Source organism: Mixophyes fleayi, chromosome 2 (assembly GCF_038048845.1).
Source record: "Mixophyes fleayi isolate aMixFle1 chromosome 2, aMixFle1.hap1, whole genome shotgun sequence".
NCBI classification, from domain to species: Eukaryota; Metazoa; Chordata; class Amphibia; order Anura; family Limnodynastidae; genus Mixophyes; species Mixophyes fleayi.
The window spans coordinates 64,923,350-64,995,438 of NC_134403.1; the positions used below are offsets into that span (position 1 = coordinate 64,923,350).

At 38.8% G+C, this 72,089-nt stretch overlaps 3 protein-coding genes across 3 annotated transcripts in view; all 3 read right to left on the minus strand.

Annotated features, from left to right (window-relative positions):
* Positions 1–18,992: 18,992 nt before the first annotated feature.
* LOC142139812 (keratin, type II cytoskeletal cochleal-like) lies at positions 18,993–27,761 on the minus strand. The gene is made up of 9 exons (XM_075197681.1): positions 27,153–27,761; positions 26,850–27,058; positions 26,639–26,699; positions 25,278–25,373; positions 24,454–24,618; positions 23,927–24,052; positions 23,249–23,469; positions 19,379–19,410; positions 18,993–19,300 (listed from the first exon to the last, which is right to left on the minus strand). Exons 1-9 carry the CDS (start codon positions 27,759–27,761, stop codon positions 18,993–18,995), a joined length of 1,827 nt encoding a protein of 608 aa, XP_075053782.1.
* A 24,463-nt stretch (positions 27,762–52,224) lies between these two features.
* LOC142140126 (keratin, type II cytoskeletal cochleal-like) lies at positions 52,225–55,719 on the minus strand. Its single transcript, XM_075197983.1, has 7 exons — positions 55,303–55,719; positions 53,942–54,150; positions 53,473–53,533; positions 53,286–53,381; positions 52,992–53,156; positions 52,762–52,887; positions 52,225–52,449 (listed from the first exon to the last, which is right to left on the minus strand). The coding sequence occupies exons 1-7, from the start codon at positions 55,717–55,719 to the stop codon at positions 52,225–52,227; spliced, it is 1,299 nt and encodes a 432-aa protein (XP_075054084.1).
* An 11,920-nt stretch (positions 55,720–67,639) lies between these two features.
* Positions 67,640–72,089, minus strand: part of LOC142140127 (keratin, type II cytoskeletal cochleal-like) — a 4,903-nt gene continuing 453 nt past the window's right edge. The window contains exons 2-9 of the mRNA XM_075197984.1: positions 70,102–70,310; positions 69,669–69,729; positions 69,482–69,577; positions 69,190–69,354; positions 68,957–69,082; positions 68,080–68,300; positions 67,903–67,931; positions 67,640–67,803 (exon numbers count right to left, since the gene is read on the minus strand). Coding sequence (XP_075054085.1) covers positions 67,640–67,803; positions 67,903–67,931; positions 68,080–68,300; positions 68,957–69,082; positions 69,190–69,354; positions 69,482–69,577; positions 69,669–69,729; positions 70,102–70,310 — 1,071 coding nt within the window. The remainder of the gene's footprint in view (positions 67,804–67,902; positions 67,932–68,079; positions 68,301–68,956; positions 69,083–69,189; positions 69,355–69,481; positions 69,578–69,668; positions 69,730–70,101; positions 70,311–72,089) is intronic.

Below are 72,089 nucleotides of genomic sequence, written 5' to 3' on the forward strand. Positions count from 1 at the left end.
CCCTTTACTTAAAGCAGGAGCAACATCCTCCCTGTGGTATCTCTTTCCCTACTTTTTCTCTTTTCTCTATTGCGGTTCTAACCCACCGCTCCATGTTCTTCCTCTTTCCTAACTCTCCCCCACTCCCCAGTTTTTCATTCTATTTTTTTCTTTCTCTTTCCCCTATGTTAAAAATTTGGTCATTTAAAGAAGTCTGCTCTGCCTGACAATAATACTGACAATAATTCCTCGGTTGATTGTGTTCTCACTTCAGTTGTCTATTATGCAAAAGTTGTGCTGAGATTTTTTTCATCTACAGTATGTTGTCATGACCATTTATCAATAAATATTTGAAAACAAACCTAAAAAAGTAGTAGCATAGTGTAATATTTTGCAATAATAATAATAATAATAAAGAAAAAAAATATTGGAGGTTATTGCCAACACTTATATTATCTATAAAAACTCCAGAGGTTATTGCCAACTTGCTAGCTAGACTGAACACTTATTATCTTTTTATAATTAATTATTATTTCCATGCCTGGCAGCTGAACCTCTCTGCCTTCCTGGATTGACTGCCCGGACTGGTCAGACTGGTGGTCAGTGGTCTAATACACTGTGCTCCCTGCAGTGCTCACACAGTGCTTATTATAATTGGATAAACAATGGTTTGTCCTGTTACAATAGGATTTTTTTGGACTAAAAGAGCTGGTTGGAAAGTAAAAACAGTCGGGTGGAGCACCCGGGAAATAGATGCTGTGAGAGAACACTGTTGATATTTGCTAATTACCCGTGTCCCTAAAGCCCAAGCTTATCAGAGCAGAGCTAGCAGACTCTGGGGGTTGGTGATAAAATTTTCCAGAATATCCTCCACTTTTTCCTTATTTATTGTTATTAAAACATATAATATTCCATATTGCATGAGATGCCATTAATATATTGCTTAATATGATAAATCTATGTTTCTGTTTCAGGTAGAGTTTCAGTTGAGCAAAAGTTTGCACAAAACATCATCATCATCAGCTATTTATATAGCATCAGCTATTTATATAGCGCCACTAATTCCGCAGCGCTGTAGAGAGAACTCACTCATATCAGTCCCTGCCCCATTGGAGCTTACAGTCTAAATTCCCCAGCATGCACACACACACACAGAGAGACATTAGGTTCAATTTAATAACAGCCAATTAATCTACTAGTATGTTTTTGGAGTGTTGGATGAAACCGGAGCACCTGGAGGAAACCCACACAAACACGGGGAGAACATACAAACTCCACACAGGTAAGGCCATGGTTGGGAATCAATCTCATGACCCCAGTGCTGTGAGGTTGAAGTGCTAATCACAAATTGAATTACCTGTCGTTTCACTGAGGTGTGAAGTTCCAGATATGCAATTTTCCACACTTTTGCTTAGCCATCCCATCCTGCAGGGCTCATGTACAGTCGGTCTTAATTTTGGCACGGAAATGCAAAATGCTGTTTTCCCTACTGCACATGTGCAATAGTAAGGATTACGTCTCAGTCTCCGAGTATGTAGAGAAGTGATATTGTGGAGTGGGCATGCAGGTATAGCCAGACTACAGTAAGAGATTGTTAATGCTACCTACCAGCTAAGTAGAGTAGTAAGTAAACTCAGATACACCTCTAGGAAGCTGCTTCCCCCTCGTACAAGATCCATGCTGATAAAGGTGATAATCAGCACATATCTTGTAATTGCTATTAAAAAAATATATATATATTTTTTTTTTAAAAAAAGGGTAATTGGGACTCCCCCCACAAAAAACAAACAAACCTCAGAGCTTGGGCAATCGCCCTGTTTTAGCAAAACTGGTCAGCATCATCAATTATGTTTTTATTATTTTCCGAAGACCAGGATTTTTACATGAAGATGCCAGAAGTATTAGCCCGGACATAGGTGGGAAAATAAAAATTGTGAAAATGGTTTAGGTCAGCACCTATGTCAATTAAAGTATTTTAAAAAACGATGTCTGTGTTATATTCATATTTCTCTCTTGTACACTACAGGTCCAAGCCTCAACTTGTGGTTCACCAAGTGCCATTATGCCCTGGCAGCCATTGGTATGTTGGTATGTTGGCACTTATTATAACAAACACCAGCATACCCAAACACTCAATGGCAGCCTGGGCATGCTGGAACCTGTAGTACACCACAGACAAAGCACTTTCTTGTGGGCCTAATTTCCCTAGGAAATTCAGCCCCGTACTGACCAGCCTGGGGCTGATGTGGGTTTCCCTCCTACAGTGCCACCAGCTCTGGCTGGCAATTTGGTGGGACCCCATGTTTTTTGTCCCACAGATTGTGTTAATACCAGCCTAGGCTGGCAGCACTATGGCTGGTTTGGCGTTTATTTATTTATTTGTGTAGCTTCTGTCTTATAGGGCATGATATGCTTAAATTGTATTATACACTTTTAATGTAGCTATATGCTTTTATTAAATGTATGCATTTTGCATACTATACAGAGTTCCACACCTCTTAGATACATGTGACTCTGACTACAGAGAAAACTGTGGGACGCAATTTGCACTTATGTTTTATGCGTAAATCACGTTCAACTCTAAGGAAGGCCCTATATTATTACATTTGGTGGAATTTATGGTCTGTGAATAGAGCTGAATTAAGGACGGTCAATTTATTCTGCTGTTTAGTGTGGATAAGTTAGGACTAGGAACATATCCAAGACCAAATACCGCTGTGGAAACGTGTGAAATTTCACAGACAAATGTGGAATCAGACTAATATTTCACAGAACATATTTGACAATGCTGCCTATGACTGCCGTGACTTTGGGGTGTTTGCTGTATGAGTTTGCTGCATAAGGTAGGATATCAACAATAATTATTCCGAATATTGGTGCAAGCACTGTGTGCAAGTGACAAACACCCTAAATGTTTCAATGACAAGAACACAAAAGGAGACAAACATATATAGCTATATACATAGAGAATGTATACACAAATTCATTAAAATTGAATATATTTTAACATACAGATCCACATTTTTCATCTCTACCTATCACACAGGTTATAGACCTACTGAATTGCCCCCACACCGAGCTCTCACACCTCAACACACCTCAGGTTTGCCACTACCTATTGAATACGGGCAATAGTACCCCAATATATTGACCCACACAAGGCTTCTGGCTACCCACAGGCCAGCAAGGCCCACACCAGCAAGCAAAGGGTTAACTCTTCACACCTCAAGACTGTTACACTAATGTAAATGCAAGCGCACATTAGGCTTGTTAGTCAAATGTATTTACAAATCGCACACCGGCATTCAAAGGGTTAACTTGGTCGAGCTATATTCTTCTTAACAGGCTAATGGATTCGTTCGAGTATCAAAGACGCCTCTTATTCATTTTCTAGATTTAATATACAAAGCTACAGGGCATTCAAATATAAAAAATGATTAATAAACAATTGACATAACATACATAAGCAAAGCAGTTTAAAAAAAAAGGGGTTACATTCAGAGTATAACTTACATGAGTTGTATAATCTGTGCCATGGGAATTTGGCTAGGAAGATATACAGCTTATCAATGTGGATTGATTTTCCCAAAACACTGACAATTTACCCCTTCCCAACAAAGGTTTTTTAAGCAAAATGAAATAGGACGGTCTTCACAGAGGCAGTGTTAATGCTGATAGGGGGGCAGGAATGTCCTCTATGTGTGACTATAGTTTGCTCACAAATATTCCCAAGGTTTTGACCTTTGGGTAATTCTTCACATATATATCTCAGATACATAACTCCCCCTTCAAATGGGATATACTGTAAGTTCTCTATGTTCATGACACTCATCTTGTACGGTATCTTGTATGCTTGTACAGTATATCCCATTTATATTAAACCATTAGGATCCTACATATTTTTTTGCGATAATATTTCCCTTTGTGCGACCATGTAAGGCCACATATTTTAGATTAGAACAACTGGCCAAAATGCACAATGTTTGAAACTGGATTTTTTTCTGTATGTAGTTATAATACTGTATGTGGGCAAAGAGAATTGATAGATAGCTGTTCATTTTTTTTAAAACCTTTTTTTATTTATTGAAACATATCAAGTTAACAATGACAGTTCACATTTCAAGGACTAAATTTACTAAAGTAAACCACACTGTTTTTGTCGTGTTTATGTGGGGTTTGAAAAACGAGAGATTTAGTAATGGCAAACCGCACAGAAAATAACATATTTCTAAATACTTTTTGTTCAAATGGCAGGTATAAAATGCATGTGATTTGAAAAACCAGACATCAAACTGCCAGAAAAATGGCAGGTTTTCTTAGACATGATACTGACAGACAAGAACTGTTTGACCTATCTTTCCAGTCAGAAAGGAAAAAAAAAATCAATAGATTAAATTGTGTTAAAGGCCAGTGCTACTCAGTATTGGGATGGTCTTCTAAAGGGGAAGGAGGGGGACCAATTGGGTTCCCATACCAAGAGCTGACTGTCCCAATGTATATTTCCATGGCCTACCATGGCTTTCTTGTTCTGAGTAGAGCAACATTTAGAGGGAAAATGGTTAATGATTGGTAACATGAGAATAGTTTTCCTATTTTTGAATTGTTTGTCTAGAAAGAGAATGCTTCATGCCACAAGACTAGAAAAGATAGAAACATGCCAGTGAACTGGCTCCCCAGCCTCCGAAGTTACCAGATCTTTATGTAGTTGATCATGTATGGGATTAGATGGAACAAGATATACTCAGGAGAGATCCATTACCAACTAATTTCCAACAACTATCAGACACTTTGGAGTCGACATGGGTCAACATGTTCTGTACTTTTACCATGTTACTTAGCCCATGTGCCAATGAATTCTGGCAGTCTTGAGGGCACGTGGGGATCAAGTAACCAGGGGAGGGCTAGCAAATTTTAGCACAGAGGGCACGACTCGACTCAGCATCCTATTAGGAACATTTTAAAGGGAAAAAAATGCAAGTAACCCAGCCCAAAGTAGCTCACTATGGGAATGGCCAAGGGGGCAGATGCCCCCCTGCCCCCCAGGCCAGCCTGCCCCTGCAAGTAACTATTAGCTAAATGTACCAAAGGAAGAGACCACTCAGTGTTAGGCTAGGTACACACTGGAGGTTTTTCAGCCGATTATCGGGCCAATCACTAAATAAACGATCGCTCGACCACTTATCGCGTTAGTGTATATATAATAACACGACTAATGGCAATCATTCCAAAATACAGATTGTCATTTTATTTAGTTGGTCTTACTGTTTAATAATCCAATCACCTTCTGATTGTGTAGCGTGTATGCACTCACGACTACGATCTCCATAGAGTTTGCAGAGTCATGGGGGTATATTTACTAAACTGAAAAACTGGAGATGTTGCCTATAGCAACCAATCAGATTTTAGCTATCATTTTGTAGAATGTGCTAAATAAATGATAACTATATGCAACATCTCCACTTTTTGAAACCCGCAGTTTAGTAAATATACCCCATGGTCTTTTCAGCCAATGCCGGCAATGAACATGTCCCGGTGACTTCGTTCTGAGACTGAAAAATTTTGTTTCAGATGGCCTGATTAATTAAAGAAAGTACTCATTTCTTTTACTTAAGTTTTCTCCTGGACAAAACCATGTTACAAGGCAAGGGGTGCATGTTAATTTATTATTTTGCACATAAGGAAAATATTGGGTTTTTTTCTATATCAAATAACTTTAAATTTCATTGTACAAATAAGCTATCAAGTCTTTGCGTGATACCTGCAAAACAGCCAGTATTTTAGTTATGTACAAAATAATCAACTATTTTGCACTCCTTTCATTGTAACATGGTTTGTCCAGAACACTTAAGTAAGAAAAATTACTCAATTTATTGCTTAACTTTCATTATTGAATCAGACCCAGCGTCTCAGAAGCTAATGAAATTCGTAAGGACATGTGGATAGCTATAACAAGGCAGTTTTAACCAGTGTGATGAATGAATGGGTGACTATTGTGCTGTCATTCTCTAAAAGCCTAGAGGATCAGATGAAGAGCAGAGATATGAAGGTAAATTGTGTCAGTGTGTACACATGAATTGCCCAAGTAATTGGACCTTCAGTTGTTTGTAAAATCGTTGTAGATAACACATCGGTTGGAAAAATTTTCAGTATGTATATAGCCTTAGAGTTATGTTTCTGTTATCTGTTTCTGTTGTTCTTTTCTGCGTGTGTGTGTGTTTTCTGCGTGTGTGTGTTTGCTTTCAATTAGTTTGAGTTGCAGTGCAGGTGTTAGGACTCTGTTGTTAGGTTTCCTGTCAGGTTTGCTGTATTTCCCTGTGCATGAAAGCTCTCCAGTTAAAATTAGCATTGCATTGCACGTGTGTTGCCTGCGCTTCCTTGATTTGTTATAGCCTCTATTTAATACCTATGCAGACACTTCATCTTTGCCAGTGATTGTGTGTTGTTTCTAGCGGTAATATCCTGGTTCCTGTGCTGTATTATCCTGTGTCTGCTTTCTGGTACTGATCTCTGGCAATGACTGACTATGATTCTGGTTGTGATCTCTGGCAATATTTGGCTCCAATTTTGGTTCTGATTTCTGGCTTTCTCTGACTGTTTGTGTTCTTGTTACTTGACTGGCTGCTAAATACTCAGTGCCCCATTCCTGGCTGAAGTGGTGGTGTCCTGAGAAATCTGTGACAGCGGTACCATTACCGTTTATACAGCCCATTTTGTTTGCTGTCATTTGATGGTAGGTCTCTCTGGTTTTCAGCTACTCCACATTCATTCCTGCCTGCATCCAGACCATCTGTTGTGCAGCTCCAATCAATCCAATTGAAATGTCAAGAATTTGCATTGACTTTTGTACTGCTTCAAGTTCTGTTGTGGCTGGCTGTTCTGAGGGACTCTGGGTCTGTCTCAGAATACTTTGGACCTTGTTATACACTGCTCATAAGTACACTGTGACATTCCACTTTACTACGTCTGCTGATTTTGGTCTAATCTCCTGCTCTGATATTGGGACTTTCTGTAACCTGCATTTTTGCCAGTTGATTGCATCGCTGTCTGCATATGATTCTGAGCCTGATAATATGCATATTATTCTGTACCTGATAATCTGCATTTGATATACCACTTTTAAAACTCTGCTTATACTGTTTCTTGCTGATCTATTGTGTTATAAAATAAATACTGTAATTTGTATGCACACACTTCATTCTAACCTAACATTCAGAATATATTTTCTGGACTATGAGTAGCTAAATTGATTCACAGACATAATTTGGCTCCCAATGTCCCTGTTGACTAAATGGCACTTACTTGATTTACCACTAGCTTTGGAGGAAATTGACAAACCTATCCAGTAAGAAAATGTCAGGGTTTACACGATATAACTGAAATCTCTTCAACCTGTTCAATGAGTCCTTCTCCATACAGATACTCCTACACTACAGTAATAAATAAATACAAACATAAATTCCTAGTGGCACACAATATATAAAGCTCAAACAGTAGTAAGTGACTGATCCCGTTGTTGTACACAAAATCTGTGACTTACTGTGACAATCCAAATGGACTGGTAGGACCCTTAGACTTGCCTAGGTTGGCACTACCTCCTGGGAGGCGTGGAGTCTAACGTCACAGGAGGTTTTCAACAGTGACCCCCCGCAAGGGGATATGGGCTTCTCTGCTCCCGTTCCGAAGGTTGCGGCCCTTCCAGTCGGTCTATAGGAGAGATGGGAATTGCACAGGTAGGTACAAGGTAGTAGAGGAAATACTAACAAGAGAATTTCACAACCAGGAGGCGAATCAGTAGGATCACCGCAGATAGCAACAGAAGTCCAGAGAAAGTTCAGAACAGTTTAACAGGTATAGCGCAATATTCGGAATTGTGGCCAGGTGCATACTTAGGTCCATATATGCTGGGAAGCACAGGAACTTAATCAGATGGAGTACCACGGTAGGCAGCAGAGGTCCAGACAATGTTCAGAACAGTATAACAGATAAAGAAGATTATACAGGACTGCGGCGGAGAGTATCCTTGGGTCCAGGTATGCTAGGGAGCACTGGAGCTGGATCAGGCGGAATACCACATTATGCAGCGGAGGTCCAATAATGTTCAGAACAGTATAACGGATATAGAGAATTAGACAGAACTGCGGCTGAGGGTATCCTTGGGTCCAGATATGCGAGGGAGCACTGGAGCTGGATCATGCAGAATACCATGGTATGGCGCGGTGGTCCAATAATGTACAGAACAGTATAGCGGTAGAAGTCAAATAGAACAGGGAAGCCAGAACACATCCATACAAAAGGAGGAACTTCAATAACTGACACCTGATTGAAGAAAAGTGGTGTTTTAAAGAACACAGCCAATAGAGGGAACCAGCCTATAGGAAAGAATGGGAACAGAGAAAAGGACAAACTGAGCATGCGCAGCAAGACCTCAAGATGGTGCAGAACCGACGGAGCAGTGGTGTCTCGCGGTAGAGACCACTAGCACGGGACCCCTAAGGTAGGTGAATCAGGACCCAACTGAGCGATCGGCAGGCCCGGTTGTGACACTTTCCAAACTATTCACTAAGATTAAAATAAAATATACAGCGCTGAAGCCAGAAACAACTATACTACTGCAAACATAAGGATACTCGGGGGTAAATGTATCAAGCTGCGTTTCCAAAGATTTTCTCAGGTGAGTTTGAACTCGCCGCTCAATGAAAGTGTGAATTGATGGTAAGTCGTAAGTAAAGTAGTGCAGCTCTTTGTCGCTCTGACAAAACAGGTCTCCATGTGTATGAATCTGCGATTTTGGTTTAAAAATCCCCAGAATCAACAGGAAGCTTTGCACAGAAATCAAGGGGACAATAAGCATGGGTTGCCTCCGATTTCACTACAGCCAGCACTAGGCTGTGCCAGCCAGGGCTGGTGGCACTATAGCAGGGGAACCCATAGCCTTTGGTTCCCGTGCTATAATGGCAACCAGTCCAGGCTGGTCAGCATGGGGATAGAATCCCCAGGGAAATGGGGTCCAGCAAAAAAATACGCACTAGGGGTCTTTCCACAATGCTGGGCGGTGGGTGTGGTTAATGTTGGAAAGACACAGTTTTGAGTTGGTGCACTACAGTTCCCAGCAAGTCCAGGCTACCATTAAAAGTCTGGGCATGCTGGTGCTTGTACTACTACAAGCACCAGCATACCCATGGCAGCCAGGGCATGCTAGCTCTTTGGGAACCATAAGTGCTGACATGTTCTGGCACCCTTGGCCTGCTGGGACCTGTAGTGCCCTAAAATAAAATGTAAATAAACCAGACACCCCTTTTCAACCACCAAATTATATTTAAGTATAAATAAAAGCCCATTCATAGTCAGAAACCTCTGTGTTCTTCATCTTTATGATTCATATTTTGCATCCAAATGGCGTGAAAAAATAAAACTAAAATAAAAATCCAAGTGTGAGAAAAAAATGTCTTCTTTTCTTCCCGCGTGATAAACAAAAATAATCCACCGACACATACCTGGCAAAATAAAATAAAAAAATTAAGGCACGCTGTAAACTAATTCTTGTATGCAAGAGCACCTATATCGATTGAAGAAATGACAGCCAGCAAATCTATTTATAAGCTGGGGTTTTTCCACACTCTTGGAGCTGTAAGCCCCAGCTATAAATAAGGTGTAATTTATTAATTTGCGACGGATGTTCTACCAGCTGATGATGGGGGCACTAGTAGGCATGCCATTAATTGGCCACAGACAGACACTAAAGTGCTTGAAAGCTTGCATACAGCTCCAGTCAGACTGTTTAGTATAGTGTTCATTTGAATTAATGTATTATCAATCCTTTCAAAGGATGGACACATCTTCTTTTGAGTGTCCTGGATATTGTGCAAATAGTGAAACCCTTTTACAAGCTGATTGGATACCCCTCATGGAGTCCTGGTGGAATGCCACCAAATTAGCCTGCACCTCAATTGATATATGGCTTCAGCCAAATTAGGGCCAGATGCTGGTTGTGCATGCCTTGGTGGGTTATTTTGTTGACTGGTTGGTGCTGCAGGCTCCACACACCCAGTCACTTCAGAGACATTAGAGACAGTTTGCAATGTTATGTATTCGTCGCTTTAGAGGTCTTGTGCCTGTATATGTGCAGTGTCCAGAATTGAATCCCTTGCTCCATGGCTTGTGATGTTTTTTGGTAAAGGTAAAATAAATAAAACAAATAATAAACGTTGCCAGGACAAAAGCATTTACAAGAGTTTTGGTTTACAGGGAAATTTATAATGACAGGTTTTTTTTTATTATTATTACACATTTATAACACAGGTGGATTTACCTTCTAAGGGGTCATCGTCCTCCTGGTTACCGACTGCTTGTGCTGTCTGCATTTTGAGAGGACCCTATGTCCCTGTGTGTTTAAAATTTGGAAATGTTTGTTATTAATATATGTTGATGGACAAAAAAATAACAAAAATCAGGCTTTTGTTTGCAATGTGCAGAACAATCAAGCATTTATATGGTGCAAGATTATTCTTTGACCATAAAGGAATTTACATGAACATTTTAAACATGATACATTACTCATCAGCCTTAGTTTGGGACATTTATCCCTTCTAAGATCTCTATAAGGATGAGCTGCGGAAATTCCTTGTTATATGAGGTGAATGTTACAACCAGGGCAGACCCACCACTAGTCCCTGCAGCTGCTCGCCTCTCCTCTGACATCTTCTCCTTCTCTCTCCTTTTGATGTTACAAATTCTTTTCAATGGACCCTTTGTTAGGACCCACAGCATCACAGACTGCAGTCCACAGCTACGTTTTTCAGGACAAAGCAGTCTTGGCAGCTAGACAACACTCTCCTGCACTTACCACTGCATTCTCTATACTCCTTAATCTCCTATCAACTCAAATAAGGAAGTAGCCTATTTTATAAAGTGTTGGTGAGGGCAAAATTGTGTGAGTTCAAAACTGCATTCAAAACTGCCAACCAATCAGAGTATTGGTTTGAAAATCGCGCTTTTAAAACTAAACACTGGTGATTTGAGACTTTGTCCTGTTATGGGAAAACTGCTGCAACTAGATTGAGATCGACAGTGATTTCTGATTTGAGACTAAAAATCGCTGGTGATCTCTAATGACTTGCAGCAAATGTGTTATAATTAAAAACACATCATTTATTGGTACCATAATATGAATTTTTTAATTTATAGAATAATCAATTGCAAAGGAAACCACTCACAATGGGTAAGTAAATGTTGAACAATTGGAAAATAATGGTAGAACTATTGAGCTACAACATGTTGGTATGTAAAAAGAACAACTAATTTCCTCAGATGGAAGTAAAGAAATTCCCACATATGATGGGAGATCTAAAAGTGCTTGAGTAGATACATGTTGTTCCAATTATTTATTTGCCACCAGACAACACCACTTTTTCAAGAGTTTTTCAAGTCTGCCTTGAAAAACATTAAGTGAAGTGCGCGTCGGCATGACTGTAGTTGTGTGAGAGAGACTGTAAAATATGAGGAAGAACTGAAATAGCAATGGACCTAATTTGACGGTTCCCAAACTGTGCGCCGCGGCGCTGTCACTGGGGTGCCGCGGGCCAGCCATAGAAAAAAAGAAAGAACACAGAAACTTACCAATCCGCCAGGCGCCGGGACCCAGCAGCCTCCTCTCTCCCGCAGCTGTCACTGAATATCGATGTCAGTGACAGCTGCGGGAGAGAGGTGGATGCTGGGTCCCAGCGCCCAGCGGATTGGTAAGTTTCTGCGTTCTTTCTTTTTTTTCTATGGCTGGCGTGCGGCAGAGGAGTGAGAGGGATCGTGACAGCGGGGCAGAGGAGAGTGACAGCGGGGCAGAAGAGGGGGACAGCGGGGCAGAGGAGTGTGACATCGGGGCAAAGGAGGGTGACAGCGGGCAGAGGAGTGTGACAGTGGGGCAGAGGAGGGTGACAGCGGGCAGAGGAGTGTGACAGCGGGCAGAGGAGTGTGAAAGCGGGGCAGAGGAGAGTGACAGCGGACAGAGGAATGTGACAGCGGGGCAGAGGAGGGGCACAGCGGGGCAGAGGAGGGGCACAGCGAGGCAGAGGAGGGGCACAGTGGGGCAGAGGAGGGGTACACAGCGTGAGAGGGGCAGTGGAGGGGGACACAGCGTAGGAGGGGACATCATGAGAGAGGGCAGAGGAGGAGGACAGCGTGAGAGAGGGCAGAGGAGGGGGACACAGCATAGGAGGGGACAGCGTGAGAGGGCAGAGGAGGAGGACAGCATGAGAGAGGGCAGAGGAGGAGGACAGCGTGAGAGAGGGTAGAGGAGGAGGACAGTGTGTGAGAGGGCAGAGGAGGGGGACAGCGTGACAGAGGGCAGAGGAGGGTGACAGAGGGCAGATGAGGGGACAGCGTGACAGAGGGCAGAGGAGGGGGACAGCGTGACAGAGGGCAGAGGAGGGGGACAGCGTGAGAGAGGGCAGAGGAGGGGGGACATCGTGAGAGAGGGCAGAGGAGGAGGGCATCGTGAGAGAGGGCAGAGGAGGGGGGACATTGTGAGAGAGGGCAGAGGAGGGGGACATCGTGAGAGAGGGCAGAGGAGGGGGGACAGCGTGACAGAGGGCATTGGGGGCAGTGTGAGAGAGGGCAGTGTGTCTGGATGCAGAGGGGTCAGTGTTTCTGGATACAGAGGGGACAGAGTGCCTGAGGGCAGAGTGTCTGGATGCAGAGGGGGCATTTTTGCATACAACTAAATAAGTATTTCTGTCCTGACCTAAATACTTATTACAATTTTTTGACCCAACTACTTCTAAAGCAGGACTGCTCAATAATTATTTTGGAGGGGTGTCTTGAAAAAATTTGGAGACTCTAAGGGTGCCTCGAACTGCAAAAGTTTGGGAACCACTGACCTAATTGATTCTGAGAGAGGAGAGGTATGTACCTATTGTAGGGATACGGCAGTTGAGAGTTATCATAATTTCCCCAGCCCGAGTAAGTTTAATAGGCTATATAGCAACCCCAGCTGTTATGAATGAATGAATGAAAAGCTCAGCGCTTTGTGTAAACAGCTCTGCACTCAGAAAGGGGTATGAAATAAGTATCTTAAGGAACAACAAGGAACCTATGGCTGGATACTTTTTAATACAAGTTTGACCAAAATGCCATTGACTGGTTGTAATTAAGAGGAAATGATTTCCGTTACATTTGGGGAATATTTTAGCCACAAGCGAATCTAAGAAACAATACCCATGAGGAATAATTTAACAAGACAATTACTGACATTCTATGACCTTCCTAGAGGTGCCAATAAGCCTGCGTAATATAACACTATATGTAATTTTTAAAACTCACAACCACAGAAATACTTTTAATTACTACTTTCAATTTAATCTCAAATATTAGCTCTATTTAAATTTATTTTATACTAGCATGGTATCACACATCTCACATGTTATTCTGTCCGGGACGGCCAACATAGTGGTTTCTCTTGACTACTGTAACCTGAGGTCAGTTCACAATTTAAGGCAATTTCTCCTATCTTCCATTGTCAGATCTTTAGGTCTCTTTCCCTGTGAGGACGGAGTTCTCTCTAAATCCTGTCATCTTCTTTTAGTGCTGTTTGTACCTGTGTTACCTGTTCCACGATCAAGACCTGTGGTTATACTGCAGAACATTAGGTATCATCATCGATCCTGCTTCCAGCCTATACTGGCCATCAGGACCTCGGTGCTTCAGTTCTCTGCAGTTTATCACTTCTCCAGTTATACTGGGGTTACCTGTTCAACGATCAAGACCTGTGGTTATACTGCAGAACATCACGCATTATCATTAATCTTGCTTCCAGGCTACACTGCCCATCAGGACCTCAGCGCATCCAGTTACCACTTCTCTGTTTGTACATTTGTCACCTGTTCCACGATCAAGACTTGTGGTTATACTGCAGAACACCGTACATCATCACAGATTCTGCTTCCAGGCTATACTGCCACCGGGCTCCCAGTTCATTGCCTCACTGTCTAGTCCATGTCATCTACTCTTCAACCTAGATTTGTGGCCTGTTCAGCAGAACACCGCGCATATTCATCGATCCTGTATCTATGCTCTACTACCTATTAGGATCACAGCGCTCCATTGCTCTGCCGCTCATCCTACCTCGCTCCTCAGATCCATCAATCTATGTACTTACCCTCTGATGCTCCAGTTCAGCTTCTCATCTCTATTGTATCCTGGTTGTCTATAGCCTGCTCTGTAACCCCTAGAGGACCGCAACCTACAGTTAGAGAGCAGCCTAGCCCATATTCCCTTACGGGGATCCCTGGTGAATACCTTTCCTTCCATTAGACTCTGCACCTCTCGGATGGTAGACATCACCTGAGCAGGGTTCAAGGTCTATTCTAACATCAGGCCCACTGACACATACTGGTTGGATTCTGACAAAATTAACACTAATGTACGGGTTTGTGTGGTAGAGAATTTATATTGTAAGCTCCAATGATGTGAACATCTGCCAAGCTCTGTGCAATATGCTATATACAGTTATCATTACTATGGCTACAATATACAGTAATCTAACCAGATTGTGATATTCATTTTCAACTAAGTATTTTAGAGCTCTACTTATCTACTGTGTAAATGTGTTCTTGTTTTCTATTATAAGTATATACTTGAAAAGGTAAGTTGGTTGATTTCATAATTATGCTATTATTAATGTCTAGGTATTTTGGATGATGCATTTCTATTCTTTTAAATATCTTATCTTGTATTTAAAAATGGCTTAGGTGCTAAATTTTATTGCACATTTGTAATAATAACATAGTTCATGAGGTTAAAAAAAAGTCACCAGTCCATCAACTTCAACTTATTTTGGATCTTCTGCGATCCCTCTCTTGTATTTGAAATTGATCCAGATAAAGCAGCCGCCACTCTATTTCAATCAGGAAAAATCCCCCTGACCCAATATTAAAATCCTATTTCTCCCAGAATCCACTACTGTCCTTCATTTTAATTAACGGTCGTAACCCTGGATACCCTTTGCCGCTAAAAATTTGTCTGACCTTTTCTTTAATGTATCCATTGATTCTGCCATCACAACCTTGCCTGGCAGTGAATTCCATATCTTGACTGCCCTTACTGTAAAGAACCCCTTCCTTTGATGATTGTGAAACTTTCTCATAGCGTTGTATCTGCTGAAAAAGTATTCTGTTTAATTGAGTTTCATATTTACTAATTGCTCTGCAATATTTACTCTTCTCTAATTTGCCCCCTGAAACAAGTATTCAAGTTGTGATGTCATAGGTGTGGGAAATCATGCATGCATTTACACTTACTTCATGCAAGAGAAAGAGATTTTTTTGTTACAGTAGTAGGAACCATCAGTAAAAGCAATGCTTCCAGTCCGAGAATGTAATTGACTCCTGATGAGACCAATATGCAACACCTTTGTGAGCCTGCTCCTTTTTTAATGCTTGTCTTTTCTGTTAAAAGGCCTCAAATTGAGACAATTTAAAATAACATTGAATTGTATTATATTTTTGCACCTAGAAACACTTTTATACATGTGTCCAGTTGTATTTATAACTATGGGCAGCACGGTTGGCGGCCGGCCCGGACAGCCGTTAGACAGAGGGGCCGGTGAACCACTGCCCCCCGGTCCAGCCTGCCCCTAGTTGGTGAAGTGGTTAGCACGTCTGCCTCACAGCGCTGGGGTCATGAGTTCAATTCCCGACCATGGCCTTGTCTGTGCGAAGTTTGCGTGGGTTTCTTCCAGGTGCTCCGGTTTCCTCCCACACTCCAAAAACATACTAATAGGTTAATTGATTGCTATCAAATTGACCTTAGTCTCTCTCTCTGTGTATGTTAGGAAATTTAGACTGTAAGTTCCAACGGGGCAGGGACTGATGTGAGTGAGTTCTTTGTACAGCGCTGCGTAATTAGTGGCGCTATATAAATAAATGGTGATGATGATAATATAACTGAGCTGATTAAACCTGTGAATTTATCCTCCTACTGTAAAGTGTTAGTTGCCTTGATTTTGAGTATGATGTTTCAGATACATTGAAGTACAAATCATAGATATGTGTACATACCAGGAATAATAAGAGGGTGGTTGTCCTAGAAAGCTGTTGTTTAGTGTATTTCAATGTACGTTCCCTACAATATCTATAGCACAGCAATTGTTGCTCTTGTAATTTTATTGCTTGAGACTAAAGATGACCATTAATTTCAACTAGCCATTTGGTAGCTTCCCTCTACCTTGATGTCTAATAACCACACATCCAGGCTCATATTTTTATTGTTCAAGATGGATCATCCCATCATAACAATCTGCATATATATTAGTCACTGGATAACCATGGGCTTTCAGTCTGACAAGAAGATCTGTTTGGATTTTAAAATCCACAGGGATCTGGGTCTAGATTTACTAAGAATTGAGCTTGGTGGCAGTTTGAAGCCGCCACCCACTGCCGGCGGTTTAGTGATCCAAACCGCCGCAGTTACCATAGGGCGGTTTGAGGCTTCAATTTAAAATAGCTGGTTATGTATAGCGGACTGAAAAAGCTAAACTGCTGGTGATTTGGATGAAACGGCCATCAAAACCGCCATCCAAAAGACAGGACAGGACAGTTTTAATACCTGCTTCAGAATAGCTGGATGGCTTAAACATGCTGTTTGAACTATTTTGCCATTCAGAACATAAGAGAAAGCACCACATTTAAATTATTTTGGCAATAATTATTTATTAATTAAGAGGCAAAATGAATTAAATATTAACTTATGAGGGGAATTATTTTTAAAATTATATTAAGGGGATAAAATTATTCAATTATTATATTATTCGGACAATATGTAATAAAAAAATGTGCAAAATAAATAATTATAACCACCATTAACAATGAGTTAATAATATTATATATTCACATTTCCCATATAATATAATGCTATAATAGTGTCCCCTTAAAAATATATGTTAAAAAAAAAAATCCCACATAAGTTGATATTAAATTAATTTTGTCCCTTAATCAATAAATAATGATTTTCCAAATAATTAAAATGTCAATTATGCTTTCCCTTATGTTTTGAATGGCAAAATACCTCAAACAGCAGCAGTTTGGTCAATCTCACCATTCAAAACCACCTCTTTCATTTTGGCTGTTTGGATGGCTGTTTTGTGGCGGTTTTGAAAACTCAAGCTTAGTAAATGTGCTGGTTTGTATGCTCATCATTGTTAAAATCGGGATGGCGGTTTGTAAAGTGGTGGTTTTGAAAAATATAATTTCTGGCCGTTTTAACGGCGGTTTGGGCTTTAGCAAATACGGCACTTTCAAAACCGCCGGAAAAATAGCCAAAAAGCGTCAGTTTGAGCAAACCACCCTTTAGCAAATCTAGCTCCTGATCACTTGGCAGTAAGCTAAAACTGAATCTGCTTGTGGATGTGGCCACTTTAGAAGCTCTTAGTAGGGAGTGAAGCTGTGATCTCTAATCATTTATATCTCAAGTAAGTCAAAAGTCCTAGGGGTATAATTACTAAACTACAGGTTTGAAAAATGGAAATGTTGCCTATAGCAACCAATCAGATTCTAATTATCATTTATTTAGTACATTTAACAAAATGACAGATAGAATCTCATTGGCCGCTATAGGCAACGTCTCCACTTTTTTAAACTGAGAGTTTAGTAAATATACCCCATAGAGTTTCATATTGCTATCTCACCACACTGGGGTCATGAGTTTGATTCCAACCAGGGACCTATCTGCAGAGTTTGTTTGTTCTCCTTCTGTTTGCGTGGGTTTCCTACAGATGCTCCGATTTTCTCATACACTCCAAAAACATACTGGTAGGTTAATTGACTGCTATCAAATATGAACCCTAGTGTGAATGTCACCATGTGTGTGGCAGTATATGTATATTTTAACTATCTTTCAGTTAAAAATAATAAAACAGTAATATTGCAACAGTTGCCATTTTATTAGCACATTTACTTGAAAAACCAAACAGTAGAACAGTACATTGTAAAAGCAGAAAATGAAAGGGTTATTACGGAAAGTTCATCTAAACATACATTTCCAGTAACATACACACATAAAATTTGGGAATACAATTATAAAAACTTGTGCATAGGTAACTATACAAATAAGTAATATAACCTATAGCACCCAAATCAATGCTTATTCCTAAAAATACAAGAAAATATCTGATTGGGTAATTTGGGTTGCAGAATGTTTTCGCACATTAATCTGTATTAGTGGTAGTAGGATTACTTTGTTTATATCCCATTGAGAACATATTTCAAATCAAATTGCGCAAGGAATACATCCTGAAATAAGTTCTGAACATTGGTATTACATTATGCCAAAACAATTCAAATTCATTACAAGGTGAGTCCTTGGGAATTCCTGCAGCAGTGTAGAAAACACGACACGAGATATGAAGGCCACTACTTATTTTCTTTCAAGAGACTTCTATGTGTGAAAGTGAGAAAGGATAATGTAAACTGCGCAATTGTGTCAGAAAGTTGTATAGCTCAGTTGAGGACCATGATAAAAAAGAATGGTGTAAGGGAATGCAAGTGAAATGTGGCTTAAGATGATAAAAGCAAAATGTGCAACAGCATTAATGCTGAGATTCGTGCAATATGTTTATCACAATGCATAGCATAAGGGACACAGTGAATTCTAATTGTTCTAGACTTTAGATTAATCATGCACCCAGATTAATATATGGTGGAATGTGTTCTTATAACCATTAGAGTGGCACTTATTGACTGAGGATTTATTAGGTCACAAGATGTCAGTTTCTTGCACAGGAGCTCAAATTATGTCATATGGTCTTTATTGCACTAAGAAAGAAATTTGTACTCATCCACTAACAACTTGAAATTATTTAGCATATAGCAAATCATAAATTGTCAGAAGACTTTGTGAGTAGCATTAAATTAAGTGAGCGTTAAATTGCTGTGATGGGATGGCTGAATATTTGTCTAAGAATTCAAGGAAATACAAAGGAGCACAAGAACTTTTAAAATCAGAAAGCTGCACGTCAGAGCTTCTAGGCTCTAGTGTTTTCTTGTGGACGTTGTTGTTTTTGTGACAATGTTAACAGAAGAACTGCCACCACCACCTGTAGCATACCCGCCAGGGCTTAGCAGCCCACCTGCAGCATGCCCAACAGAGCCGCTGTGTAAGCCACCTGTGACATATCCACCGGAAGAGCTTATGCCACTTCCAGAGCTAAATCTGCTACCACCTAAATTTCTTCCACTGCCAGAGCTGAATCCAGATCCTCCATGGTAGTTTCCGCTGCCACCTTCATATCCTCCTCCACCTCCTGAAAGGATTCCTCCAGTGCTAGAGCTCACCACCGCTGTGGAGGAAACGTACATATAAACTCTTCTTAACAACTACAACAACAAGCTTTAAAGTTGTGCAGAATGATACTTACAGATACTGCAAGAGCCTCCTTCTCCAGCCATCCTGCCAATGAGGAAAGAGAAAATGAATCAAAAAAGACTCCCAAGAGGTAAACATACTATGATAGTTTGGTACTTCTAATCTGTACCCTAAGTGTGACTACACAAGGTTATCTAATCACTCCTGCTAAGAGCTGGTGTGTGAGTGAACGTGTCTGAGAATAGAAATATTTGTAGTTAGTTCCACATTTCAGAATGTAATGCTGACCGCAAATCTGCAGCCTGGGCTAACAATTCAACTGTGTATGGCCTCATACCTCATAAACAATCGGGAGTGAGAGGTGGTTACAGAGGCGAGACAAGGCAAAGGTCAGAGGTAGATCTAAGAGGGCGGGAGGGAGAGTAATTTGAGATGGGATTTGAGATGTATTCAGGAGTAGTGTTGTTGAGGGCTTTGTAGGTAAGGGTGAGTAATTTCAATTTGATTCTGGAGGACACAGGAACCTGGAAGCCAATGTAGGGATTTGCAAAGTGGAGCAGCAGATGTGGAGCGGTGAGAGAGGAAGATCAGTCTGTGTAGAAGTGAAGTCTTTTTGGACAAAATAAAATAAATGCTGAAACTCAATACCCACTTTATTCCTTTCCTAATCAACTTGTAATTAGATACACAAAGAAGCAAAATTAAAGCTACGTTTATAAATCAACTCCATGTAAATCTTTAGTGTAGTAATTTATGAGACTTATCTCTTTAACAACCTTGACTATTTGTAACATATATCACACACCGTTTACCTATTTTATTATTCATCCTTCTCAAACACTAAGTTAAATTCAATAGTAAATTGTCCTTTTGTAATGTAGGGTTCTGATTGGCTCTTAGAGAGCACATAAGACGTTCTAGGACATCACATGATAATGCACAGACCAGCCTAAATCATTGAATTGTGTGAAGTAAGAACATATTCCAAATTTCAGTGAGCAGCCTGGAGGCCTCCATTAAAACCTCAGGCATATACCTTGTCTCAGTTGATTATTGATGAGGTAAAAATCACAATATAGAAATGTTAACACAGCATTGAACAAAACAATGAGTTATTTACAAAAAGGTAGCAAAATAATTCTATATTACTTTGCATGCTCATTCATATTATATTTAGAAAATGATTGGATGACAACTGAATGTTCAGTAAGTGACTACATAATACCTATTCATGTAAAAAATTATAAATATGAAAACAATAGAAATGTCCATGTGCTCATATGTAAAAAGACCAGGTGGTATACTTACTAAACTGCGGGTTTGAAAAAGTGGAGATGTTGCCTATAGCATCCAATCAGATTCTAGCTTTCATTTTGTAGAATGCACTAAATAAATGAGAACTAGAATCTTATTCGTTGTTATTGGCAACATCTCTACTTTTTCAAACCTGCAGTTTAGTAAATATACCCACAGGAGGGGGCTGCAAATTTTAGTTTGGGTGGCAAGACTCGACTCAACAGCCTTTTAGGAACATTTTAAAGGAAAAAAAATGCAGGTGGCCCAGTGTCCCAGCCTAAGGAAGCCCACTATGGAACCAGTCCAGGGGGCAGATGCCCAGCCAGCCCCTGAAAAAGACTTCTAACGCACTATACCCTGTTTAAGAAAGGGTGGCTAGAAAGGAGGTGAAGTTGCTACATGTAAAGAATGAGATAAAAACAAAAAAAAACGCAGATAGAATTGAAAGTAGTTGGTTAACTCTAGTAACTGGTGAGCGAGAGGTTCTTCAAATAGGGCCAATTTTAGTCCTCTAGGACAAGATGATGATATATGTTATATATATTTGATGATATATGTTATAAATCACTGAGATGTCAATCAAAAGTGAGGAGATTTCTACATGCCTGATGTGGGCTGAAATCCGCCAACTGCTAAACTAGACATAAGTAATTACATTTTGGATTTCTTGTGTCAAGCATCCTTCAAGCAACTAGTTAGGGAAACAGTACGAAAGGAAGCAATCCTACATCTAGAGATTCACACATGGAGAAGTAATATTAAATGTGTTTGTCAGAGAGAACTTGGGGTCTGATGACCATCGATGAGTGTGTTTTAGTTTGCAGGCAGCAGTAAAGTAAAACTGCATAAAAACAAAGGTTTTCAAATTTGACAGGCTGGGAATTGATCAGTACAATGGGAGAACAAGAAAATAATCTAACAAATGTCTTCTTTGTGCCAGATAAAGTAGTAAACATAAAAAGGCAGACAAAGTCCACAGGGCTCACCAAGTGATGGTCAGTGTTACAACTGTTAAGAAAACTATATTAGAAATATAGACCAATCAGAAGAGGATACAAATGTATAGAAAGCTAGTGAAAAGAGACTAAAGGGTATATTTACTAAACTGCGGGTATGAAAAAGTGGAGATGTTGCCTATAGGAACCAATCAGATTCTAGCTGTCATTTTGAAGAATGTACTAAATAAATGAAAGCTAGAATCTGGTTGCTATAGGCAACATCTCCACTTTTTCCAGCCCGCAGTTTAGTAAATCTAGTCCTGAGTGCCTATAGATTTTCCAATAAGAACATTTTTTTGGCCGGGGCATGCTTCAGATCACATGGGTGTCCTGGAGTTTCATCACTAAATATTGCTCTCCCAATGCTCAATGAAGTTCTGATTTATTGATGGCAAAAATTATAGTAAAATACTTTCTATGAATTTATTTAGAATGTTTGAAAAGCCCAAATTCTTTAAAAACATACACCTATCACCACAACATTAAAACCACTGACAAGTGAAGTGAATAACATTGATTACCTTGTTACAATGACACCTGTCTAGGGGTGGGATATATTAGACAGCAAGTGAACAGTCAGTTTTTGAATCTGATGTGTTGGAAGCAGTAAAAATGGGCAAGTGTAAGGATCTGAGCGACTGTGACAAGGGTCAAATTGTGATGGCTAAATGACTGGGTCAAAGCATCTCCAAAACGGCAGGTCTTGTAGGGTGTTGCCAGTTTGCTGTGGTTAGCACCTACCAAAAGTAGTCCAGTGGATGTTACTTTGACAGGTACCACCTACCTAAACATAGTTGCAAACCAAGAACACCCCGCCATGACAAAGGTATTCCCTGATGCCAGTAGCCTCTTTCAGCATGATAATGCGCCCTGCTACACTGAAAAATTGTTTAAGGAACATGACAAGGAGTTCAAGGTGATGGCCTCCAAATTCCGCAGATCTCAATCCGATCGACCATCTGTGGGATGTACTGGAAAAGCAAGTCTGAGCCATGGAGACCCCACCTCGCAACTTACAGGACTTAAAGGATCTGTTGCTAACAACTTGGTGCCAGATACCACAGGACACCTTGTGGAGTCCATACCTAGACTGGTCAGAGCTGTTTTGGCGGCACCAGGTTGACCTACAGAATATTGGGCAGGTGATTTTAATGTTGTGGCTGATCGATGTAGAGCATAATTAAAGGGTTCTAAAAAATACCAGTATTCTGTATATCATGAAACATATTATACTCTTGTTTTGTAGGTGCAAGGAACCACTATAACAAAACTAAAAAGCACTTCTTGGTCCAGTATTATATTTAGATGCAGAGTTCCCAGCAACAAATAAAACACAGACTTGCCCATTTTACCGTGGGCTACTCTACTTCAGTTTTTGATTTCTTTACAAACATTAAGCCAATGGGGGCAGCACTGAATTTCTTTGGGTGCTATAGACAATACCTGTAAGGATTGTGAGAAGCTTTTTAAAAAGAAACTCAAATCCAGTTGTTAAATTTGAAGTGTAGAGCTTATTTCATTTGTTCTTGCACATATTTTAGGCTGTGCAAGATTGTGTTCAAATGCCAGTTAATTCTTTCTATGATAATATGTTAACTTGGTTTTAGCAGTAGGCCCTTAATGCTCACCTATATTCTTCTCCTTCCAGCAGTTTCCTGTAGGTGGCGATCTCAATATCCAGACCCAGTTTCACATTCATCAGATCCTGGTAATCTCGCAGTTGGCGAGCCATGTCCTGCTTGGCCTTCTGTAGAGCATCCTCCAACTCAGACAGTTTATTCTTGGCGTCTCGGATTGCTGCTTCACCACGATCCTCAGCCTCGCTTATGGCCGCTTCTAACTTAGCACGCTTTTGACAAAATATTAGAAAGTTGCAGTATTTTTGGAATGGTATATGCTATGCCAACCATGCAGCTATATTTTTCATATACTTATACAGTATTTTTTATATAGCACACAAAATTTACTCTTTAGTTTTTTTGAAATAATAATCCAGCATGGATTCTTAAGCCAGTCAAGGTTACAATGTATTTTTAGATGGTGCACAGAGAAACAAGGTCACAAGTAGCTGATACCAGGAATTAAACCAGAGTACTGACACATCACGTAGGAGCTGCCAGATTGATTTTAATGCCAACAATAAAAGATTGAAGGTGTGTAGCTTTGTTTATATGCATGTCTGACTTGTCTCTGTACTGAAAGCCAGACCCAGTCATGCAAAAGCCACGTTCTTTCATGTAGTGGTGTGGTATTATAAAATACTTCAGTAACCTGTTTGATTTAAATAATGAATGGAAGATTGATACCTGTGCTTTAGCATTTTCTATTTCTCCCTTGATTCTGTTGATCACTCTGTTGTGTTCTGCAATCTCATTTTTGGTGTTCCGCAAATCATCTCCATGTCTTCCAGCAGTAACGCGCAGCTCCTCATACTGGAAACAAACACACAAGAAACCACAAGATGTTAATTTAAAGATAGATGACAAGTAACTAAGAAAGCCCAACAAATTGACAAATAACATATATAGTAACTGATCATTCAATGAGGGGAATTCAATTGGCCGCATTATTGACGAAAGTAACGCGGCCTGTGCACTATTACCATTCTTACGGTAATAGTGTGCATTATTACCATTAATAGCCATATGAAGCCGCAAGCAGAAATCCGGGTTAAAATTACTGTATTAACGGTAATACTATTAGCGCCGCGTCATTCCTGACTGATTTGAATTCCCCCAAATGTATAAGGAATGTGTAATCCCATTTGTGTTTTTATCTGTGTGGTGATTGCAATATTAAACATCACAATAAAGACATGTGTCACAAAATTCACCTTGGTTTGGTACCAAGTCTCTGCTTCAGCTCTGCTCTTCTTGGCAATGTCCTCATACTGAGCTTTGACCTCAGCGATGATGCTTTCCATGTCCAGGTCTCGGCTGTTATCCATGGACACAACCACTGAGGTGTCTGAGATCTGAGCATGGAGCTGTTCTATTTCCTGAAATATAACATGAACCAGTCTTTAGTGTACACTATGTACTTGCATATTGTGTGTTATGGGGCTGCTATGGGTGCAACAATAGTCACTGCGGAGCTAGCATAAACTAACTATATGAATCCTACTTTCGTTTGATGTAATCTGAAAACAAATCCATTATTATTAACAAAATAATGTAACTTATTAAAAAAACACTTGAGTCACTTCCCCAATTTTTTATATGTAATTGACATAATAATGCAGTATTGCTATTAGGCTATTCTTAGCTATATCTCTGATTTTTGTTTTTAGCTATACAAGGATAGATGACCAGTGGCTCTCTAGCTGCTGTGTAGCTACAAGGATGAGCTTGTTGTACATGTACAATGTCCGATTGTATATAAGATGAAACAAAAAATATAGTAATTTTCATTATATGTATGGATGCAAATACAAAACAGAATGACAGCATGGAGTGTTGTCTTTTTGTGAAAGATAAGTACAGTGCCATTGTTTCTTTTCAAAATGAAAATATTAAAAGCATTAGGATTTATTTTTACTTTGCAAAACTATATGAGCTCAAAAAATGTGTTATGGAGTACTGAATAAATAATAGTTTTTGTATTCCTCTGCAATAGCAAAAGCAATGAATGCTCCAGTTAAATAAGAAATATAGTTACCACGTGGAAAATTTCCTGCAGGAAGTTGATCTCCTCTGTCATTTGTAACACTTTTGCCTCCAGTTCCATTTTATTCATAAAGGCAGAGTCCACGTCCTAAATCAATGTTATTTATAACAGTGTTAAGTTATTAACATGTTGAGAGTTTATAAACTGCAAATAATATGAATTAACAGTACATAGACAGTCAGAAGCTTTGTAATTATAGAAAGCAACATACTTGTAGATATTGACAAGACACCAAAGTCATTGCCTAGAAGAGCAATGTAAGGATACACTGACATTCCAGAAGAGCAATTTAAACTACAATTGCTGCTACTCTGCTTTGCCAATTTTATCACAATTCTCAATCATTGCAGTCATTATTCAACCTAGGTGTGCAGAAGTCAAATCCTTCATCTTGCAGTACTTGAGCCAAACAACAGATTGCAAAGTGTGTGGGCAGTTTTACCCTAAATCTCTTGATTGGAAATAAATAAATTTTAATCTTCTAAATTTCCTGAAAACTCCATTGTTTTTTTTTTTTTTTTAAAAAAAAAGCACAGCTGAACCTAAATTTATAGTTATCTCGTGCCTTATATCTACTGGTATGTATATAAAAAAACCTGATGGGAATGAATTCTCTGTGCAGCGCTGTGGAATCAGTGCGCTGCGGAATTAGTGGCACTATGTAAATAAATAGATGATGATGATGAGGAAATGACTGACACTAAAGGACAATAACTTGCATAGCGAACGTACATACAATGCCAAATATCTTAAGTTCTATTAAAGTATAGTGAACACAAGAGGAATTTGCAAATAGCAAAAGGTATACGGAATGTTTCATATGTATTGTGAATTTGATTAGCAATTCTATTCTGAGTGTTCCTTTAAAATGCACAAACACATAAATCCACATTGGTACAGTCAAAGAAAAAGAGAGTTTTAAAAGAATGTCTGTCTATTTTCTTTGCAATGCTCACCATCAAACACTTTAATATATAACAGTCCAAACTGCCAAGAATACATACAGTATAATTTGTGCAAACAATCAGTCACTTATGGAAGGCTCCTGTGCACAAATTAACAGTTTTGCACATTAACAGCAGACCTCAGTTAGTACAGGTAGAACATATCTTAGATAACGATGTAGATTTTAGGAACATGACACAGTGCCATGGAGGGTGTATCCATGATGACCTATATAAGGACCCTGAGAGTGAAAACAAGGACAGGGACATTTTGATCCAAAAATCATACAAGAGTGACAGCTGGGAATTGTGCAAATCTCTAAACACATACATTAGTTATCTAACAATTATATTTTAACTTGATAATTTTGCAATGTAATATAACAATCTTTGACTTCACATACTCACTTTCTTAAGAACAACAAACTCATTTTCAGCAGAAGTGCGCTTGTTGATTTCATCCTCATATCTTAAAAAAACAGCATAAAATGTTTTTGAGATGATAGCAATTTGAGTTTGTGGCGAATGAAAAAGTTAATGTTATTCATCATTTTATTTTTAGAACTTTTACTTGTACAATAATATATTTTTTAAATTGTTGCAAAAATGCTTTACTTACTTGGTTTTGTAATCCTCTACCAAATCTTGCATGCTTTTAAGCTCAGCTTCCAGCCTTATTTTGTCCCCACCAAGACTTTCATATCGCCGCCTGAGATTATTTATGTAAGACTCAAAATGGGGTTCAATATAACTTTTCACAGCCTTTTGTTCCTGTAAAAGGGTCCATTTGGTCTCCAGCATTTTATTTTGTTGTTCCAGGAATCGGACCTGAAAATTAGTTATCAGTTAGTTATCGATTTAGTTATTAAATGTGCTTTAGAATAATGCTATTGTCAGTTGTTAAATAAATACAATATTATACCTTGTCGATGAATGAGGCAAATCTGTTGTTGAGTGTTTTAATCTGCTCCTTTTCTTCTTTTCTCACTCTCTGGATATTTGGATCAATCTCCAAGTTCAGTGGTGTAAGGAGATTTTGGTTAACGGTAACTGCTGTGATACAAGCTGGAGCCAATCCACCGCCATATCCACCACCAAACCCACTACCATAACCACCACCAAAGTCTCCACCAGCACCAAATCCAGCACCTGTACCAAATCCTCCACCAGCACCAAATCCACCACCAGCACCAAATCCACCACCAGCACCAAATCCACCACCAGCACCAAATCCACCACCAGCACCAAATCCACCACCAACCCTGTAGCTTAAGCTTGAACCAGCACCACCAACGCCAATTCCAGATCCATGTCCACCGTATCCATGTGAACTCCTCAAAGGATGAACATTTCCAACTGAGATTCTGCTGGAACCAGAGCCTACATTGTAAAGGCTTCTGCTGCCAATGCTTGGACCTCTCCGGTAAGAGGTTGAACTGAATCCACTCACATTTCTTGGTGCATGTGAAGAAGAAGAGCTGAAGTTCCTAACACCAGACTTAGAGGATGAATTGTATGCTTGGTGTGACATTTTGTCTTGACTATCAAATGGTGATAAATTCTCTTGGAAGTGGAATGAAGAGCGACTACAGACAGATCTGGCTCTGTTGGCATATAATTGTGATTAGACCTTTTATACAGATGTTAATTTGGGCTTGGTCAACAATAAAACAGAAAGACCCTTTTATTGGCTTCTAGGGGTTGGCCCTGTCCCACTGTATTCATCGTTTTAGCTGTAAATTAAGACGCTTTCACACACCTAACACAAAAATGTAATAATTTCTACCTTGCGGCATCCGCCCCATAAAATGATTATTATTTTATAGTATGGAAACTACAGAAACAAAATAAATTGTTCTTAAGGATGGGCTAAAAGTATACAGATGTACTAACTGGATGAATTCCAGCATTTCCTTGGAGAGGTAAATGTAGTAATATAGAAATCATTGTGTCACCAAAAAATATCCGCAACATGCAGTTGAATTGTGAAATACTTCTCGTGTACACCAAGGGCTACAATTAAGTGCAATTTATATGTAGCATGTCTAGGTGTCAAACCCATTTCTTAAAAGCTAAAACAAAGAAAATGAATAATTGTTTTGCCCCTGGCATCATGTTAACATTGGTTTCTCATTTTTCTATTTGTTCATCAATGCCAGCTGTCAATTGTTTGATGAAAACCGAGAAGTACGAGTTATGGGCACAGTGGCAAAATCATGTGGTGTGCAGTCTCTAATTTAGGGTATTTTTCATTGAAATGCTAACTATGACCTTGTATATGATTCTGCCCTCTCAGGGGCTCATGCAGAGATGGGTGCTTTTATGCTCTGAACATAAGCAGGAAAAGACGCAGGAATAAAAAAGTGCATTTATGTGCATATGCTCAGTTGGACGCATCTCGTAATGCGACCAGCTCTACATCACTAACATGCGCACCAGGTTTACGTCTGGTGAAACAAGTGTAGCACAGATAAAGTGTGGAGATGTGGCTTGACAGTGTAAGTAGTTAATGCATAGGTAGCATTGCCCTATTTCTACACAATACAATGATATAATGAAGTAAAATATACTTAAATATGAAATACAAAATAAATTCAATGAAATTAAATAAAATGTAAATGTCTGTTATTTTCCTGTTTAAAAATCCTTTCCTGCCAGGAAATGAACATGTCAATTAAGTAATACGAATTGTCTGCCCCTTCACTCCCCCCGTTCTGTCTCTCCAGTTGTAAGGATTCACAAGTGTAAGGTGCAGCCAAATCTGCATATGGACATATGTGTACACACTTTTGGTGTGTGTGCACCACATGAAAATGTGTATTTTAAGCAAATGGAACGGATGTACGACCAACATGGCGCCCTCATTCTTTGTTTCATGCTGTTTAAATCTATACTTCGACAATAACCAAAATATCCCTCTGGCAAATCTCATTTAGAGATCTAGTACTAGACCCCTATTACTTGTAGATTCCTTAACAATAACGCTACATTAGTTACAGGAAAAATCCCGCAGATGTGAGCTTCTTCACTGTGGCACGTCAAGTCTTGAATGTCACTTACAAAGGTTTCTCCCTGGAGATTATTTAGGAAAATATTGATTAATTTACATGCTTTGACTATCTGTCCATACATGCTGCAATGTTGTCATTCACCACAGCTGTTAAACAGCCAGATCCTTCATGAAGTTGGTCACAAAAAATGAAATGCCAAATGGTGACAGATCTATCAATTTGATGAGTGGCTTGAATGACCGGATTTGAAGGCACACAATGATGCAGTCACTGACCATAAAGATTTCCATCTGTAATCCCTATTGCCTAATGCTTATTAAGAAATCTCTTTTAAACCTACATTTTCATGTATCTCATATTCACTCCCATATTCCCATATCTTTAACCTCCAGGCTCTCCTCAAGCCACAAAGGGTTAAAAAAAACAGCATGCCCCCCTCTCCCGAATCAGATTAACCCTATTGCTCGTAGTCTAGTGCTGTTACTAGCAAAGTCAGGGTGGGACAAAAAGTGTGGGCCCCCCCGATTTTACTTTAACCAGGACTAGGATTAGACAGCCGGGGTTGGTGGCACTATAGCAGGGAATCCCGCAGCATGGGGTTCCACTGCCATAATGACAGCTAGCACCGAGCTGGTCAGCACAGGGCTGGATTCCCTAAGGAGTTGTGGTTATGCAAAAATAAATGTGGGCACTCTCCCTAGGGTATCCAGCTCTGTGGTGAAAGCAATAGGGTTCTTCTCACACTCTTGCGCGGTGAGTGTGGGGTAATAAAAGTAATTTCATCATCAACATTTATTTGTATAATGCCAGCAGATTTCCGTAGCGCTTTAAAATTGGGAACAAACAGTAATAAAACAATACTGGGTAATACATGCATACATAGAGTTAAGAAGGCCCTGCTCAAAAGCTTACAATCTATGGGACAATGGTTTGATACACAAGGGTAAGTGCTACATCATATTGAAAATTTGTCCAGCTAGAATGCAAAGGTTACAAAATTTTTAGTGGGCTGTATGCTCAGTCACACAACTATGTTGGAAAGTGGGTTGTTGTCTTGTGTTAGCTGTGTAAAGGGTGGTAATAGGGTAATCTAGGAAGATTAAGAAGGTGGTAGAGGAATATTCTAAACTTGTCTAAAGAGGTGGGTTTTCGGAGAACGTTTAAAGGTTTGAAGACTAGAGGAAAGTCTTGTGGTGTGAGGGAGTAAATTTCACAAAGTAGATGCAGCTTGAAAAGAGTCCTCTAACCAAGAATGGGAGGAAGTGATGAGAGTAGAAGGGAGATGTTTTGAGACAAGTGAGGAGATGTATGTTGATGCAATTTTGTTGATGGCCTTGTATGATAGTAGAAGAATTTTATATTGGTTTGTTGAAAAACAGACAGCCAATGTAGAGACTGACAGAGTGACTCAGCAGATGTAAAACGATTTGCAAGGAAAATCAATCTAGCTGCTGCATGCAAAATAGATTGTAGGGTCTCGAGTCTGATTTTGGGAAGACCAGTAAGGAGGGAATTACAATAGTCGATGTGGGAGATGATGAAAGCATGAATTAAAGTTTTTGCAGTGTCTTGTGTGAGATATGTATGTATTCTGGAAATGTTTTTTTAGATGTATGCAGCATGATGTAAATATAGAGTTGATGTGGGGAACAAAGGATAGTTGAAAGTCAAGGATTACACCTAGGCAGCGAGCTTGCTGGGTGGGATTTAGGGTCATGTTGTCAACAAAAATAGAAATGTCAGGCAGTAAGTTTCTGTTGTTAGGTGGGAATATTATTAATGTTGTTTTTGAAAGATTGAGTTTAAGCTGGCGAGAGGACATCCAAGATGAAATGGCAGAAAGACAGTTAGTAACGTGAGACAACACAGATGGTGAGAGATCAGGAGAAGATAGATTTGTGTATCATCATAGAGATGATACTGAAATCCAAAAGAGCTTAATAGGTTTCCTAGAGAAGTGGTGTAGATAGAGAATAGCAGAGGACCTAGGACTGAGCGTTCTGGTACTCCAATTAATAAAGGAAGCAGGGTGGAGGTTGTGCCAGAGAAATTAACACTGAAAGTGCGATTAGATAGGTAGGATGAGAACCAGGATAGGACAGTGTTTTGAATTCTTGAATACCTAGGGATTGTAGCGTCTATATAAAGAGAGAATGGTCAACAGTGTTGAATGCAGCAAAGAGATCCAGGAGAATTAGAAGAGAGTAATCACCTTTAGTTTTAGCAGTGATCAGATCATTGACAACCTTGGTCAGCGCAGTCTCTGTGGAGTGTTGAGAGTGAAAGACTGATTGAAGAGGATCCAATAGGTTGTTTGCAGAAAGGATACCATTGAGGCGAGTGTACGCTATTCACTTGAGAAGTTTGGAGGGGCATGGGAGCTGAGAGATGGGGCAGTAATTTGAGAGAGAATTTGGTTCAGAATTTAGTTATTTTAGAATAGTAGTAATCACTGCATGCTCGAACAGTGATGAAAGATACCAGTAGAGAGAGATAGATTACAGATTTTAGTTAGAGGTGGAATGAGCACATGAGACAGGGATCTACCAATTTGTGAGGGTATGGGATCAAGAGTACAGGAGGTAGAGTAGCAAGATAAGAAGAGAGTAGAAACTTATTCTTCATTTGTGGGATCAAATAAAGAAAAGGTGTCATAGGATGCTGGGAAGGAATTGAGCTGATTGCTAGTCGAGAGAGATAATACCATTTAAAGTCTGATTTTATCAATCTTCTCCTTGAAATAGGAAGCAAGATCCTGGGCACTGATGGTAGTCGGAGGGTTTGGGGTGGGAGGATTGAGAAGAGATTTAAATGTGTTAAAAAAGCATTTGGCTGTAGAAGCCTGAGTATAGATGAGAGATTGGAAGTATGCTTGTTTAGCAGTGTCCAGATCACTTCGATAAGAGTGGTAGATAACAGTATATGCACTGAAATCATTAGAGGTACAAGATTTACGCCAGTGATGTTCAGCTTTATGAGAAAGTTTTTGCAGATTTTGTGATACTTTAGTGTGTCACTGTTGACAACAAAGTCTATGTAGAGTATGAAGAGTCGCTGGAGCCACTTGATCAAGGGCAGTTGCTAGAGTTTGGTGAAAATGAGAAACTGCCATATCATGGGAGGAGAATGTAGAAATTCGGGAGAGAAGGTGTTGGAGAGAGATGGAAAACTGTTGAATCAATAGAGTTAATATTCCGGCGGGAATGAGGAGGCTTGGAAGAGTTTGACAGCAGGGAGGTTAAAGTACTGGGAGTGAGCAAGTAACTAATAAGGTGATGATCCGAGAGGGGGAAAGGAGTGTTAAGAAAATTAGAAACTGCACCTGCTGTTACTACTTAAATTGTTAGGCTGGGTGACTTAGTGTCTTCACATGTTCTATGCTGGTTGTTGATATTGTTACTTCCTGTCTAATTTTGTTATCAGTATGCACTTTATCATTCCTTCTATGCTGTTATCTTGACCCTGCAAAAATAAAACTTTTTGAAAAAAAAAATTAGAAACTGAGCACAGTCTAGAGACCAATAATAATAAGAAGATCAAGACAGTGGCCACCCTGATGAGTAGAGGATTTAATTCACTGGGAGAGGTCAAGTGAGGAGGTTAGAAAGAGCAGTTTTGAAGCAGCTTTGGAACGAGGATTTGCAATAGGGATGTTAAAGTCACCCATTATGTTAGTGGGGATGTTAGAAGATAAGAAGTGAGGGAGCCATGCAGAGAAGTGTTCAATAAATTGTTGGTGGGGTCCAGGGGGGCAATAGATAACATCAACACGCATAGAGAATGGGTTAAAAATCCTAACTGTATGTACTTCTACAGATGTGAACGTGAGTGATGGGACATTTGGTAGAACTGTATATGTGCACTGTGGAGAGAGAAGTAGTCCAACCCCACCTCTTTGTCTGTCTCCAGCTCTGGGGGTGTGGGTGAGATGGAGGCCACCATGTGAAAGGGCTGCAGGTGAGGCAGTGCCTGATTGTGTGAGCCATGTTTCTGTTATTGACATAAGGTTGAGGTTATTTGAGAGAAAGAGGTAATATATGGATGTAAGTTTGTTACAAACAGAGCGTGCATTCCAAAGGGCATATTTAAAGGACTTTGGAAGAGATGGGAGACAGGTGATGCATTTGAGGTTTGCCGGATATCTCTAACGTAGCGTGTGGGAGAAGTGTGGGGGACCTGAATTAGGGGATATATCACCAGCTAATAGAAGCAGGAGAAAGAAAGATAAGAAAAATTATTGTAAGACGTGTGGCCTTTTAGTTTCTCATGACTGGGTGAGGCTTATAACTATTGAATTTAAATAGGAAAACAGTTCATAATTGTTAACTAGAGGTAAGTGAAGTAATGAAGGGGCAATGTGGACTGAGGTGTGTGTTGCAGGAAAGGTAAAGGAGGATATAGTTCTAAAGTCCTAATACATACTTTTTTAAAAATATAGGCACAGTTACAGAGATGAGAATAAGAGAGGATGAGATGAGATGTTCAGTTCTTGCACATATTTTTAAAAAATACAGACACAGTTGCAGAGAAGAGAATAAGAGAGGAAGAGATGAGATGTTCAATTCTTGCTTGGGGATAGAACAGATGAACAATGGTTAGCAGTTTGCATGATGTCTTGTTTAACTGTATTTTCTCAACAGTTTGTGAGAAAAACACTTGGTGTAGAAAACACACATCTGCCCCCCACATATGTAATTTTATTAATAAAGACACTATTTTGTGTTGGTGAACTACAGATCCCAGTAACAGTCTGGGCATGCTGGTGCTTCTAGTACTACTTGTGTGGCTTGCAGGTCCGCCGGATGCCAGCACAAGTTTTTAGGTGTTTTGGAAGGGAGCGGGGATCTTCAACATTTATTTCTGTTTAAATTTTTTTTATAGGTGTTTACATTTTAACCATGTTGACAGCATGAATTTGTTGACATTTAACCTGACGACGTTTTCATGTTGACAGGATAAGTGTCGGCATTCGTACTCAACCCATTCTGCCCTACTTTGTAACTGTCATATGCTTTGTACTTTCTATGTACTAAGTATGCTTTGTACTTTCTATTTAATATGTATGCTTTGTACTTTTTATGTAATAAGTATTATTTGTACTTTCTATGTAATATATGTGTTGTGCCATTGTTCATTGTGTAAATTGATGTTGTACAATGCTGCATAACCTTTGTGTTATTTGTTTAATCCTATAATTTGGATTTTTAATTGTTACAGAGCATTTTGACCAGAAGTATAAATGAAGAATGCATTTAGTGTAAAATTATAATTTGGTTTGTATTTAGTCACACTTTTGTATTTAGTTACACTACAAAAAACAGACGGTAAGTAATAATAAATAATCAAACTGTGTGATGACAATGAACATTGCCCTTTGTGGTGACTAGAGGATAATGCTGTAGGTTCAGCTGTTACTAGACAATGGCTCTGTATCACTACATCATTATAATCTGTCTTACTTACATTTGCTTAGCAAACAAAACCTGTTGTCCTTGGTGATAACTGAAAGTGCATCATGTAAAGGAAAAATATACCTGTTTCATTTATTATTCATGGACAATTAAATAAATGGAATTTTTTGTGTGTCCCGGGGAAAAGGTTCAATTAACTACAATTGAATAGGTAGGAGTATTTATTAAACAGTCTAGAATTTAAAGAAAAAAGTTAGTTGCACTGGTACCCAGAGGAACCTATAAATTTGTTGCTGATGTAGATCAAATAAGTTCTTGGTAAATGGGCAATCATATAAAGCATGCCAAGAAGCTACAATGAGCTGCCACTACATTGTAGTTGGCCCTCAGAACTCTCCTCTTGTTGATGACTATATGCTTGACAGAGGATTGAGTCTTCCCCCTGACTTATCCCCATATAGCTACTTGAAAAGGGATAAAACAATGGATTTCTGCGGTATCTCTTTATATGCTATAAAGAGCTGCTCAAGTGTGCCATTAGTCCACTCACAAAGTTTGTATGACTGTAAATCAAGCGGGATGAAACAAAGTCTTAGCCGGAATCTTGGCATGAGTTCCGCCAAAGCTGTTGTACAAAGTAGTGATTTTGTCCATTTGTTCCTAATATCAGAGAGTCTGTCCCATTTTTGTTATATAACACACAAGTGTCCAACTATATATACATGTTATCCTCAACAGAGTGACCGCTGACTAATGTGTTATATTGTAAAGATACAAAACAACATATATTGACTATAGAAGTGTCACTAGAGATACTCTCTGTGCTACAATACAATGGATGCTAGCATGTTCTAGAGATTAAGGCTGGGTACACACTATAGAAAGTTTTCCTGATGCAATATTGTTAATGATTTTACCAATGACTGAAAGACCCGATCAGCATGCCGATTCATGTGTACACACTATACATATTTTACACAATTTACCTTCAGATCTGTGGTCTTCATCTGTCATAACTATCGGCTGAAAATATTGTGACTGTAATCTCTATGGAGATCTGCCTACACTGCTTCCTAGTGCTATTAGCTTACATATTTTTGATATGTATGAATAAACATTGTTTTTTTATTTCAGAATAACCAGGGGCCTGATTCATTAAGGATCTTAACTTGAGAAACTTCTTACTTCAGTCTCATGTTACATTGCAAGGGGTGCAAATTAGTATTTTTTTTTACACATAAGTTAAATACTGACTGTTTTTTCATGTAGCACACAAATATCAACTTTAAATTTCAGTGTCCAAATAAGCTATCAAGTATTTGTGTGCTACATGAAAAAACAGTCAGTATTTAACTTATGTGCAATACAGAATACTAATTTGCACCCCTTGCATTGTAACATGGTTTTGTCCAGGAGACTGAAATAAGAAGTTTCTCAAGTTAAGATCCTTAATGAATCAGGCCCCTCATTATCGGAAGTTCTTATAGTATAAGTGGTTTGGGTCCTAGCGCTCTTTCTGCACTCTCTTTGATTTATTCTGCTTTGGAAAAGAACAGATTTTCTTACAGCTGAGAGACCACATCCACTGTACACATATTTTTTGTGCGCCTTTTGGAGATTTTATCGTTTTGTCAAATTCTCAGATATACTTTATTCATTTCAACCACTGACATAGCTTCATTTTTCATTTTTAACGCCACCTTTTCTAACACTTCTTTACTCTCTTTTGCTAGCTCCATCTTATTCTGATGGTGAAAATGAATTTATATTGCGGCAAAGTAAAAGTGTTTTTACGCAGGGCTGCAATGGTCATTTTTTATGACTTTATTTGATTTATCTGAAGACACACTACATCTTCTTACACCTCTTAAACAGGTAAAATAAGGTGAGCAGTTTTAGGAGTGGCACCGTGCAAACAAAAATCTGCATTAGCATTCAGGAATTATTTATCAAGCTGTGGCTTATCAAATCCAGAGCTTCCATAACAAAGCCACATACATTCTTCCAGGAGCATTAAAAACAGTGATTCATAATGAAAATAATGACCTATTGATAATGCATATATAGGTACAGAGCCAGGAACTAGCACAGTGCCTGTGCCCACCAAATGCCTGAAGCCAGGAACTAGCACAGTGTCTATGTCCACCAAATGCCTGAAGCCAGGAACTAGCACTATAACTGTAATCACCAACTGCCCAGAGCCTGTAACTAGCACAATGCCTGTAATCACCAACTACCAGGTCAGGAGCTATCATTGGGTGAAATTATGTGGTCACCTAGGGCACCAGTATATAGGGGGAGCCTAAAACACTGATTCATTAAGGAACGCAAAGTGAATGCAATTTCTGTTTTTTAAAATCAGCAGTAAATTCACACACCAAGCCCGTATTCAGGTACAAGCAGATCTCAAGAAATGTTTCAATCTTATGATGGGTATAAGTATGCACTGGCTATATGTTACTTACGTATTCAGACAGAACAGACTGCAGGAGCAACTGCATTTATATTGTTGCTCCTAACTGAAAACACATGTTCTAGCATGCTTAAGTGTCCGTCATCCCTAACTATCGCCATTTACACCTGCCCTGTAGCTGATGCAAGTGATACGGCTACAAATACGCACCTCATAGATGCCCAGAGATTGAATTGTGTTTGTGTGCTCGACCTTGGCACGCCTTACTGTACATGTACTGTTGCCTACGTGCAAAGCCCTTTCCTTTCCCCATTCCGCCCTTCAAATCGTAGGCTATTGGAAGTGTCATTTGTATTTGATCTTGAATTGCATGCACTTGTTTTCACTGGTGTAAAGTCCGTTCCTGAGCATACACAGAGCAATTTCACGCAAAATATGGTAATATGAATCAGGCCCTGAATGAGTGATATAATGTCATTCAATAAATGTCTTTATTTTCACTGCAGTGTCCTCTTCACTATGTGCTGGCCGTAGACGTGGAAGGCAAGCAGACGAAAGTTTCTTACTTGTCAAGCTGCTGGCTGCTGCTCACCATGTTGGTACTTGGCTGGGAGTCTGGTGGGCACTGATGTGATTTCAGTGATTACAGGCACTACAATGTTCCCTGGGCATGACAACTGCCCAGAGACAGGAAATAGTGCAGTGCCTGTAACCACTAACTGCCAACTTTTCTGTTATCCCCTCCGGATCTTTGTGACGTAAAGCTCAACTGGGGAGGAGGGCAGAGCGCTGCAAACTGCATCATCTTGCCCCTGCAATGCAATACCGTGATCACGTCATTTTGCCGCAGGGGAAGGAAGATTCGTGACGAAGGCCCTCATCTCGCCCACTGATATAGAAAGTAAGCAGAAAGCAAGAGAATTACCTACTTTCCCTGGAGTTGGAAGACATACACGGAATTCAGAAGTCTCCTGCAAATTCCAAGAGAGGCAACTGTTCAGAACCATGGTAATGTCATATACCTGTAATCACTACCTACTCAGAGCCAGAAACTAGAACAGTGCTTGTAATCGCCAATTACCCAGATCTAGGAACTAGAATAGTGCGTGTACTCACCAATTACCCATAACCAGGAACTAGCATATGAACATGTAAACCCATCAACAGCTATAATTGTTTTTCCGCTACCCAACACCTCTTAGACTGTAAGCTTATTTGGCAAGGGCCATTTTTACCTTATGTTTCATTTCATTGTATATCAATTGTTTTTATTATGATCTCCTAAATGAACAGTGCTGCATAATATTTTGGTGCTTTATAAATAGACAATAATAATAATAATGATAATAATAATAATAATATCATATATTTGCTTTTAGTAATTGAAGTACAGTATAGTGAGTTATAATTGTGGGAGAAGCCAACATCATAATACCTTTGCATTATATTTTAGTATCAAGTATTTAGTTGACCATGTCCATGTAATATAAATGTTGAGTTATCCACTGAGAAGACACTAGAGGGCAGCATTCACTGCACAATAAAGGATATGTTATTAACAGATGAGCATTTTCACTTTCATGCAGAACACTTTGCAACATGTTATTTTGCACAATGTCTTTCATTTTCAATTTTACAAGTAAGAAATTTTTTGGGGGATAAAGTTTCCATTTCAATGGACTAATGAAAGACAAAACGATAAAATTGCTGCAGACTTTCAGATACAAATTATTATAACACAGAGGTTATAAAAGATAAATACAACCCCCACAAACTCCTATAATAATAACAAAATTGTGTATATATATGAATTCACCAGAGCACAATACCCTAGATTGCACATTTAAGACATTATTGCAAAATTTGGTTTTGCAAACAGCAGTCCCATAATTCTCTGAACCTGGTTGCAACATAAGCATAGGGCTACCATATTACAAGCACTGTCTCTTCTGTTGGCTTACAATGTTTATTTATTTAAATTTAAACTCAAATGCTAAAAGTTCAGAATGTCCAGGAGACAAATTCCGTGTAGGTAGGGTAGGAATCCCGGACTCCTGGAGGAGTAGGGCATTCTCCTGCATATGCCCATTTCCTAGTGAAGTGGGCAGGATTTGGAGACTCCATGACGCGATTCTAGGGGAATCGCATCATTTTACTCCGCCCATCGCTGTAAAATTATGCATTGTGTAGTGGGGCCAAAGGACACGATTTACTGAGCCCCCACACGCCCACCACCCCAGGGATCTCCTGGAGGCCAACATTGAATGTCTGGCAAGTATGTAATAGTTGCTGTTCATTCTTCTCTCTCAAACTCTCACACATCCTTCCTTACCATGCTATGTCACATCTCCCAGCACTTGTGAGGCCTGCAAATATAATGCTCGCTATATCAGTGTACAGAGACCATTGTAAGTTAACAGCACTGGGGGCTGTGATTTAGGGCGTGGTGTTAGCACTGGAGAGTAGACGACCAATTTGAGCTATCAGCTAATTGTATAAGCAACAAAACACACATGCCTTCCCGTTCTTTCAAGTGACTTAACAGCTCCTTGATGGCAGTGAAGGGTCCATTTACATTTTATTCCTGGTGTGAATGCTTTATCAAACTGTAATGTAAGTAAATGTTGATTTATTGAGTGTTTGCAGCATTAAGCAGCATAATGGTGTATTACCAGTTTACGACACTAGGTGGTGATATAGAAGAAGAACATTGAGCACATATGAAATGGAATTAGGTCTTAATACTACTGCAGCTTTAAAAAGATCTTTAACTATATAAACTGTGTGTTGAATGTTACTGCTGGGCTCCTATCTGCATCCTGACCAGTACACAAGATATTGGGAATGGAGATAGGCCCTTTTTCACTAAATCCACCTACACCATTCCTTCCACACCTGGGTGAGCCTACAATGTTTTTACTGCATGGCTTACAGTGTTTGAAAACTACTTGCTTGCACTTAATAATACAGACCTCTCGGAAGCCAGAAAATGTGCTTTACTGATCCAAAACCTTGCTGTAGAAGACATTTTGCCAAATTGTATAAGAGTACTCAGTTTAAAGTATATGAAGATGCTATGTCTGAGGTTACTGTGTTAAGTGATGAAAATACAAATACATGCTTTGCTAATAAAATAATGTGCACTGTATATATTGATACTACATTAAGAGGACGGTCACAGGATATTAAACTGATGACCAGACCATAGTTCAGCAGTTTATTTATTGTACGAATCTGTCTACTTGAAAAGCTTTTTGTATCACGCCACTGGCTGAACAGAGATTTTGCATGGGGAGCTATTTCAGAGATAACATTCGTGTACTTGGTTTTCCGACTTTTCACATGTGAAGGGTGCCCCTGGTGGCTGCAATTACATGCATTCTTTGTTGCTGTAGCTAGTTGGTTAGTACAGGTAAACAATACCAGCGGAGCCCTCTGAATACATGGGTGTTTAACACAGTCTAACATGTGAGCAGACTTTAGTCTAGTGGTGTGGCGCAGTGCAGATGTAATTGGGTACTAGGCCACCTTTGTTCAAAAACATGACATACAAACTTTATTTCAATGCCTCCTCCTCCAGCACAAAGCATAATGGTCCCAATGATGTATAAGGTCTCAAATACTAAACTCCTCCAGCACAATTCTTCAATCATCCTGCACAGTCTCTTAGTTACAACAATATAAATGTTGTCAGATTGTCAGATTACATACTAAGCTGCTGGGAGCGTAATCCTTCCCATAGGTCTCCAGTGTAAATCATCCCCAATCTCCAGGGACTCTCCAGTGCTAACCCCAGTGGCGTAATTCCAAGAAACTTTTCACAACACTATCCCATTATCCAGGAACTTTCTGTGGATAGCTGCCTTATTGCAGCAGCCCCTCTCACTGGGTATGGGGGATCTTTCTAAAGTGGCCTCTACTGATAGGCGCTTTCCGCTTTCCTTTCAGCAGCAGCTTCCACAATACAGCCACGCAGCCACTGCTTTTGATTCTCTAAAAAAAATGTGGTCACTTTACAAGTAGGCTGTCTATATGGGGACCTTTAAACATTTCCCAAATTCAGAGCTTTATATGTGAGAAACTCTTTTCAGATAGGGCTTATTTTTCCTATATTATAATACATGTTTCAAGTGGCCCTTATTAATGGTAGAGATGCCTCACTTCTAATCTGCACTCCTGGTGACCTCACCTGCCGTCACCGGGAGCGACCATTGTAAGGAACACACACACTACATACCTGCAGAATTCTACATCGTGCAAAGCATAGCGGAGCTTATTACTACAGAGAAACCATGCACGTCAACACAGACTCTAATTTAATCTGCATCAGAATTAAAATTTGCAGGCATATGACATTCAGAACATACCAGGATCTGAAAATGTTGCAGCGCACTGTTTGTTTCACCCGCTTTACCTCTGACACCAGATTGAATTACAATGTAGAAGTAGTTGGCCTTACAACAGCCATTGCAGCAGAGTATTTCAAAGATGCTTCTCTTGCCTGTCTTATTCAAGTACAATTACACAGATTTCTAATAAGGGGATGGCCTTGCTCTCCTAAAACCCTGGATACAGCTCTATTACCATACTTCAGGATACAAGATGACCTTTTATATTGGGTATCAGGTTTAAAAGGTGAAATCAACCCTTCTCTCAGAAATGGCTGTGTCCTACACATAAGGCCTTCATTTCAAAACTTCTCAGACTCCGTTCTCACTTTTCCCTTTAATACAGATGTAGGAATCACAACAGCTGTACGGGTCACAGCCGTCGCATGGTATTAATTCCTTTCCTTGGAAAATGCAACTAATAATAAAATAACGTAATACAGTACAGGGCAGCACTGTGGCTAAGTGGTTTCCACTTCTGTCTCACAGCACTGGGGTTATGAGTTTGATTCCCGACTATGGCCTTATCTGTGGGGAGTTTGTTTGTTCTCCCCATGTTTGCGTGGGTTGCCTCAGAGTGTTCTGCTTTTCTCCCACACTCCAAAAACATACTGGTAGATTAATTGGCTGCTATTAAATTGACCCTAGTCTGTCTCTCTCTGTCTGCGTGTGTATGTTAGGGAATTTATACTGTAAGGTCTGTACAACCCTGCAGAATTAATGGCGCTTTATAAATAGTTGCTGCTGCTGCTGATCTCTGCCGTAGGGCAGCTACCTCTAATTTATGTCCAAAGTGTACACTCATGCAGCAATGTTCATTCGATACTCCTAAAAATGCAGTCCAGTTTACCCAATTGGTATAATATTTTTTCTACATTAGATACAGTTACAAAGGAAGTTTAAGAGAAATTACAAAGCAAACACACAGTCCTTGGGTAACACTACATAGCAATAGAGTTACCACTGTCACCAAAGGGCTGGTAAAGCAAAGCTGATGATGATTCTCCACAGTATGTTGAGAGCTCCAACCCAAGTTAAAGAATGGAAAGTATATGTTCAGCAGCTTCCTCTCTACCTCTCTCCTAGATGCTCAGCTCTTTTTCCAGTTATCTTGCTCTTCTTACTACTATCCCCAACATCTGCCAGTCATGCAATAAAATATCTGGCCAGTCAGGAACTTGTTTGCTGTATGATTATGATGTTTGGGTCAGTTTGATTTGGATTCAACTGTCCCAGATGTCTTGCACTTGAACGACAGTCCTTGTAACCAAATTTTGGAGTTTGGAATTTACAGCTCGGTAGTTAAAAAAGAAGATGTTAAATAAACTATAACAGAAAGAATAGAAAGACCTAGACCTGCCAAACCCATTCTCAACCTACTAATAACAGCTTCCTGAGGATAAGTTGTTTCTATTTTTACCGGACAGATTAGGTAGGCAACCCATTTTCTGATGTTACAACACACTGTTGGTTGGTTAGACGAAGGTTGGCATATCTATGTCTCCTACTGGTGGAAAACTTGGACGCATTCTCTAATCTTTATCAAATTTTTACAATTACTCCTGCTTGCAAACACATTTTGTAGCATGAATACACAACCGTCATCACTAGTAACCAGGACTTAAACTAGACCTGTAGCTGGTGCAAATGATACGACTGAAAACCACAGACCTTAGAGATGCCCAAAACTTGAATCAAATGCTGCTGCGTGCGCTCAAGCTTGACACGGCTTTATTGTACATTGACTATTATTGTACATCTGTCCATTCCGTCCCTGAAATCGTAGGCTGTAGTAAGGGTCCATTGTGCTGGAAGATGATTTGAACATCACTGCGTTCACTGAAGTATGGTCCGATTCTGGGTAGGTGCAAAGCAAGTGTGCACATTATACGCAACGTATCTCTAGTTGCTTCTTAATGAATCAGGCCCCACATGCTTACTACAACATTGTCTTATGGGGATATACAGGAATCAATTAACTGCACAAGTCTGTCTGAAGATGGTCTAAAACTACATGGATCATCACCTAACATTGCAAAACATAAAGCATGAGCAGAAAGTCTTATACCTGAAGACTTTCAAGAGGTAGTTGCCTAGACAAAATATAAGTAATATTTATTTATTTTCCCAGTGTTGAAAATTTGAATGAATTTGAGACCCCGTGTTTTTATTTTCTATGTAATAGACTGAACACTGCAGTATAAAGTATGTTATTAACAGTGAGATATAATTAGAAACATTCCTTTGAACATTTATTTAACCTGCAAACCATGCATATAACAAATTGGGCACATTATTGTTAGAAATATTTCACGTATGCAAACAGATAAGTAAGTTTAATGAACTCCCTTACAGAAGATCTATTGTTAGAAGATTATGCAGCACATATTATTAGGCAATATAATATTAATCCATGGAGATTCATGTCCCTTTCACTCACTGTATGTATTATTCTTCCTGTGAGCAAATGCCTGGATAGCACTATAATATATAAGATTACATAACTGAAAATTCCACTAAAAATAGTTGACTAACATCTCCTTCTCCCCAGCTAGCAAAATTGTGGCCCATTCCCTTGCTGGCACTGCAACCACTGCTTGTCTATTGTTAACCTGTAGAAAAAAAGGTTAAAACAGTGCTGTGTTTGGTAGTGCACTGAGCCTAAAATTTCTCAAGTGCACCTAGATATCAGCCAAAGCACATTGGTAAACAGAACAAGATGGCAGTGTTTGCAGAGGGACAGACGTTTGAACTGGAGAAGCAGAATCAAAGCTCTGGTTGCTTGTGTTCTGCCAAACTGCGGGAAAACTCACTTGCAATAAAATATAGCTAGGTACCTTTGACATACAGTGCAGATTGCAAGCACTTTGTTAATAAAACTGTTGTCTTTATATCATTAACATTTTTTATAATAATCCTCCACCATTCTTTGGATGTTGATAGTAGGATCAGGTGGAGTTACAGCAGAGGTGTCATGTTTTTTAGTCAATTCTTTAAGACCAGACCAGATGTCAAAATGTTGTGCAGAGTCATCTGCATCATCCCTGGGGCTCTTGGGAAAGCTAAGTTTTTTCCTAGCAGCAATTGAGTGAGAAACTGAAGGAGGAGACGCCGTCCTGTCACTTAACACTTGAGCTGTCATTTTGCTCACAGGGAGCTCATTGCATCTCTTGAGATCTGGGTCAGTTGGAAACAAAGAAAAAACATAGGTCTTAAACCTATGATCAAACACAGTCGCCAAAATGTAGTGATCCATTTTCAAGATTTTGATAATTCTTGCATCCTGGTGAAGCAAATAAAGTATTTGATCTACAAGTGCGATATACTTAGCATATTTGCATTGTTTCAGCTCCTCCTTTAGTTTCTCAAGCTTTTCCAAAAGTCTAATTCAGGGAATCAATTGGCTCAAGCAAGCAGTGTCTAAACTCACTTCACAGGTGACTACTTTGAATGGTTTCAGCACCTTGCACAACACGGAAAGTATTCTCCACTGCGCTTCAGTAAAATACATCCTCCCTTCCTTCCCAATGTCATGGCTTGTGGAGTAAGTGTGGATGGCTTTTCACTGTTCCTCCATCCTCAGAGGCATATACAGGGTGGAATTCCACTTTGTTACCACCTCTTGCTTCAGTTGGTGGTAGGGCAAATTAAATTGTTCTTGTAGCTGTTGCAATCTTCTACATGCTGTTTCAAAATTCCGGAAATGTAAAGATATTTTATAGGCCACAGACAGCATCTCCTGCATGTCCCTGTCATTTTTTAAAAAGCTCTGCACCACCAAGTTTATTGTGTGAGCTAAACAGGGCATGTGAGCACTGCCACCTCTCCTTTCCAAGTGAGCTATAGCACAGTAAAATGTCACGGTAGACTTTTATAAACACTCTCAGCCCTATTATTTGAATTTCCATTTCAGCACTGAACAATGTCACCTCTCCTATTTCTGGGTGAGCTATGGCACAGTAGAATGAGACTGGAGACTTTTAATAACACTGCCAGCCCTATTATTTGAATTTCTGTTTCAGCACTAAACACTGCCACCTCTCCTATTTCTGAGTGAGCTATGGCACAGTAAAATCTCACGGTAGACTTTTAAAAACACTATGTCACTGGAGTCTTTGAAGAACACTGTCAGCCCTATAATTTGTCTTTCAGCACTGAAAACTGCCACCTCTCCTTTTACTCTGTGAACTCTAAATCTATAGAATGTCACTGGAGAGTTTGAAGAACATTGCCAGCCCTATAATTTGTCTTACAGCACTGAAAACTGCCACCTCTCCTGTTTCTGTGTGAAATATAACTCTGTAGCATGTCACTGGAGACTTTGAAGAACACTACCACCCCTCCTCTTTCAGTTTGAGCTATGACGCTTCCCCACTACACTGGAGACTGCCAGCAACCATGCTACCCCTTCTGTGCCTCTCTGTGAAATGGCACAGGATCTCTGTTGAGGGCGGTACATATAGAATCCAAAAATTGCGAGATCCAATGACGCAACAATAACCTTTTGCCTTGTTTTCAGCACAAAAGTATCGAGCCGGCTCGGTACTCGGATCGGCTAAGTTCAGGTGGGCTCAGTTTTCCTAAAACCGAGCCCCGTGCATCTCTAATAATAACCAATGTTTTGTATGTTTTTTAGTCTCTGTCTCCTGACATTTAACCAATCACAAGCTTATCACCCAGCATCTCTGCTGATCTGGGTGGTAGCTCTTCTCTCAGCTAGTAGTGTCATGATAAGGAAAAATGAAGTCCAATTAGGGCTGAGATAAGATAAACCCACCAGGTTGGGTGCTTTACACCAGCACTCCAACTCTCCCTGGGGTTAATGATATTAGCTCAATCAAGCTCATTCGTGTTAGTATGCTAACCTTCCATATTTATTTAACTCTGGCTAATACCTGCATCTTCATCTTCCATATTGTATTCGCCTTCCCTCCAGTTCTTTTCTTCATCGGTGTATTGAGGCAGGGATGGGTCACAGAGGCCTGGTGCCTCTTGATGATTTCTACCTGATAGGACTGTCTGATTCCCCAGTTTGCAGAACTTTGTTTTTTTCATGTTCAAGCTTTGTTTATGTCACTGGGTTTGTCCATTGCCTGTAACAAAACTGAAGGGCCTACTTCCAGGTTATCTTATTTAGGTATTGAAATTGACACTGAAGTGGGCTGTGGTCATTTGTCTGAAGATAAGGTTATGAAGTTAGCAGATGTAATTGTTGAGGTTTCCTTGGCATGTAAGGTGAAATGGGTTCAGTCCCTGTTCATCATTTCATTTTGCTTTTAGGGTCATCCCTTTAGGGAATATTTTCTGCAGAAAACTGATACCAGCTACTGCAGAGGTCAAGAAACCTCAATACCTGTTGAGGCTTTCTAAGGAAATCCAATAGGATTCAGGCATCTGGTCTGACTTCATCCATGATTTTGATGGTGTTTGTTTATGGTCGGCTCCCCTGGTGTTCGACAGTACCCTACAGCTATTCACAGATGCGGCAGGTTCTGCAGGTTTTGGCAGTACCCGGAGGGAGAATGGTATATGAAAGCATGGTCTCCCAACTGGTTGGGTCTCTGGCCTTGCCCGTAACCTGAAATTATTAGATCTTTTTCCTATTGTTGTGGCTGAATGCCTCTGGTCAGGTAGAAAGCAGCACCGGCAATGCTTTTGAAATTACATTGATCAGATCAACTTTTGCTGTGACATTCTTTGGTGTTTTATGGGTGAGTGAACTTGTCACTTCATTCAAGGATTCAAGTACATCAGGCATGCTTTACTCGAACGTATTTTGTATGAGATGTCAGTTAGTTGCAAGGTATACAGATCCATAACAGACCAGCTTGGATGAGCTCCTGGGTATTACGTACTGTTGGCCAACTGTTCGGGTCTTATTGTCTGATATAAGAGCCAGGAAAAACTGGAGGGTTACGAGTGGATATATATACACAGTTAATGGAGTGTTCGAGGTAAAGTCATCAACTAATAGGGTGTTTATAACATTTCTACCTATTCCCATAACTCACGAGAACAGTCTCATTTCTGCCAAATGCTGTGCATAGAGGAATACATGAATATACAGTGCCCACCCAGATTATGAGACCAATTTATGAAGCATATTTTTGCCAATGGCAATGTTAAGTAACTAGATAATTTATCAAAGCAACAATGCCAGAGAAATACATTTCTCTGGCATTTACTAAGATAGTGTTCAGTAGCGCTGGTCTCTATGGGGACAGCAATTTACTAAACTACAAAAAGCATAGCTATCCGCTGCGTAAAAGACATCACTAGGGGTGGGGGGGGAGTATTTCAGTGGAACATACATTTTCAGAAGAATAAAAATAAATAGCTCTCATAAATCGGAGAAAAAAGTTATGAAAGACTTTGAAAATTATCGGGGAAAACGCTGATAATTGGTATTTAGAACCCAATTTATGTAAAATAGCAGTGAATTTAAGAAATAGCAATAGGAAGCGTTATCTGTATTGTTTACTTAAGTTTTGAGAGCATATGATTTTAATGTAAATGTTAAGTGGCCGGTCCTTTTTAAAGTCGGATTCCACATTCACAGAATTGTAATGTCCAGGCAGATTTTTTTTTTGCTTTCCTAAGTAAGCTTTATGTATTATTTACAATTATATCTATATAGCAATCCTGTTGTTATTGAATGACAGCAAAATTACACAAATATGTCTGGACAATAGAATTCTCTCTATTATAATTGTTATTTGTATCAGTCATTAACATTCATTTTAGCTGTGTTAAAGTAAGTTAACTTGCATAATTGTAATTAACAGTTGTTAATTACAATTGTTATACGTTATTACTGTAAATATAAGATTGGTACAACAGTTGGTTTAGAGGTACAAATAATGAGCGAATTACATTATCCAATATGCGTCCATAGATGAGGCATCATTTATAATCCCTGATTGAACGTGTTTACCCCAGAACCAAAGGGTTTGTATGTTTAAATAGAGTGAGCGGAGTTTTAGGAAAAATTACCAGACTGGTTTAAAAATGGGAAGAGCAATAAAAGGGTGAGGTCAGGGTGGTCCTGGGTATAATGCTGAGTTAGGCCCAGGCCCGGCGCTCCCATTAGGCAAGGTTAGGCACTTGCCTAGGGCGCCGGGCTCTGGAGGGCGCCTGGAGGGCGTCACAGAATGGAAATTACGCCAGGGGGGAGCAGGGGCGCCGATTTTTGTGGGGGGGGGGAGGGGCCACCGATTTTGACAAAGTGCCTAGGGCGCCATGGACCCTAGCACCTGCCCTGGTTAGGCCACAGTTTGGTGCAGCACCTACATACCATATTATCCACCACTGCACTTAATCTGACCACATGGAAAAACATTTCATTCAGTGTATGAATTTTGCAGCACCCAGCGCTTTGCTAAATCTAGCTATCTAACACAGATGTGTTTGGATTTCAATTGTTCTGGGTTGTCAATACTATGACACGAGAGGCCATAAGCCAAATGCACTTAAAATTGTGTGTGTGTGTGTGTGTGTGTGTGTGTGTATGTGTATGTGTCATGTCATGCACTTACCCATTCAGGGTTAAGTCACCTGCAAACCCAGCCAATAAGATCAACAGGGAGTGCCTCAAGTTTCCCTATATATGTACACCCCAGTGGTTGCTTAGTCTTTTGCTTTTTCTGCACCGCATACCTCCCACCCTGCTATTGTCATGCCTGTCTTGCATTAATGCTTTGCACTAACTTTTCCTTCGTTCGCACAAAGGAGGCACAGAAGGCAGGAGAGCAATGCACTCAGCAACAGAGTAAGCACATGGTGCTTCTGGTGATTGGCCAGGGATCACTGCCCCCCATCGACGCAACCAGTTTCTTGATGCCTTAGTTTGGAGAATCTCTTGACCTTTTTTGTGTGGACACATCATTGTCAAGTCCAGAAAGGGTGTAGTCAATCTATTGCCAGAATTTAGCACCGGCCAATCGCAAAGGATTATATCCTGGGATCAGTGGTACAATGGTCTGACCTTCCACTTTTTGGTTTTGCAAATAGTTTTGCTGACTGCCCCGCTCTCGCCACCACCCGTTTTATATATATACATTTTTATTCCCAAATTTCTAGTGGTGTCTGTGTGGTTATTTATAATATGAATACAGTAATAAGATGAACATTAGAAGGAGGTTGAGTGCATGAAAAGAGGGACATCAACACTATGCATTTTATGAGCACCAGCAGGGTTAATACTCCAGAACTGTGGGAGAAATCACTAGAATGGGATCCGCAGAGATCTGTTAAAGGGAAGTTGGTAAATAAAGGGATACTCTCCTTATCTCATAGTAAACATACCCATGTGCCAGACTAACATGGTTCAAACTCACTTATAACCCTAAACCTGGCATGTTGAAATGAAAGACAAAAGGTTTAGCAGTTTACATGTACCTGCAATAAATTATATTCTTCTTGTATATGAATTATGATTATGCAAAGCCTAGAGAATCAAAGCATGTCAGATATTCTGAGGATATATATGTACATCTTCTAATGTAGATTTTCTAATAGTTAAAATACAGTTTATTGAAAATGTAATGTTGCTATAGCTAGTAATCTCTAATAGGAGCATTACACTTGTTACTTGCACAAATATTTATCATGAAAACTTATCTGAAAGCTATTGAAAGAATTGCTTCAGTCACTGACCTGTGAAAAGTGGTTTATTGCGGAGCAGTATATGGTAACAGAAAAACATGCTTAGCATGAGCAAGCATGAGCAAGGTCAAAACTCAAATGAAGATATTGAAGAAAAATATACAACCTGAAGTAATTAGAGCAACAAAGCAAATGTTTAGTGGTGAGTGCATAATTGTATGTTAATATAATTGCAGCCCATGTTGCCTGTACAAATGGCATATATGTTGTTACTTCAGCAGAGATGCTCATGACCAGAATGGTGCTTGGTTTTATAACCATGACCATGGCTTTGTCCACTGCTTGATCTGAATCCTCCTTTAAGATGATGATAATGTCCACTTTGGGACATTCCTCCTGAGTGGTGCTTCCCTCCAGTGCTAGCGTGCAGGACAGCTAAGTGACACAGAAGTTTGTTAGTGTACAACAATGAAATCTGTTTGCATAACACCATAAGTTAATTATGTACATAGTAAAAATAAATGTTAGTTGGTTTCACTTACAGATGTTCACAGAGCCTTCTGAAGACAATCTGAAAAAAACACATTATTTCATATATTTATTATTATGATTTACTTCATAACCACACAAAATTGTTCTACACTTTTAAAGATACGACGCCATTACTCTCTTCTAATTCTCCTGGATCTCTCGGCTGCATTTGCCCCTGTTGACCACTCTCTTCTCATACAAACGCTGCACTCCCTGGGTCTTCAGGACACTGTTCTATCCTGGTTCTCATCCTACTTTTCTAATCGCTCTTTCACTGTTAATTTCTCTGGGGCCACCTCTGCTTTGCTTCTTTTATCAGTTGGAGTACCGCAAGGCTCAGTGCTAGGTCCTCTGCTGTTCTGTATCTATACCGCTTCTCTTGGAAATCTAATAAGTTCCTTTGAATTTCAGTATCATCTCTATGCGCATGATACCCAAATCTATCCTCTCCTGATCTCTGTGTTGTCCCGTGTAAATGACTGTCTTTCGGCCATTTCATCTTGGCTGTCCACTCGAACTTAATCTTTCTAAAACAGAGTTAATAATATTCCCACCCATCAACAAGAGCATACCTGACATTTCTATTTCTGTTGATAACATGACCATACATCCCACCCCACAAGCTCGCTGCCTAGGTGTAATCCTTGACTCACACCTATCCTTTGTTCCCCACATTGACTCTATATCTAAATCATGTTACATACATTTAAAAAACATTTCCAGAATTAGCACATATCTCACGCAAGACAGTGCAAAAACCTTAATTCATGCATTTATCATCTCCCGCATTGACTATTGCAATTACCCCCTTACTGGTCTTAACCAAAACAGACTCAAACCCCTACAATCTATTTTGCACACAGCGGCAAGATTGATTTTCCTTGCAAATCATTATTCTTCTGCTGAATCACTCTGTATGTCTCTACACTGGTTGCCTGTTTTCTACCGAATCCAATATAAAATACTTTTACTAACCTACAAGGTAATCAACAAAGCTGCACCAACATACATCTCCACTTTTGTCTCAAAATATCTCCCAACTCGGCAACTCCGTTCTGCACAAGATCTTCGTCTCTCACCCACGCTCATTACATCCTCCCATTCCCAGTTACAGGACTTTTTTCAGGCTGTACCCACTCTATGGAATTCTCTCCCTCGCACAATAAGACTCTCCTCTGGTCTACAAACTTTCAAGCGGGCTCTCAAAAACGACCTCTTCAGACAAGCTTATAATATTCCTCAACCACCCTCTTAACATCACTACATTATCCTATTACCACCCGTTACACAATTTCACACAAGACAACTACCCCCTGACCAACATTGTTGTGTGACAGGATCATTTAGCTTATGAGTCACTTTTACCTTTGCAGTCTGGCTGGGCCGAAATGCAAAATGTAGACTTAACCTCATATGTCAAAATCCCATTGTCCCATAGATTGCAAGCTTGCGAGCAGGGCCTTCTCACCTCTTCATCCGTTTTACCCAGTTTGTTTATTAGTTTACTATGTTTGTCCCCAATTGTAAAGCGCTACGTAATATGTTGGTGCTATATAAATAAATGATGATGATGATACTAGAATATTGCTATATATTATTGAATTATTTTTAAAACCTTATAGTATATCTACTGCATTCACCTGCATTCTTCACCCTCCAGCATCTTCTTATATGTAGCAATCTCAATGTCCAGAGCCAGTTTGACATTCATCAGTTCCTGGTAATCTCTCAGTTGGCGAGCCATGTCCTGCTTGGCCTTCTGTAGAGCAGCCTCTAGCTCAGCCAGTTTGTTATTGGCGTCTCGGACAGCAGCTTCTCCACGTTCTTCAGCGTTACGTATAGCAGCTTCCAGAGAAGCACGCTGAGGGACATCAAACATTTATGATAAGATAAAAGTAGACCAATCTATCTGGCTTGTCTTGTTTACTTGTACTTAATGAATGTTGATTAGTTTAACATCACATTAAGAGCGCTCATAATACAATACTTATACCATGTCCACAATTTGTGGAATTCAACATTAGTTAACGTCCTAAAGCTTTACCTCTCTGACTTATGTGCAGTACTTTACTTTTTCAAGCTTTGTGACCCAAATATAGACAAGCGATCTCAAATAACCCATTTATCATATATATCAATACCTAAATGCATTTACTTTTTATATGAGAGTTACCTGAGATTTAGCACTCTCAATCTCTCCTTTAAGCCTTTGAATTGCTTGTTTAAGTTCAGCGATCTCATTTCTGCTGTTCTGCAGATCATTCTCATTTCTTCCAGTTGTCATGCGCAGGTCCTCAAACTGCAATTGAAAGTATAATATTATTTGAAATCTCTGTCTGCTTTTGGCCTACACTGACATACATATGATATTGTATACAGTACCTTCCTGTGTGTCAGACTCACCCTTGACTGGTACATGGCCTCAGCCTCAGCTCTGCTCCTGTTAGCAATTTCCTCATATTGAGCTCTGACCTCAGCGATGATGCTGTTTAGGTCCAAATCTCGGCTGTTATCCATGGACACGACCACTGAGGTGTCTGAGATCTGAGCCTGGAGCTGACTGATCTCCTGCATAGTAGACAAATAAACATTTAATGGCTCTCTACTGGTATTGGATAATTTAAAAGAAATAACAAAATTAATAGTTTTACCTAAATAATAAAAAAAACTTTTTGTCTATAAAAAAATAACTTTTACCGCATCATAGAGAGTCCTCAGGAAATTGATCTCATCAGTGAGGGAGCTGGCCTTTGCTTGCAGCTCAGCTTTGTTCATAAAAGCAGCATCAACATCCTACAATAAGAAGGAAGGTAGAATGTTCGTGTCTTAGTAATTTATATTGTAACTTAGTAAGTACCATTCCAGAAGCTGATACTGTACATACCCTTTTTAGTAAGACAAACTCATTCTCTGCCGCTGTGCGTCGGTTCATTTCTTCTTCATATCTGTGAGCCACAACCAAAAGATGTGAACATGTTTTAGCTAGTTAGTAATCTAGTTAGCTAGATGTGAAATATAATGGATTGGGTCGGAACATTTGTTGATTGCTGGACTATTTATTACTGCAGCCCACATAATAATCACCATTTATTAAGCTTGATTGTGACTGGCAAAGCCACAAAGAGGGTCACCATGTGTTTAAAATACAGTGGTATCTGTGTATGATTGCAACTGCATTTGGGACAAATGTTCTTAGCATTTTTGTTAGTTGCAAGGACATTTTTTTCCTCGCAATTTTAGTTTTAATGCAATGAGCTGCTTATTCTGCCACTTCTTGCAATACAGCAGATTTTTTTTACAATTGGTAATATTTGTGGCTTGCTGTGAATTCATGATAACCATACATTTCTTACTTTCTCTTAAATTCTTCCATTGTGCCCTCTGTGCTGTTCCTTTCTGCATCCAGACGAGAGTTCTCACATTCCAGGTTTTCCAGCTGTCTCCTGAGGTTGCTGATAAAAGTTTCAAACAGAGGTTCAGTCTGATATCTGGCTGTATTTTGGTCTTGTAGAAGAGCCCACTTGGTCTCCAGCATCTTGTTCTGTTGTTCCAGAAATCTCACCTATAGACAAAACATGAATACATAAAGTTATAACAAGAACATATATTTAGAATATTAAAGCTATAGACAAGATTTGAACCATAAGATCCAGTCTCTACCTAATTTTTTCCCGCTGTAACAAACCATACTTTTACATGTTATTATTTGGTTAAACTCTTTTTCTCTGTCTATAGTGAAAATCATATATTTTCTTTCATTTTGAAATAATGGTAGAAAAATTATAGTTTGAGAATTATTGGTTGCTATTGGTGATAACATATTTTATCTGTGCACCATGTTTCATATATGCACCTCTTTCTGACTGGAAGTGAATTAATGGTTTTGTTTTTCTCTGGCCATACCTACTGCTCTGTGATCACTCGATGATATCACATTGTAGGCATGACAAATACAGCACTATCCAACTGCTAGCGCTCACTCTATGAAAAACACTGATCGATCACATTTAAAGATAAGTAATATAGTATCATAGATGCCATGTAAAAGGATATAACTGTAGTGAAAGGGAGGAAACAGAGATGAATGCTGTGGTGGTCTTCCTTATGACCAATTTATCTACCAATGATGGTGACAACAGTTCAAAGAAATCTATATTATTAAATTCTCTGTTGTTTTGTATTGCATTTATAATTAAAGACCTTGGGGTATATTTACTAAATTGTGGGTTTGAAAAAGTGATGTTGCCTATAGCAATCAATCAGATTCTAGTTATCATTTATTTAGTACATTCTACAAAATGACAGCTAGAATCTGATTGGTTAGGCAACATCTCTACTTTTTTAAACTCGCAGTTTAGCATATATGCCCCCTTGGATTAGTGTGACTTTGTGCTTAAAATTACAGTAGATATGAGACCAAAATGAATATGTTTTAAATCACAATTTTTTTGATTTCATTGAAACCTACATGCAAATCTTTAGAGTAGTTCAAGCTTAACTAAAGCTTTATAGATAGAATTTGATATAACAATTAGATGTTCAACAGTTAAGTATAAACATTTCTTGCAACTATGAGTGAGCAATATTTTGCCATTTTCATCCCAAACTTGCTTCTTCTCTATTAAAAGTAAACATAAATTTATATGTAGTTTTTTCATTGCACCAATGTCACTGTAAACAGCCGTGAAGACTATATAAAGCACAAAAATGTCACCTTGTCAATGAAGGAAGCAAATTTGTTATTGAGACCTTTGATCTGATTCTTCTCATCAGTCCTCAGTCTCTGAATGCTTGAGTCAGTCTCCAAGTTGAGAGGTGTCAGGAGACCCTGGTTCACAGTAACAGAGGTGATTCCTCCAGAACAAGATGATCTTCCAAAACCACCAGTACCAAAGCCGGATCTGTGTCCACTTTTTCCCAGATTAAAACTTCCCACTGAAGTCTTATGTCCTTTTGATCCAATATTGTGGGCACTTGAGCTGGTAAAGCAATGCTGAGACTTGTGACCATGTCCTGCATGTTTAGAAGAGTGTGAGAAGATGCTGTGTGAGCTGGAATGTTTAGGTAAAGCAACAGAACAGGAGCTGAAGCCCTTGTGCCCAGAGGAGGAGAGGATGGCGTGATGAGACATGATGGTTCTTCTTACAGAGATGATCTACAGAGGATGTGAATAAGAGGAGAGTCCAGTCAATTGTTTCCCTGTAGAGCTTTTACCTGTTGCTTATATATGTTAATGGTTAATTAACAATCAAATAAAATGCTTATGACCTCATGAGTGTTGTTTTGTAGCATAATCTGCATGAATTTATAGAAGGGAGACCAGCAACACGCCTGAATTATCAAAGCTATAATACATATATATCAAATGAATAATGTTCTTAACTTTTTCCAGACATACCGTAAACCAAGGAAAAAACTAACATGGGTAAACCTATAAATAATTATTTATATTGCCTTATGCTTTCAATGAATTTTAAATGTTGTAACCATGAATCATTTTATTATTTTGTAAAAATTTTAAATTATTAGACAAGTCAAAAAAGGTACAAAATGTGGCTTTAATTATTTACAAAGTTTACACGTCTCAACATTACTCTTATTTGTGGCACTGTACGCATAATTCTTTGCTGTACTGTATGTAATGTATTTAAATGGACACTCATAGGAAGAGTTCATTGAACTGATATATACAGCACATTGAAAGAAGAAAGGTTTGATTCCGCACTAGGAATTGGACTCTCCTCCTTGTTTAAATACACTGGTACACCACCACCAGAATAGCTTGGGGGGTGCTCTTCCAACTAGACAAACTGTTATTACTCACACCAGAGTTTTAAAAAACATAAAAAGGCATTCCGGTTTACTAGCTTATAATTCTTATCATTAAAAAAATCACTTTTAATTATTGATCCTAAAATTATTTTATTTCGTATATTTCAGGCGTATCTTGACGAAATTTAAAAAAACAGAATCATAGAGGTCGAAATAAAGATTATAATGTGGATAATTAAAATTAGCAAACCCTTGGGTGAGAGCCGAACAGTTTTGAAAAAGAGGGTTTGGTAAACAATTTACTAAGTAGTAATTATAACATTAGGAAAAAAACACATTTCCAAGAGAGAGAAATTAATTTCCAGTGTATCATACTTCATTTATCATATCTCTTATACTTTGATTAGTTACATATAATTATTTATGATATGTTTTTCAAACCCTATTTCGATTACTTAGAAACTGTCTTCTATTTTATATAATTTGTGTGTTAGATGGTTTTGCATTATGTATTACTCAAAGGGTATGCTCTCATATACCCAGTAGTTGGATTACTCCTCACTGTATTAGGGATATCTGATGTCACAATTATTTAAGCATATTTTATTCTTATATTGTATTAGAGCAAATTATTTTTAAGTTGTAGATTTAATTCCACCCAACTACATCATATCAGCAAAAAGGAAAAAAAACATCATTAATGTATATAAGCTCACAGTGCTACACTAGGTATATAGATGTGTTCTCTTATTGCTCCATCTGAGAACACGGTTTCTAAAAGTACATTTAAATATCAATCTAATAGTACTCGCTATTGAATACACGAGAGACGCGGTATGCAGCTCCCACTTCCAGGTTTGTAACATCTCTACACGACGTACACTTCGCCGACAATGCCTAAACGGTGAAACGTATGTCGAGTAGAGATGTCACTTTTGTGATGTCACAAACCCAGAAGTGGAAGCCGGCATCCTCTGATAATTCAGTTATCTCAATAATTATCACAGATCAGCTGTGCACCTCACCTGGATTCAGTGCTCATATTGAGTGATGGATATTCCCTATGTTAATATTTTCATAGGGCCCATTTGCTCATTTGCGAAGACCTCTTCATCACTGGTTGAGGAGAGTACTCTTATCCGATTTAGGTGGCGAGCACAAAGGTGCATTGTTATTAGCCCAGCAGCTAAAGGGTCAGTGTCTCACTTAGGGAAGGGGCCATATCATCATCATCAGAAGCAGCAGCAGCTATTGATATAGCGCCACTATTTCCGCAGCGCTGTACAGATAGGTAGTCTTCCAAACAGAATTTCATATGGTGAGATGTGCAATGGTCCTTGAGGTGTGGTCCATATTGAATGCAAGACCAAAAGCAGGGCTTCATGTCAAAGTAAGCCCGTTTGCTTCATACACTTCTGTAATTTATTTTTTATGGTCTGGTTATACTTTTCAACCTTGTCACTGAACTGAGGATGATATGGCATGAGTAACTGTTGTCTTATACCCATCATGTCACACATTTCCTTAAATACTGTCCATGTAAATGTGTGTCTTGATCAGAGGATATAATTTGAGGTAACCCATACCGACAAAATGATGCTTGTACCAAAATAAATCTACTCATACCAATACAGATTGTAGTTGTCTCACCTTTTGAAGCTGAATGAAATCATTTTGTACTACTTGAAATGGTCCCTCTGTAGCAGGAAGGTGAGAAGGTACAGTAGGAACAGTTCTCCCAGGATTGTTCTGGACCACTCTCCACCCCCTGAGACTGAAAAGTCTCATCACTCAGAGGAAAAAAATGTAGCAGGATTTAGAACATTGCAGCATTGGATAATAAGATTTTTAGGTGCAAGTAAGGCTAATTTCTACTTAGGCGTGATGAGGTCAAATGTTGAGTTTTATATTTCTCATGATGTGACTCCTGTGTCAATCAAGCAAGGTATTGTTGTGCCTTTTACTAACAAATTAACTACAGGGTCTTCAATGGCAATGGTCAATACCAGACACAAGGGGGCCACATCATCCTGTCATCCTTCATTGACTCCATCATCCTGCCATGACCTTCTGTTATTTTTTGCTTATTTTACAACATGGTTGGTTTATAAATAGGGTCATTCATATTTTAAGCAGCAACATACTCTTATTACTTTATTAATATTTAAACACTGAAAACACTACATTTTACATGTGTCTTAAACTGTCACAGTTTAGGACACATGTCAAATGACACATCAGATCAATGAAAGATCTGATCATTCTCACAAGGACCCATTGATTGTTTGCACATGTCCCTGGATCATATCTTTCTTTTCCCATGATTCCCTGCAATTCTAAAGCATAATCTATGTTAAAAGAAAGTCTTTCATTAACATTTTTTTCATCTAACATGTCTAATCTAGACCATTAAATGTCTATTATAACTCATTAATTATAATCTTATTTGTATGAACAGATGTATCATCACTGAAGTGTAACAAACATTGTCTTGTTCAAATTAACCACAATACAATTTTCAAATAAATATCAGTAACAAGTATAATCATATCAACATGTGTCATACAAGGAAAAAAAACAACACATTTAACCAGTTACCAATCTCATCTTTCTGCATGTAAAAATGTAATATCATTTCTATTACTGTCATTTCTAATATCACTACTACTTCCTTTCAAGCCTCTCACAGAAATTGCTGTCTATGAAACTGTCAAATCCATCAGAGAGGGGGGCTGTGGGTGATGCTACAAAATTCTCTCACTGTCACTAACTAAACTGTCTTTGTGACTGTTCTGTGTTTATGTGGGCACTCTGAAGAGGAGCTTAAGTTGAATGGCTAATGTATGTTTTCTCACTTAGAAACCCAACTTCCGAAGGAAACACACAATTGGTTAGAGGGAGACAAGACAACAAAATATTATTTATAAATACATTCCTTAAATCATCTAAAACATGTTTATCGAAAGGTACCTTTAAAGGGGAAAAACTAGTTTATCCTGTGTACTCCCATTCCATTTTTTCAAGTATCTTATAGCAATAAACCATAATTGTTATATAAAATACTTGAAGGAGTTCCCCGCTGAATGGAATTCCCCCGAGGAATGTCCACCAAGGATTGATTCTGTCCCATTATTACACCCTTTCTTAAAATAATATGGTGTTTATAATAGAGATGAGCGGGCTCGGATATCTGAAATCCGAGCCCACCCGAACGTTGCCGATCTGAGCCGGATCCGAGACAGATCCGGGTATTCCCGCCAATTGCAAAACGGAAACCGAGGCTCTGAGTCATAATCCCGCTGTCGGATCTCGCGATACTCAGATCCTATAAATTCCCCGCTAGTCGCCGCCATCTTCACTCGGGCATTGATCAGGGTAGAGGGAGGTTGTGTTAGGTGGTCCTCTGTCCTGCTATATCTCGTGCTGTGCTGTGCTGTTCAGTTCTGTGCTGTGCTGTGCTGTGTTCTGCTCAGTCCAGTGGGGCTGTGTCCTGTGCTCTGTCCTTCTGAGTTCAGTGGTCCTGCTGGGTCCTGTGCTGTGTCCTGTTCAGTCCAGTGGTGCTGTGTCCTGTGCTCTGTCCTTCTAAGGGCATTGTAATTTCCCCATTATTCCCAAGTTAAAAAAATTTTTACAAAAAGTTATAAAAAAAATAAATAAAAGTAATTATAAAATTATTTTTTTTTTAAAAAAAAGCCAAAAACAATCCTGCAGTATAAGTCCATTGGTATTGCAATATTACAAAGTTCACTGATTCTGCAGTATAATTCCAGTGGTACTGCTATATTACAAAGTTCACAGATTCAGCAGTATAAATCCAGTGGTACTGCAATATTACAAAGTTCACTGATTCAGCAGTATAATTCCAGTGGTACTGATATATTACAAAGTTCACTGATTCAGCAGTATAAGTCCAGTGGTACTGCTATATTACAAAGTTCACTGATTCAGCAGTATAAGTCCAGTGGTACTCTCCTGGGACGCATATAATTTTTAAAGGCTTTGCCACGTGTGTGTGGCTTCGGGGTACACTCTCTTGTGCTACATATAATGCAGAACAAAAATTTGGAGGATAAAGTAGGGAAAGATCAAGACCCACTTCCTCCTAATGCTGAAGCTGCTGCCACTAGTCATGACATAGACGATGAAATGCCATCAACGTCGTCTGGCAAGCCCAATGCCCAATCTCCTAGTACAGGGCATGTAAAATACAAAAAGCCCAAGTTCAGTAAAAGTAGCAAAAAAAGAAACTTAAAATCATCTGAGGAGAAACGTAAAGTTGCTAATATGTCATTTACGACACGCAGTGGTTTTAGACGTCCATCCGGTGTCCGCCATCTGTTCCCTGGAATTCAGACCAGTTGAGGGTTTTATTATTATATTGTGGCCCCGGTATCAAATTGGGTACCGGGGCCACTCCACTACGCAGTCCAGATACTTGTTTGGTGGAATTCAGACCAGTTGAGGTTTTTTTTTTATTATATTGTGGGGACCACTCCACTACGCAGTCCAGATACTTTTTTGGTGGAATTCAGACCAGTTGAGTTTTTTTTTATTATATTGTGGGGACCACTACACTACGCAGTCCAGATACTTTTTTGGTGGAATTGAGACCAGTTGAGGGTGATATATTGTGGCCCCGGTACCAAATTGTGTACCGGGACCACTGCACTATGCAGTCCAGAAAGCTACCTCGGTGAAACGTTTTGGACTAAAAACAATATTGTGAGGTGTGAGGTGTTCAGAATAGACTGGGAATTAGTGGAAATGATTGTTAATGAATGTTATTGAGGTTAATAATAGCGTAGGAGTGAAAATAAACCAAAAAAACTTGATTTTAACACTTTTTATGTTTTTTTTAAAATAAATCTGAATCCAAAACCTTAAATCCGAACCAAAACATTTCGTAAGGTGTTTTGCAAAACAAATCTGAACCCAAAACCTCAAGCAAATCCGGATCCAAAACACAAAACGCGAGACACCAAAAGTGGTGGTTGCACATCCCTAGTTTATAAGAACCCCACAGTCTTTTCACTAAATTTACAGAACCTCTAGGTCTTATCAGACCTTAGAATATTAGTGATAGTTCTCAATTTATAAGTCTCATAGGTCACTCAATCTATATCTAATCCCAGTACGATTAGCTTTCATACTAGTTTAGACTATGTCTGATCCCGTGCAATCAGCTCATCAATTAACTGATCACTTTAACCTGCGATCTGAAAGCGAAACTGCAGGTGTTCTACTATACTCATTCAAGGCACTGAAATAAAATAGCGCCTCTTGACACTTATGGATGCTCACACACTTTTAGGGAATGTTTGTGGGAAGCTCATTCAGTGGGGTGAGGCACGGGGTTTAGTCTGGGATTTGGGTTTATTCAAATCCAAGACATATAGGGTCTGATTCATCAAGGCAAGCATTGTCAGCGCAACCCTCACTCAGTATTTACTGCATGTATTTAGGCTTTGTGTGCTCCACAATTAATCCCTGTTGAATTCAGGCACAGCGCTGCTCTACTTCACAGGATGCTGCAGATGCCTATGTAGCCTACTGCCGGTAGCCGCAAAGTAGGGGGGGAAAAGTGTGGGGTCCCCCTGATTTTTTACGAAAACCAGCACTAGGCAAACCATCTGAGATTTGGTGTCACTATAGCAGGGAGACATGCGTGACCTATGAGAAGTATACATTTTTGGGGGTTTAATTGTTTTGGGCTACTCCAGGACCTTGGATGTGAATTTTTTTTGGAACACCTACAGGACCTGGTAATATTTTGGTTTGTTTTGTTGGGTTCATGCATTATGGAGTAAAAGCTTACAAGATTGGATTGATTACAGATGAAGACATCAGATGGTAAGTATATGGGGATTTATTATTTTTAATATAAATATGTGGTTTAAACAAGGTGTCTGATTTATTTACACTTTAGTTTAGTTTTTTTTAAATTGTATTAAACTAATGTGGTTACAAGAAGGGAGTGTTTAATTAGGTAACAAATTAATCTTGTACTGACCAGCAAACTCACATATCACTGGTGTTTGACTGACTGGCAGGCACTAACCATCTGGCTTTCTGTCAGTTACAGTCTCTAGCTGTTTCTTCTATCATCTCACTGTTTCACTTTTTCTTTCTCTCTAAAAGCCTTTGAACTATTTTGCTATTCTTTACACTATTTTTCTTATTTAACTCTAATTCCTTCATTTTACATTTATTCCTCAGCTCCTATTCTTATTTCCATTTTCTCTATTTCTTCTCATACTATTCTGTGTCTAGTTGTATTTCCGACTGTATACAAATTTAAGAGTATCTCAGGATACATTTCAATTTGTATCTGGGTGGAAGTGCACTATACTTAAATGGTATTTCCCGTACGTAGACACATATAACAGGCTGCATTACTCACACATGCGTAAGCATAATAAAAGGTCACATCAGAAAGCATAAAACTTTTATTTGATCATAAAATAACTATTACAATTATTTCTATAGATATTAATTTTCAAATATAATTTTTTTTTTGACATTAATTACATAAATAAAGATGATTTACATGCAATCCATTTTAATAGATTATCATAGTGGCATGCAGTTGCTGTGTGATAGCTAGTGGAACGCATCTGTGAAATGATTAAATCAAAGACTAGGCTTATCAGTCATCAGTATCAGTTGGCATTTACACCTGCCTTGTTGTGAGTGCAAAAGATAAAGCTAAAAACAAGTGTACTTACAACAAACACAGGACTTGAATGATCCGAATATGCATCAAATGCCCTTAAGATACATGACCAATTTTAATTTGCCCCTTTCCTCCCCAATTCTGCTTCTCAAGATGTAGACAATCGTAAGTGTCATTTGCACTCAGGTATGAATTGCAAGCAATTGCGTTCATTGACATAATGTCCATTTCTGAGCATGCATAGAGCTCTTTCTCACAAGACACGTTACACCAGGGGTCCTCAAACTACGGCCCGCGGGCCACATGCAGCCCGCTGAGGACATTTATATGGCCAGCCGGGTGTTTATGCTGCCGCTGCCTGTCTGTCATTTTTTTTACATGAGAAGGACGGTCATTGGTGGAAGAGGGAGAGGGGGCGGCGGCCGCTGCCGATTGGCTGGCCGGCTGAAGCGCTGGATCATGAGAATTGTTGTCCGGCTGCAATCTAGCTTCAGGCGGTGAGAGGAACCGAACAGCGCAGCCGGACTACAACTCTCATAGTTCCCATTGAAATACTGGTAAATTTGTTGATTTAACTTTACTTCATTTTAAATATTGTATTTGTTCCCTTTTTGTTTCTTCACTTCAAAATAAGATATATGCAGTGTGCATAGGAATTTGTTCATAGTTTTTGTTTTTACTATAGTCCGGCGCTCCAACAGTCTGAGGGACAGTGAACTGGCCCCCTGTTTAAAAAGTTTGAGGACCCCTGCGTTACACAAACAGACGTACGCCCGAACATGAATCAGGACTTCTCTCTTTCCCTCAAACCTGTTCTCTCTGGGCCTGAGTCAATAAGGAAAGTAAGGCAAAAAAAAAAAGGAGTAAATGTTGTCCGGGACAAACCATGTTACATTGCAAGGGGTGCAAATTAGTTTAACATTTTGCACATAAGTTAAATATTGGCTGTTTTTTCATCTAGCACACAAATACTAGATAGCTTTATTTGTACACTGAAATTTAAAGTTGATCTAGTACCTGCCCTACCCCAACTATAAATCTGTCCCTACATTTTAAATTTACCTCCCCCTCCAATGCAACATGGTTTTGCCCAGATGCAAAGTTACTCCTTTTTTATGCTTTGCTCTACTTAATGACTCAGATCCCCTTTCTCTTCTCTTTGGGTTTCTTTTTTTCTTTTCTTTCAAAGTCTGTCTCTCCTCCCTTCTCTCACTTTTTTTCTGGCTCCTCCATACACCTCAGGGCTCACAGCTACAGGAACAGGTCTTCCTAACAGCGTCTTATTCCAGCACCTCCTCTCTCGCTCCACAGACAAAATATTTAAGTTAAACAGAAGCTCTGGCCAAGCACTTGCTTCTCAATGTCAAGGAAACATTCCCTAATTTGCAAGGCATTGCATTATAATAATAAAAAAACAGTTATTTGTTATATCCTGTATCAGAAAAAAAATATAGCTGATAATTTGCGCAATAAATCGTGCCATTATATTGTTATCAATTAAATAGTATACATGTTGTTTTAACTTAGTTAAACTAATCAACCCCATTTCTAATACTATTTTTAAAAATTAATTCATTTATGTCCTACCACCGTAATGTATCTGTATTAGTGTTTAAGAGACATTAGATTATGTCTGATTTAGTGATTTAACCACTAAATTTAATTCTTTTCAGCAACCATACAGAAAAAAATTACTTGGAAGTAACATTTTTCAACAATACTGATCTTAAATATGAATATGCCAAAATGACCTCCTATAGCCTTTATTAGAGTACACTAACAAATTAGAATACAAGTATGTTATATGGGGATCTGTTGAGAAGGTGAGTCATATAAAATCATGTTAAAACTAATGAAGGATAAATCAAGTATAATAAGTATAAATAGGCTGGATGATTTTAGGACATAATTTGTATAATTGTATGTACCTGTAATATAATCTATAGCTCATTTATCAAAAAACATTTACCCCATTTTATGTGCTGTTATTCATATTATTTTATTGAGGTCATTGTTCATGAAAATATATGCAGATGTTCATGGAAATGTTTTCTAGGCTGCAGACAATGTGTAATATATAGTACAGTTAATATACTCACTAATTGGGAGGTTCCATGATTAGAGAAAGGGAGGGTGTTCTGGTTAACTGGAACCCCCCTAAGCGCGCCCCTTTGTTTGTTGCTATTACAAATGGTAGGCCTCATTTACAATTTGCAAAACAACTCTGGGGCAGGGCAAAATCCTCGTTTGCAGGGACATATGCCTCAAATTGCACAAGTGTGCCTATATTTCTGCCAAAACACATAGGTTCCTTGCAATTATAGGATAAGTATACATAAATAAGGGTCTAATGGCCATTCGCACTGCACAAAAGGACTTGATTTTTACCCCACCTCTGAGCTGGTGGAGATCGGGCTTTGTCCTATACTTTTAATAGGACACATTTTGCGCTTTCCTGTTGACTTTCGGCAGACAAGTGCATTTCTAGACTCTGCTCAATGTAAAGCTTCAAAGGTGCCACGCATAATAACAGCAGTTGTGTTGTCTCCTCACTCTCATGACTAAGCTAAGCCATTAATGAGCTAGTACTGAGCAGAATTTTTGTTGCTCTGCCCCAGCTAATACTATCATGATAATTGGCAGTGCTTACTTATTTGAAGTGCTGCTCTTCTCTCACAACTAAGTTCTCACCGTCTGGGCAAGAACAATGTCTCAGGTCAATATCAGTTGGAGATCTGGAAATGTTGTACAGAGAGGAATACATGTATATTCAATGCCTACTCAGACTATGGGGTATATTCAATTGTCGGCGGAAACGGCGAAAATCTCGCGCTCCGTGCACTATTAGCGTTATTACGGTAATAGTGTGTGGAAAAAACGTTATTACAGTAGTTTTCTCGCTGGATTTCAGCTAGCAGCTCCCTGAGCAGCGAGCTAAAATCCAGCTAACTACTACCGTAATAACGGTATTAGTTTTAACGCCGCGGCAATTGAATATGCCCCTATGTATGCAAAATATTGGCAAATGTGACCAAATGTGAAGAATAGCAAGAGGGACAACAAGAAGAAGGTAAGTTTGTTATCTGTTGTTTATGTGCCTACAGATGATTTTAATGTGTAATAGTCAGGTGGCAGGTTCTCTTTAAAGAGGAATTTCACATTCACAGAATTTTATTGTCCATACAGATTTGTTTATTTTATTTGCTTTGGATATGACAACAGATAAGCTCTGCAAATTATATGTATTTATATCTACCTAACAAATCTGTTGTTGTATTGAATAGTATAAAAAATAAAAACAATTTCCCTGGACAGTAGAATTCTCTGACGTTCCCCTTTAACATCAAATTCATATAAATAAATGATGATGATGATGATTAATTTAAACTGTTTATGTTAACGTTAGTTAAAGTACAGTGGTTGGCTGCAATTATTATAGTGTATTTATGTTATTATAAGAGTGATACTGAAATAAATAAATTAAATTATAATTTAATAATTTACAATTATTCAAAATTAATTTAAGAACTTCTGGGTTATAAGTGTCCATAGGTTAGGAGTCATTTGCACCCCCTGAATGGATGTGTTTACCCCAGAGCCAAAGTGTGCGTACATATAAATAAAATGAGACTAGTATTAGGCCAAATAACCAGAGTTATATATACATGAGAAGAGCAATATCATGGGACATCAACATTAGATACCCTGGGTATAATGGTGAATGAGGCAGCTTTGGATGCAAGGGTGCATGATCCACCATTGTACCTCATCTGACCACAAGGAGACACATAGCATTTTTCTCTTTGCATATGAATTTTGCAGCAACTAATGCTCTATTAAATACTGTGCTGTTAAAAGCTTAGCAAAAGGCAGTGATGAGCCTCAAAGTGTCACTCATGTGTCTCTGTTGGGTCTATGCTAGAAACTAACCCAGCTTTGTTTGGATTTGAATTTGTCTGGATTGTCATTACTAGGAGCACTAGTAGGGGTTTTCCTGACTGTGAGCGAACTTGCTGACATAGAACTTCTCCTAGTTAAAGGAAGATAAAAAGTGATAGTAAAGAAAGGTATATCACTGTGTGAGGCTAACACTTATGACCTTGACCTTGGATCAATGATTTAATAAAGCCCATTTAAGAGATATGTCTGGCAGTAAGTTTGGCAGTTTATATGTAGCTGCAACAAATTATATATCTGTGCATGTGAATTCTTGTTATACCATTCCTACAGAATTAATGTATGTCCATAAATAACTTCATCATCTAAAGTACGTTCCTTAATAGGTAGAATACCGTTTGATATAAATGTAATGTTGACAAGAATTCTCTGAAATTTACATTAACTTTACTTGTAACTTGTACCCTGCAATATTTGTAATTAAAACGTATCTGGTACTGTCCCAAAGAATTGTGTCACTTACTGACATATGAATAGCAGTTTATTGAGGAGCAGTATAAGGTAACAGATAAACACACTACAAGGACATAACACACATGAAGCTGCTTAAGAGAGATATGCAGCATGAAGTAGAGTAACAAAGCAGATGTCTAGCAGTGATGACATAATACTATAATTAATGGCATTTTGCATATCCAATGTTTGCACTTCAGCAGTGATGCTCATGACCGGAATGGTGGATGCTTTTGTGAACATGGCTGTGGCTTCTCCCACTGCTTGAGCTGAATCCTCCTAGAGAATGATGATGATGATGTCCTCCTTGGGACATTCCTCCTGAGTGGTGCTTCCCTCCAGTGCTAGCGTGCAGGACAGCTAAGTGACACAGAAGTTTGTTAGTATATAACAATCTGCAAACCACCTTGAACTTATTGTATTAAATTTAATTAAAAAACATTAGTTTGTTTCACTTACAGATGTTCACAGAGCCATCCGAAGCCAATCTGAAAAAACCATAAGCGATTACATGTTTATTAATAAGATTTACTATGTAACCACACAATAGTGTTCTAACCTTTTTAAAACAGGAGAAAATTGTTATATATAATTGAATTGCTATGTAAAACCTTATAGTATATCTATGGGATTCACCTGCACTCTTCACCCTCCAGCATCTTCCTATAAGTAGCAATCTCAATATCCAGAGCCAGTTTGACATTCATCAGTTCCTGGTAATCTCGCAGTTGGCGAGCCATGTCCTGCTTGGCCTTCTGTAGAGCAGCCTCCAGCTCACACAGTTTGTTATTGGCATCTCTGACAGCAGCTTCTCCACGTTCTTCAGCGTTACGTATAGCAGCTTCCAGTGCAGCACGCTGGGAAAACATTATACAGTCATGTATAAGGGAAAAAGTAGACCAATCTGGCATGTCTATTTCATCAATGAATGATAAATAATTTAGCAGCGCATTAAGGGAGCCCTTAATACAACACTTACAGCACCTCCACCACTTGGAATTCAACACTAGTTGACACCCTGGAAAGTGTTCTCTATGTCTCATGTCTGTCCGTTCACCATTGTCACCTCTGTCCCTGTTTGGTCTTATGCCGAATTGTTTTTGTATGCTGTGCAATTTGTTCTGTCAATTGTATCAATTAATTTATTATTCTGCTTATCTCTCCCCATTGTATTTATCTCTATGAACTTATGTACTACTGTAATATTGTTGTATGTTCTAACTCCCTATGTATGGCGGTATGGAAGCCTTTTGGCGGCTTACAACTAAAGATACTAAAAGATAATAACAATATTATTATTATTATTATTATTATTATTATTATTATTATTAATAATAATAATAATAATAATAATAATAATAATAATATTAAAAATAATAATACAATTTTGCATCTCTGACTAATGTGCAGTATCAATTTTTTGAGTTTTGCCACCAAGAAATAAGCATGAGGTCTCTGTACAAATACTCATGATGTATACTAACCTAACATTTACTTTCTATATGAGAGTTACCTGAGATTTAGCACACTCAATCTCTCCTTTAAGTCTCTGAACTGCTCTGTTAAGTTCAGCGATCTCATTTCTGCTGTTCTGTAGATCATTCTCGTTTCTTCCAGTTGCCATGCGCAGATCCTCAAACTGTAGTTGAAAGAAGGATAAAATGTAATTTAATATTAATCAGCTTTTGGTCTACACTGACATACATATTATATTGTATAAAGTACCTTCCTGTGTGTCAGACTCACCCTTGACTGGTACATGGCCTCAGCCTCAGCTCTGCTCCTATTAGCAATGTCCTCGTATTGAGCTCTGACCTCAGCGATGATGCTGTTTAGGTCCAGGTCTCGGCTGTTATCCATGGACACGACCACCGAGGTGTCTGAGATCTGAGCCTGGAGCTGACTGATCTCCTGCATAGTAATCAAGTAAACAATCATTGTATTTCTTTTGGTATTGGGTAATTTAAATGAAAGAAACACAATAAACTGTTTCAGTTAAAGAGTAATATAACATTGTGCCAAAAAGGAAATGACTTACCATATCATACAGGGTCCTCAGGAAATTGATCTCATCAGTGAGGGAGCTGGCCCTTGCTTGCAGCTCGGCCTTGTTCATAAAAGCAGCATCAACATCCTACAATAAGAAGGAAAGTGAAATGCTTGTGTCTTAGTAAATCAAACTATAACTTAGTAAGTACCATTCCAGATGCTGATACTGTACATACCCTCTTTAGTAAGACAAACTCATTCTCTGCCGCTGTGCGTCGGTTCATTTCTTCTTCATATCTGTGAGTCACAACCAAAAGATGAGAACATGTTTAAGCTAGTTAGTAATCTAGTAAGTTAGATATTATATCTATTACATTGTGGTACAACATTTGTAGATATCTGTCCTTATTAATGCAGTACACTGAATACTCATCATTCATTAAGATTGACTGTGGCTGATAAAGCTACAGAAACGATCACATAAATGCACTGAATATGTTGCTTTTGCTTATTGTTAAGCTGCTTATATTTATTTATAAGCTGCTATATATTTGTGTTAGTTGCAAGGACAAATTTCTCTTACTTTTAGTTATAAAGATGCTTGATATGAATTATAAGAGGTAATTATTTTGAGTTGCAATGAATTCATGATAACCATACATATCTTACTTTCTCCTAAATTCTTCCATTGCGCCCTCTGTGCTGTTCCTTTCGGCTTCTAGACGAGCGCTCTCACATTCCAGGTTTTCCAGCTGTCTCCTGAGGTTGCTGATAAAAGTTTCAAACATAGGTTCAATCTGAACTCTGGCTGTATTTTGGTCTTGTAGAAGAGCCCACTTGGTCTCCAGCATCTTATTCTGTTGTTCCAGAAATCTCACCTATAGACAAAACATAAAATCCGAAAGTTATAACAATAAAATATATTAAAAACATTAAGACTATGTGAACACCCGGAACTGAAATCCAAATTTATCCTTTGTGCTTTTCTATGCAATGTGAAAAAAAGAGCAATATTGCATGCGGTCCACATTACCTTTGGACGTTACATGGAGATAAAGAGGGAAAATTTGTAATTCTTATTGGTAGATTAAATAATCAGGATCAACAACACTTCTATTAAAATTGGAAGTCATGCTGGGAGAAAAATGGGAGGTGATTATGGCTGTTGATCTCAATACTGTTTTGGTGTAGCACATTACATAGATCTTCCCCGTAGCTCATTCAACTGACAGGACTGATGGTAAGGGATTCAATGCATTAGTAAATATTAAAATTCTCCGTAATATGACTTCTAGGTTAACATGTATCAAGCTGCAAATTTTTGAGTGATGTTGACAGAAAAACAGTTCATCGCTGGTGATTTTAACATCCAAAATTAAAATTATGGGGTCTGTATTATTTTATAATTAAATTAAGGGGCAATATTATTTGAATGCTAATGGCCCAGCTAAATATGATGGGACAACACTTATTATTTCATGATCAGGAAACTATTTATACTGGATATGTTGGAATAGGTTCATATAACTGTTTTACGTTCATATAACTGTTTTACCTTAGGCAGAATCTAAACATAAGGACTGAACTTGATGGTCAGGTAACATGGGAGTCCTGATTTTTCTTTTCAATTTATGTAAGCCCTACCACTTACACCTTTGTGTGAAGAATTGTTGGTGCATGGTCTAAATTCAGAACATTTTAAATGATGTAAGATTAAAGGATTTAAACATGTACAGTTGGAGCAGAGAGATTGAAATTTTTAAATATGTAAATGGGTTTTACAAGGTAAGGGAAGAAAAATTTTACAGAGTAAGAGAAGTATTAGAACTAGAAACAAACACTAAGGGCTAGATTTACTAAGCTGCGGGTTTGAAAAAGTGGAGATGTTGCCTATAGCAACCAATCAGATTACAGCTGTAATTTTGTAGAATGTACTAAATAAATGAAAGCTAGAAACTGATTGGTTGCTATAGGCAACATCCCCACTTTTTCAAACCCGCTGCTTAGTAAATCTAGCCCTAAGGGTTATTTTTACAATGCGCGGTTTCCGGCGCTGTAAAGGTTTTTTTTAAATGGCACTTTGGCTTTTGTCAGTAAATATACCCCTAAATCTGTAGGGTAACATGATTATGGAAAACTTGAGGAAGAATTGATTCACAGAAAGGTTAGTGGTGGAAGAGGCTAAAAAAGCTGAAAAATAAGTCTGAAGAAGTTAAGGATCAAATAGTATCTCAGGTGAACAGAGATAAAAAGGGGCAAACTAGATGGACCTAAATATTCTCCTCAAGAGCCAATTTATGAACTGATGATTGTGACAGCAGTTCAAATAAATCTTTATAGTTATAATCTCTCTTGCTTTTGTACTGCATTCATAACTAGAGACCTGGGATTAGTGTGGCCTTAATTAATAAACTTAGAATAACAGCAGCAGATGTGAGACCATGAATGGCAATTTTCATGTTATCATCGAACCCTTTATAGAAATTTTTAGAGAAGCTCAGGCTCTTCTAAATATTTTTAGGTAGGATTTGAAATAACAACTAGAGGTTCAATACAGGATAGGTATAAACGTTTCTTACAACTAAGCAACATTTTGCCATTTCATTGTAAACTTATCTATATGTAGTTTCTTTTTATTTCAATTCTGGTATTGTTAA

Excerpts from the sequence above, each read along its gene's own strand:
- LOC142139812 (XM_075197681.1), bottom strand. The coding sequence starts at position 27,761 with ATGTCACACCAAGCATACAATTCATCCTCTAAGTCTGGTGTTAGGAAC. Across the intron at positions 26,700-26,849 it reads GTAGAGGATTACAAAACCAA|ATATGAGGATGAAATCAACA; the intron begins GTAAGTAAAGCA and ends TGTTTTTTTAAG. Across the intron at positions 23,470-23,926 it reads TAGAAAATGCTAAAGCACAG|CGTGCTAAGTTAGAAGCGGC; the intron begins GTATCAATCTTC and ends TTTTGTCAAAAG.
- LOC142140126 (XM_075197983.1), bottom strand. The coding sequence starts at position 55,719 with ATGTCTCATCACGCCATCCTCTCCTCCTCTGGGCACAAGGGCTTCAGC. Across the intron at positions 52,888-52,991 it reads AGGCCATGTACCAGTCAAGG|TTTGAGGACCTGCGCATGAC; the intron begins GTGAGTCTGACA and ends TTTCAATTGCAG. Across the intron at positions 52,450-52,761 it reads TTGAGAGTGCTAAATCTCAG|CGTGCTTCTCTGGAAGCTGC; the intron begins GTAACTCTCATA and ends GATGTCCCTCAG.